This window comes from Lithobates pipiens, unplaced genomic scaffold (assembly GCF_037356315.1).
Source record: "Lithobates pipiens isolate NorthernLeopardFrog02 unplaced genomic scaffold, aLitPip1_a1.2 Scaffold_10, whole genome shotgun sequence".
NCBI classification, from domain to species: domain Eukaryota; kingdom Metazoa; phylum Chordata; class Amphibia; order Anura; family Ranidae; genus Lithobates; species Lithobates pipiens.
The window spans coordinates 52744077-52816165 of record NW_027507686.1 but is presented as its reverse complement, the minus strand read 5'-3'; the positions used below and the strand labels follow the sequence as shown (position 1 = coordinate 52816165).

General features: G+C 43.1%; 1 protein-coding gene across 9 annotated transcripts; it reads left to right on the top strand.

The window, feature by feature from the left end:
• Positions 1-34677: 34677 nt before the first annotated feature.
• CUNH16orf46 (chromosome unknown C16orf46 homolog) lies at positions 34678-56439 on the top strand. 9 transcript variants are annotated; one of them, XM_077454890.1, is made up of 5 exons: positions 34678-34922; positions 38010-38119; positions 38280-38438; positions 46639-46852; positions 55108-56439. In XM_077454890.1, exons 3-5 carry the CDS (start codon positions 38287-38289, stop codon positions 56098-56100), a joined length of 1359 nt encoding a protein of 452 aa, XP_077311016.1. In that variant the 5' UTR covers positions 34678-34922; positions 38010-38119; positions 38280-38286; the 3' UTR covers positions 56101-56439. The 9 variants fall into 9 exon arrangements, with proteins under 9 accessions (XP_077311016.1, XP_077311007.1, XP_077311063.1 ...); XM_077454881.1 differs by lacking the exon at positions 38010-38119; XM_077454929.1 differs by lacking the exon at positions 38010-38119 and having other exon boundaries at positions 34680-34922; positions 38367-38438.
• The last annotated feature ends 15650 nt before the right edge of the window (positions 56440-72089 follow it).

Here is a 72089-nt window from a genome sequence, read left to right as displayed (position 1 = left end):
GGGTGGAACCAAGAGATGGTGCTCAGAGGTGGGTAGGGGGTGGAACCAAGAGACGGTGCTCAGAGGTGGGTAGGGTGGGAACCAAGAGACGGTGCTCAGAGGTGGGAAGGGTGTAGAACCAAGAAACGGTGCTCAGAGGTGGGTAGGGGGTAAAACCAAGAGACGGTTCTCAGAGGTGGGTAGGGGATGAAACCAAGAGACGGTGTTCAGAGGTGGGTAGGGGGTGGAACCAAGAGATGGTGCTCAGAGGTGGGTAGGGTGGGAACCAAGAGACGGTGCTCAGAGGTGGGTAGGGGGTGGAACCAAGAGACGGTGCTCAGAGGTGGGTAGGGTGGGAACCAAGAGACGTTGCTAAGAGGTCAGAAGGGGTTGGAACCAAGAAACGGTGCTCAGAGATGGGTAGGGGTGAAACCAATAGACGGTGCTCAGAGGTGGGTAGGGGGTGGAACCAAGACACGCTGTTCAGAGGTGGGTAGGGGGTGGAACCAAGAGACGGTGCTCAGAGGTGGGTAGGGGGGGAACCAAGAGAAGGTGTTTAGGGGTGGGTAGGGGATGGAACCAAGAGATGGTGCTCAGAGGTGGGTAGGGGGTGGAACCAAGATGATGCTCCAAGGAGGGTAGAGGGTGGAACCAAGAGACAGTGCTCAGAGGTGAGTAGGGGGCAGAAACGAAAGATGACTTTGAAGGGAGGAGTTCCTGCACCTATTCTCTGAGAAAAGCCCTGCTTTTTACAACTAGTACACTATTAGTCAAACATCTTAAATGCTTAATGAATGTGACAAATATAAGAAGCTGCGATAAAAATATAGATTTTTCAAAATGTCAAGCTTGTAAATAACAAAAGAAAATAACAACAATGTAGATTATGTTTTTAGTGTCTGCCAATCGTCTAAAGCAAGCAATATATTAACTCTACGGCTCCCAGTTTGGTAAAGCCCCAAAGCGGCTCCTTCTAAAATATGAAACACAATTGCAAGCAATAGGCAGACAAGAATTTAATATCTATAACAAATGACTGCCTTGTCTCCATGACTCAGTGCCCTTGGGTATAATCAATTTATATTGCATTATCTCATCCCTCATGTTTTCTACAGTATCATGGTTTTCAGATTTTTCTAATGCTTAATCACAACAGGGCCTTGTTTATACAAAGTATCTACAAAGAAGATTGAAGCCATAAATCCATGGATTACTGTTCTATTCCATATGTCATTTTTTACTGTTAGAATAAACCTGTGTTTTTTCCACATGGGGCAATGCAACAGATTTTCTTTAATGCAGCCCTCCCCAGCAGCTACTTACCTTTTGTTGGCAAAGCATTCTCTGAATGGTGCCCATACTGAGCAAGTGACCTCCTGTGTTCAGTAAGCAGCAGTGAAACTAGTGGAGGTCACAATGGTAGCAATGCCTACTACAGTGAGTTTCACCTTCCAGGGGGAATCCCAGGAGTATGGTACTGTATGTGCTCAGTTGCATTGATCCGAGCTTGATCAATATAACTATGTAATAATATCCATACCTGGAATTTATCATAAGGGTCCATGCACACTGGGGTTAAAAAAACATTGCTTCTACAGGAGTTTTGCTTTTTGCCACTAGAAGCAGATCAGTGTTATCCTATGTGTACTTGTACATTAGGATATTTAGAGGCATATATGGAGCTCATCGTTTAGAGACAAATTAAAAAAAAAACTGTCTGGTTTGCGTTTTTAAGAGTTTTCAGGCAGACAAAAAGGCTAAACGCTCCTAAACGCTTGTACAAAAACACTTTGCATGAGTGTTTCTTTCTGCCAAAAGAACTGCCGTTGTTTTAAGCCCAGTGGGCATGGACCCTTAATGTTGAACTCTTTGGGAAACAAAAAAATACCCTTGCATTGGGGCTTCCACTGCACTGCAAGGGTTTACAAAGAATATGTAAACCCAACATCTTTATTTGTGCCTTCTATACCATGTACCGGTATGAAAAAGTATCCTGTTATGTTTGTATTGCTTCATTTGTGTGAAATCGCTGGTGTTCCTGCCAGTCCCTCTGCGTTCATATCAAAAACTGACCACACTAGGCATAAGAGCACAATGTGGTGAGTTCTCTAGCTGTACTCAGGACTCAGCCTGCTCTCCTCCAGTGATCAGACTTGTACTGACATCCCCCGCACAGCCATTCACTGGGATATACACTATATTAACAAAAGTATTGGGACACTTGACTTTACTTGCACATGAACTTTAATGGTATACCAGTCTTAGTAGGGTTCAATATTGAGTTGGCCCACCTTTACAGCTATATCAGCTTCAACTCTTCTGAGAAGGTTGCCCACAAGATTTATGAGTGTGTCTATGGGAATGTTTGCCTATTTTTCCAGAAGCGCATTCGTGAGGTCAGGCACTGATGTTGGACAAGAAGACCTTTAGGATGAATTATGCCGCGTACACACGACCGGACTTTTCAACTTCAAAGGTCCGACGGAACAATTCCGGCAGACTATTCGATCGTGTGTGGGCTGCAGCGGACTTTTTATTTGCAAAAGTCTGACAGACTTTAGAAATGGAACATGTTTCAAATTTTTCCGCCAGAACTCCGCCGGACCCAGTTCCTACCGAGAAATCCGCTCGTGTGTATGCTACTCCGACGGACAAAAACTGACGCTAGGGCAGCTATTGGCTACTGGCTATGAACTTCCTTATTCTAGTCCGGTCGGACGTTATCACGTTCAAATCCGTCAGACTTTGGTGTGATTGTGTGTGGCCAAGTCCGTTCATTCGGAAAGTCCGTCAGAACTCTGTCAGAACTCCGTCAGAACTCCGTCGAAAGTCTGTCGGACCTAAGTCCGGTCGTGTGTACGCGGCATTAGAGCGAAGACTGTGAGCCAGGCCTTCTTGTCCACATCAGTGCCTGACTTCACATATGCTCTTCTGGAAGAATGGTCAAACATTCCCATTTCTTAAACCTTGTGGACAGCCTTCCCAGAAGAGTTGAAGCTGTTATAGCTGCAATTGATGGGCCAACACAATATCGAACCCTACGGACTAAGACTGGGATGCCATTGAAGATCATGTGCATGTAAAGGCAGGTATCCCAATACTTTTGGTAATATAGTGTATATACAGTGCCTTGAAAAAGTATTCATACCCCTTGAAACTTTTCGTAACATAATTTGCCGTGTTACAACCAAAAACGTAAATGTATTTTGTTGAGAGTTTATGTGATAGACCAATACAAAGTGGCACATAATTATGAAATGGAAGGACAATGATAAATGGTTTTCACATTTTTTACAAATAAATATCTGAAAAGTGTGGTGATAACGACCCTAAACATACAGCCAGAGCTACAATGAAATGGTTTAGATCAAGGCATATTCACACGGTCGGAAATTCTGACGGAAAACGTCTGATCGGACCGTGTTGTTGGATAATCCGACCGTGTGTGGGCTCCATCGGACTGTTTCCATCGGAATATCCGACCAACAAAGTTTTAGAGCTGGGCTATAAAATTTTCCGACAACATGGTCCGATGGGACTTTGTCCGATCGTGTGTAGAGAATTCCGATTGGACAAAGTGCCACGCATGCTCAGATCAAATTCCTAGACCAAAGCTATTGGCTACTAGCCTGAACGTAGTCCCATCGTAATGAAATAACGTCACCACGTTCTGAACGATCGGATTGTCCGACAACTTTGTCCAACCGTGTGTATGCAACAGTTTCGGACAAAATCCGTTGGACAAAATCCATCGGATTTGGTTGTCAGAATGTCCGACCGTATGTACAAGGGCTTAGAATGACCCAATCAAAGTCCAGACCTAAATCCAATTCTGAATCTCTATCAAGACCTGAAAATTGCTGTTCACAGATGTTCTACATCCAATCTGACAGAGCTTGAGAAGAATGGGCAAAAATGGTACTCTCGAGCAGTGCAAAGCTGGTAGACATCCCCAAAAAGACTCACAGCTGTAATTGCAGAGAAAGGTGGTTCTACAAAGTATTGACTTGGGGGGCTGAATACACATGCACCCCACACTTTTCAGATATTTATTTGTAAAAAATGTTGAAAACCATTTATCATTTTCCTTCCACTTCACAATTATGTGTCGCTTTGTGTTGGTCACATAAAGTCCCAATAAAATACATTTATGTTTTTGGTTGTAACATGACAAATAGTGGAAAATTTCAAGGGGGTATGAACACTTTTTCAAGGCACTGTATATACTGTATATATACACATGTTTTGCCTTTCATTTCTATTTTAAATGGAATGGGTTGTTTTACAAGGTGAGGGATAACATATACTTTAAACGCACATTGATGCCAGTCTCCTCACCCCTTGTTCCCCTGGTAGCCGGCGCACACCTCTTTTTCCTGGCTTGTGGGCAGTCTATCAACATCCCCATGTATAATGCAAGGCCTGAAACCTTCAGAGTGCATTAGAGGAGAGTCTGCGAGAGAGAAAAATGTGAAATGACAGACCATTTCACACAGTATTCATTCTCTACATAAAAATACCTCGAGATTTTCAAAACCTTTCCTAAAACATCCAGAACCCTGGTGAAGGGAAATGGTAGTTCTATATAAAAAAAAAAATCTTTTTTATATAGGAAACCAATGTACCTTCCTCTCCACCCATATGGGACATAGCGAATTGTCCGGCGTACTTAGTCCGCCAAAACGCATTTCAGCGGACAATTCGATCGTGTGTGGGCTTCAGCGGACTTTTCCAGCGTAAAGTCCGGCGGACTTAGAAAGTAGTTTTGCACTCCAATCTTTCCGCCGGACTTGGGTTTCAGCGGACAATACGTTCGTGAGTATGCTATATATTTTATTTATTTATTTTTTATTTTTTTGAAAGCTGTCATTTCGGCAACAAAATTTTCATTTCGGTGCACTTCTTGTATCAAGGGTATGTTGATAGATACAGGATTGTGTTCACATATACCCAAAATGTATTCAAAATAGGAATATGTCACTCTACCTTTTATGGGAATTGTTTAAAGCTGACAGCTGTCAAAATAGCAGCATCCAGAATAAAGGAAGTTGGCAGAATTCAATTTGCAGTTTCGTTGGGCTCTGACTGCTGTTATTGATCCTCTGCAATATGACAAACACATCTTAATTTTAGCGTGTTGTAGTCTTTGCTATTTGATTATTATATATAGTGCCATTTTAGCATTTTCTAAAGAACGTGGAACCATTTACATGAGCTGATTGCAGAAAAAACACTTTCCTCTATCAGGCTTGTTTGTGATGCTTTTTCACATAAAGTTTTTCACCTTGATAATTTAAGTAAACAGTATATGGATTATTATGTCAATCACTGTTGATAATTCATACGATGGTCATAAGGGAAGCAGCTGCAAATATACCTTGGGGAAAACCCAAAGCTTCAGTCCCATGAATACAAAGGTATTGATTGCTCTGCTCTGTGCTATTGTACATATCTGTGGGTAATGAATGGAGGAGAATTGATGAGGTCGATATTGCCCTCACCGCAGCCATGTTGTGGTTTCTTTATGAGCCCTGCAGACATGCTGAATATATCAGTGACCTTGGTGAGGACAGCTTGTCATCCTATTTATGCACCTATGTGGAATTTAGCTGTATAAGCAATTGCAGGCAATGACTTCAAGGGGCTTCAATTATAAAATGATTTACTCTGCAAATAGTGAGGCTAATGTTTAGCTCCTTTGATGATTTTAACTGTGATTTTTTAATCTAAATTCTACAGTTCCTATGAATAAAAGAGGTACATACTCAAGGCTGGACAATATTTTTTTTCTGTAAATCATTTTATTGATATTTTGAGAAAGAAGGTAATTATAGATAGGATGGTAACCCAAGACCTTAATCAGCAAGCCATTTTTTCTTTCCTCCCATCCCCCATTTTCCAATGCAGGTGACAAGAACAAAGGAGCCATTCAAAGAAAGATTCTACAATAGACACATGTCATTCAAGAATATATTAATAATATTCCAAAGGAATATGACTGGATGATAGTAAACAGTAAGCTAATAATAGTCGCTAGTGACCTAATTTTGGAATTCCTCAGTGATAGTATTAATACTTAGTGAAGTATAACTTTAACCACTTCAAGCCTGGACTGCTTCACTTCCTTCCTGCGCAGGCCATTTCTGTTTTTAGCGCTGTCACACTTAGAATAAATATTACTCAGTCATGCAACACAGTACCCAAATTAATTATATATATATATATATATATATATACAGTGCCTACAAGTAGTATTCAACCCCCTGCAGATTTAGCAGGTTTACACATTCGGAATTAACTTGGCATTGTGACATTTGGACTGTAGATCAGCCTGGAAGTGTGAAATGCACTGCAGCAAAAAAGAATGTTATTTCTTTGTTTAATTTTTTTTTAAATAGTGAAAAGTTTATTCAGAGGGTCAATTATTATTCAACCCCTCAATTCAATAGAATTCTGTTTGGTTCCCCTAAAGTATTAAGAAGTAGTTCAGGTACAAAGAACAATGAGCTTCACATGTTTGGATTAATTATCTGTTTTTCCAGCCTTTTCTGACTATTTAAGACCCTCCCCAAACTTGTGAACAGCACTCATACATGGTCAACATAGGAAAGACAAAGGAGCATTCCAAGGCCATCAGACACAAGATCGTGGAGGGTCACAAGGCTGGCAAGGGGTACAAAACCCTTTCCAAGGAGTTGTGCCTACCTGTCTCCACTGTTGGGAGCATCATCCGGAAGTGGAAGGCTTATGGAACTACTGTTAGCCTTCCACGGGCTGGACAGCCTTTGAAAGTTTCCTCCCGTGCCGAGGCCAGGCTTGTCCGAAGAGTCAAGGCTAACCCAAGGACAACAAGGAAGGAGCTCCGGGAAGATCTCATGGCAGTGGGGACATTGGTTTCAGTCAATACCATAAGTAACGTACTCCACTGCAATGGTCTCCGTTCCAGACGAGCCCGTAAGGTACCTTTACTTTCAAAGCGTCATGTCAAGGCTCGTCTACAGTTTGCTCATGATCACTTGGAGGACTCTGAGACAGACTGGTTCAAGGTTCTCTGGTCTGATGAGACCAAGATCGAGATCTTTGGTGCCAACCACACACGTGACGTTTGGAGACTGGATGGCACTGCATACGACCCAAAGAATACCATCCCTACAGTCAAGCATGGTGGTGGCAGCATCATGCTGTGGGGCTGCTTCTCAGCCAAGGGGCCTGGCCATCTGGTCTGCATCCATGGGAAGATGGATAGCACGGCCTACCTGGAGATTTTGGCCAAGAACCTCCGCTCCTCCATCAAGGACCTTAAGATGGGTCGTCATTTCATCTTCCAACAAGACAACGACCCAAAGCACACAGCCAAGAAAACCAAGGCTTGGTTCAAGAGGGAAAAAATCAAGGTGTTGCAGTGGCCTAGTCAGTCTCCTGACCTTAACCCAATTGAAAACTTGTGGAAGGAGCTCAAGATTAAAGTCCACATGAGACACCCAAAGAACCTAGATAAATTGGAGAAGATCTGCATGGAGGAGTGGGCCAAGATAACTCCAGAGACCTGTGCCGGCCTGATCAGGTCTTATAAAAGACGATTATTAGCTGTAATTGCAAACAAGGGTTATTCCACAAAATATTAAACCTAGGGGTTGAATAATAATTGACCCACACTTTTATGTTTAAAATGTATTAAAATTTAACTGAGCAACATAACTTTTTGGTTTGTAAGATTTATGCATCTGTTAATAAATCCTGCTCTTGTTTAAAGTTTGAAGGCTCTAACTTATTTGCATCTTATCAAACCTGCTAAATCTGCAGGGGGTTGAATACTACTTGTAGTCACTGTATATATATATATATATATATATATATATAAATAAAAATAAAACTGGGATGATTGAATACCACAAAAAAGCTCTGTTTTTCATAAAAATAAAAAAATGTGATATTTCAGTTTTTCTTTTTTAATAAATCTGCAAAAATGTCAACAATTCTGTGTTTTTCTGTCAATATGGGGTGCTGTTTGTACATTAATGAGGAAAAAAATTAACCACTTCACCCCCGGACCATTTTACTGGCCAAAGACCAGACCACTTTTTGCGCTTCAGCACTGCGTCGCTTTAACTGACAATTGCGCGGTCGTGCGACGTGGCTCCCAAACAAAATTTACGTCCTTTTTTTTCTCACAAATAGAGCTTTCTTTTGGTGGTATTTGATCACCCCTGCGGTTTTTATTTTTTGCGCTATAAACAAAAATAAAGCGACAATTTTGAAAAAAAAAGCATTATTTTTTACTTTTTGTTATAATAAATATCCCCCAAAAATATATAAAAAAACATTTTTTTCCCTCAGTTTAGGCCGATACGTATTCTTCTACATATTTTTGGTAAAAAAAATCACAATAAGCGATTATTGATTAGTTATGTGCAAAAGTTATAGTGTTTACAAAATAGGGGATAGTTTAATAATTTTTTTTTTTACTAGTAATGGCGGCGATCAGCGATTTTTATTGTGACTGCAACATTATGGCGGACACATCGGACATTTTTGACACATTTTTGGGACCATTGTCATTTATACAGCAATCACTGCTATACAAATGCATTGATTCCTGTGTAAATGACACTGGCAGTGAAGGAGTTAACCAGTGGGTGGCGGTGTAGGGGTTAAGTGTTCCTAGGGGTTTGTTACTAACTGTTGGGGGCTGGGCTTTCATTTAGTGAACACTGATCTCTGCTCCAATCACATGGAGCAGAGATCAGTGTCACTAGTTGCTAGGCAGAACAAGGAGATGCTGTTTACAACGGCATCTCTAAGTTCAGTGGCCCCGTCAGACGATCGCGGGTATGCCCGCGGCGATCGAGTCCGAGGGACCCGCGACCGGACTCACGGGGGTCCCGACCAGCAGGATGGCATTAAAGATTGGACGTACCTGGCCCAGAAATCGACAGACATCAACCTCCGCAGACTTTTCACCAATCTCCATGCCAAACATGATAATGTGGGCACTAGAACGGTTGCCTCCTTTGACATCGAGAAGGCATTCGATTCGATTGAGTGGCCTTATCTCTGGGAGGTTCTGCGGAGGATGGGGTTTCCGTTGGTTTTTATTGGGTGGCTGCAGACTATGTACAGATCCCCAAAGGCAGCCATTAGGCTGGCGGGGGATGTTTCTGCTCCCTTCCCGTTGTCCAGGGGTACCAGGCAGGGCTGCCCTCTCTCTCCAGCACTTTTCGCCATTGCTATGGAACCGGTGGCGGAAGCATTGCGGGTCTCGCCCCATATAAAGGGACTGAAAATGGCTTGGCTGGAGGAGAGGGTGGCACTGTATGCTGACGACCTCCTGCTTTTTCTGAATGACGCAGGCCCTTCTCTTAGGGGAGCGCTGCGAGTACTGACTGACTTTTCTAGGATAACTGGACTGCGGGTGAACTGGACGAAGTCCCAGTTACTTGCTATTGACCCTGAGGCAAAACGACTAGCCCCGCCAAATATCCAACTGCAATGGGTAGATGACATGGTGTACCTGGGAGTGAGGGTCTCGAGAGACGTATCCAGCTTTATCCCCCTCAATCTAGATCCGGTGGTTCAAAATGTCAAGGCTAGGTTGAAAGCCTGGGAAAACCTTCCCCTATCCCTCTTAGGCCGCATTAACCTCATCAAAATGAAGATAATCCCTAAATTTACCTATCTATTCCGTAACTCCCCACAATGGATTCCTTCCTCATTTTTTACGAAATTGAATCGTTTGTTCTCTTCCTTCCTCTGGGGCTCCGGCCCCCATAGGTTTAAACTATCCACGCTGATGCGTCCGGTGCTGCGGGGGGGGGTTGGCGTTTCCTGACTGCCAGAAATATTTTCTGGCAGCACAGTTGGTCACGGTAGTCTGGTGGATGACACCAGACCTGTCCAACACTGCGGTGGTTCTGGAGGCTGCGGTGGTCCGATCCGTGGAGGCCCTGACACACTTACCCCTGCGGGGTCCCAGGGCCCCCTATGATCTGACACCCTCTATGCACACAACTCTAAGGGCCTGGCGGGCGGGACTGGGACTGGAGGGGTTTCCGGGGACTGCAATCTCCCCACACACCCCCCTATGGAATAATCCTACCTTACCCCACCTCTACTCATTACCAGACCCCAAAATTTGGGCCAGATGTGGCATAAAACTCTTATCTGACCTCACGTCCGGTACGACTATACACCCCTTTAATCACCTGGTATCTCGCAATAATGTACCCCCCTCGCATCTATTCCGCTATATGCAGCTATCCCATGCTTTCAAGGCTCAAGTGGTACCCAATACCACGCAAATTGTGCAATCCGCCCTGGAAAAGATTACAAGATCTGAATGTACTAGGAAGCCGACTTCGGTCCTATATGCGCACCTTATTAGGGTCTCTTTTCCAGATCTGTCAAAGCTCCGGCAGAGATGGACTCAAGACATATCGGATCTGGATTCCGAGGACTGGGAGGACACGTGGGACTTTCCCTTCACCATCCTGGTATCCCTTCGAGACCGCCTCATACAATACAAAATTCTACACCGGGCATATATTACCCCGTATAGATTACATAAAATGAGAACCTCCCTGTCCTCGGAATGCTGGAGATGTACTGGGGATCCGGGTGACTTTATACACATCTTCTGGTCCTGCCCGGTAATTCAGCGTTACTGGTCACAGGTACTGTCCATAATTCATGAAGTGGTAGGAATAGATGTAGCCCAGACCCCGCGGATATGCCTTCTGGGATTGGTGGAAGGGGTGGCCCCCAGGATAGCAGACAGAACCCTGATAGGACTTCTACTCTTTTATGCCAGGAAAATGATCACCTTATGCTGGAAAAAGCAGGCCCCGCCGTCATTACAACTGTGGAAATCCCATGTCAATAAAATCTTACCACATTATAAGGAAACGTATTATAACAGGGGTTGCCCCAAAAAATACATGAAAGTGTGGTCTAAGTGGCTGGCTGATGCCTCCACAGTGACTACAGATTAACATGCCCGGGATGTCATCCTGAGGGAAGAAGGGAGTGTGGTTGGGGAGGGCCCCCTGGCATTGCTCCACTTCAAGGTCTTATGTTTTTTAGTGTAACCAATCCTATGTGCCTAGTTCACTTATTCTGGTGCCCCTTGCGGCCCGACTGCAGAAATTGGTCCTAGGTTGTTATATGGAGCGGGAGCCAACCGAGCACTAAGTTAGTGTTTGTTGTTGTGGATGTGCTACAGGTGTCGATTATTCTGTTGGAATCACTTGACGACCCCTGCGTGGGTCTAACCATAACAATGTGGCATGTCACTGTTTTTTTTTTTTTTTTGTTGAATGTTCGTTTGTCTGTCTAAAACTCAATAAAAAACATTTTCAAAAAAAAAAAAAAAAGATTGGACGTACCTGTACGCCAATATGCCTGCCCGTGCCATACTGCCGACGTACATTGGCGTGCGCTGGTCGGGAACTGGTTAATGAGGAAAAAAATGAACTTAAATGATTGTAGCAAATAGCTTCAATATAACAAAAGGTGAAAGATTTAAGGGGGTCTGAATACTTTCTGTCCCCACTGTACATATATATATCTATAGATATAGATATATATATATATATATATATATATATATATATATATATATATATATATATATACATATATATATATATATATATATATATATATATATATATATAGATAGATAGATAGATATCTATCTATCTATATATAGATATCTTGCATCGATGCAGTTGTCCTGTCTTTTTCCTGAATGATTATTGGTGGATGGAACACCTGGCGCTGTTCTGAATACTCAAACGGATCAACAGGAGAGTAACCTTCCCGAGGTTTGATATTTATATATTTATTTATTTATTTTTTATGAAAGACAGAGCTTTTTTGTGGTATTCAATCACCACTGTTTTATTTATTCCAGAGGTTGGAAGAGGCTCCGAAGAAATCCTGGAGAGGAGCATGGCAGAAGGAGACAAAGGAGCTTGATAGTAAGGGGTCTTGAGAGGAGCAGAGAGGATGGTTTGGGTGATATATGGAGACAAGATTGGGGGTTGTAGCTCAGGGCAGAGTTGTTTAATGGCTTTGTATGTTGTGGTTAGTATTTTGAATTGAATTTAATTCGCTGGGTGATTGGGAGCCAGTGTAGGGATTGGCGGAGAGTAGCGGCAGACACTGAGTGGTTGGTAAGGTGGATAAGACTGGCAGCAGCATTCATGATAGACTGAAGAGGGGGTAGCCTATGGAGAGGTAGGCCAATGAGAAGGGACTTGCAATAGTCAAGAGTAGTATATATACACCATATTGCCAAAAGTGCTGGGATGCCTGCCTTTACATACACATGAACTGTAATGGCTACCCAGACTTAGTCTGTAGGGTTCAATATTGAGTTGGCCCACCCTTGCAGCTATAAAGGCTTCAACTCTTCTGAGAAGGCTGTCCACAAGGTTTAGGAGTGTGTCTATGGGGATGTTTGACCATTCTTCGAGAAGTGCATCTGTGAGGCCAGGCACTGATGTGGATGAGAAGACCTGGCTCGCAGTCTCTGCTCTAATTCATCCCAAAGGTGTTCTATCGGGTTGAAGTCAGGACTCTAAGCAGGCCAGTCAAGTTCCTCCACCCCAAACTCTCTCATCCATGTCTTTACGGCCCTTGCTTGGTCCAAATCATTTGGTGGAGGGGGGATTATGGTGTGGGGTTGTTTTTCAGGGGTTTGGCTTGGCCCCTTAGTTCCAGTCCTCAGCATACCAAGACATTTTGGACAATTTCATGCTCCCAACTTTGTGGGAACAGTTTGGGGATGGCCCCTTCTTGTTCCAACATGACTGCACACCAGTGCACAAAGCAAGGTCCATAAAGACATGGATGAGCTTGTGCCATTGGGTAATATTGTATGGTACAGCTCACTGAATAGTTGCTAGAGGTTACAGCACATGATTTCTGCTTGTTGATTGGTTGCTAGAGATTACTGTGGATATGACCTCGGGGGGGGGGGGGGGGGCATTATATACATATCATGCCCTCCTGAGGGGGGGGCATGATATCCCCTATTTACATATGAATGCCTCCGCTATTTACATATAAATGCTGGTAATTTACATGTAAACACAGGGTCTGCAGGTGAGTCATCTTTACACAGCAATAGGGCAGAGCTGGGCAGCATTAGTAGCAGTACTTCTCACTGAGATATTGGGACACAGCACAGGACTAAAACCTCAAGGGATGAGGGAATTGAAACCAGGACAGTTGGCAAGTAGGAGGCAGCTGCTTTGAGCCCCACAACATTGACAGGGCCCAGGGCAGCTGCCCCATTTGCCCTGCCTTAAAAACGGCCCTGATCAGGCAGTTTTTTTGCTTCTTTGTAACACTGGGGAGATTTCTATTACCTACTGTGCAACAGGCAATTTTTCTAAAGTGAATGGAACTACCATCTAAGCCCTTGTACACACGGTTGGACATTCTGACAACCAAATCCGACGGATTTTGTCCGACTGATTTTTTCCGAAACTGTTGCATACACACAGTCGGACAAAGTTGTCGGAAAATCCGATCATTCAGAATGTGGTGACGTTATTTCGTTACGATGGGACTACGTTCAGTCTAGTAGCCAATAGCTTTGGTCTAGGAATTTGATCTGAGCATGCGTGGCACTTTGTCCGATCGAGAATTCTCTACAAACGATCGGACAAAGTCCGATCGGATCATGTTGTCGGGAAATTTTATAGCCCAACTCTAAAACTTTGTTGGTCGGATATTCCGACGGAAACAGTCCGATGGAGCCCACACACGGTCGGATTATCCGACAACACGGTCCGATCGGACATTTTCCATCGGAGAGAGTTGTCATAGGAATAGGTTACCCAGTTGAAGGTTTTTCTTCAGCCCTTTTTCTGATTTTCACATCACTTTCTGTCTTAGTGACATGGATAACCAGGACAAATAATGGGTTGACTCACCCCAGCAGGGATATAGCAATAAAAACCTGATAAGTGGTCTAACACGTCCTCATTCTATACAAAACCCCCCAAAAAAGTTTGCCCTCACATATACTTTGAATAGCAGAAAGCTTGGTTTAGTCTGCACAGAAGACAGGTACACAAGTGTTAAAGCTTTTCCTACAAAAAGAACACTTGGGACCACAGCTGTTCACAAATAAAAAGAAAAAATAATTAACTATCTCCTGCAGTGTCCAGCTAAATGTTATATTGAAATATTTTATATATTTTTGGTACAAATTTTTTTTTGGACTGTCTGCATCCAGGGCCAATCATGTGCAGGTAACCACTGCATGATTGATTACAGGCATACCCCACTTTTTAGTACACAATGGGGTTTATTTACTAAAGCTGGAAAGTGCAAAATCAGGCTCTGCATAGAAACCAATGAGCTTCCAGGTTTTATTACCAAAGCTTAAAGGGGAGGGCCACCCTGAAAAACAAAAAAATGTTAAAAATTACAAAAAATCTAAAAAAAAAAAAATGAAAAAAATTTTTTTTTTTTACTTACCAGAAATGCCTGTTGCTAAGCACTTTCTCCTAATCTTCCTCTTCCTCCTCCGCGGAGATCTTCTGTCTTCTGTCTTCGTCGCGGCGTCTTCTGGGTAATGAGTCGCGCTGTGTTCTGGGAACTGTGTGTTCCAGAACACAGCGCGTCCCATTCAGAAAGCGCTGCGGGACTCGCGCATGCGCAGTAGCTGCGGGACTCGCGCATGCGCAGTAGGAAACGGGCAGTGAAGCCATAAGGCTCCGCTGCCTGTTTCCCTTACAAGGGATGGCGGCGCCGGGACCCGAGAGCCGAGGGACGGGTCGGCCTCGGGCGGCCGACATCGCGGGCGCCCTGGACAGGTGAGTGTGTTTATTAAGTCAGCAGCTGCAGTGTTTGCAGCTGCTGACTTTTTTTTTTTTTTTTTTTTTATAACCGGCCCTCCACTTTAATTGAACAAGCTGGGGTTAGAAGCTCATTGCGTTCAATGCAGAAGTGATTTTGCACTTTCCAGCTTTAGTAAATAAACCCCATTGTGTACTTAAAAGTGGGGTATGCCTGTACATGTGAAAGGCAGCTAAAAGCCGTGGGCAGTTAGCCTGCCATTGCTTTAACCACTTGCTTACTGGGCACTTAAACCCCCCTCCTGCCCAGACCAATTTTCAAATAGAGTTTTCTTTTGGTGCCATTTGATCACCTCTGCGGTTTTTATTTTTTGTTAAAAAAATAAAAAAATAAAGAATAAAAAAAATATATATATATTTTTTTATATTTTGTTATAAAATTTAGCAAACAGTTAATTTTTCTCCTTCGTTGATGTATGCTGATGAGGCTGCTCTGATGGGCACCGATGGGCTGCATTCATGGGTACTAATAGGGCGGCACTGGTGGGCACTAATGGGTGGCACTGGTGGGCACTGATAGGTGACACTGAGAGGTAGCACTAATGGGTGACACTGAAGGGCATTGATATGTGACATTGGTGGGCACTGAGAAGTGGCACTAATTTGGTGGCACTGATAGCTGGCAGTGATGGGCACTGATAGGTGGCAGTGATGGGCACTGATCAGCACTAGTAGTGCCACCTAGCACTGCTAGGTGGCACTGATGAGGCACCGATTGGCACCACTGCTGGGCATTTGTAGGTGATACTTGTGGGCATTGATAGGTGGCACTCATGGGCATTGATAGGTGGCACTGTGGGCACTAGCAGATGGCAATGGCAGGTGGCACTGGCAGGGGGTACTGATTGGCACAGAGGAGTCAAAGGAGGAGTCAGACGTCCAACAACGGCCTCCCGGAAATTCAGGTCCGCACTGTAGCCGTCATTCGGCTATAGCGCGGACATCAAGTGGTTAAATGTGGCTCCACTTCCCGACCAGCCCCCGCCATTTTACTGCGGCAGGTTGGCTCGGCAGGGAAAATCGATGTTACCTTACGCCGCTTTTCCTTTTGGCCACTAGGAGCGTGTGCAGGCCACCTGGTGCCGATTCGAGTGCCCAGCAAGTGCGATGACCGCCAAGGCACACGCGATTGCTTGTGAAAACACACAAATCCCAGCTCTTTCAGGGAAGAAGAGACAGATCATGTGTTCATACTACATATGAACTCCGATCTCTCTCTCCCCATAGACAGTCCCACCCCCCCCCCCCAGTTAGAACACAGTGAGGGGACACAGTTACCCCTTGATCACCCCCTAGTTTTAACCCCTTCCCTACAAGTGACATTTATACAGTAATCAGTGCATTTTTATAGCACCGGTCGCTGTATAATTGTCAACGGTCATAAAAATGTGACAAACGTGTCCAATTCATCCGCCGCAATATCGCAGTCCCAATAAAAATCGCATATCACTGCCATTACTAGTAAATAATAATAATAATAATAAAAATGCCATAAATCTATCCCCTATTTTGTAGATGCTATAACTTTTGCGCAAACCAATTAATATGAGCTTTAACAAAAATATGAAGAAGAATACATATCGGCCTAAACTGAGGAAAACATTTGTTTTTTTGAAAAAAAAAAATGTTGGATATTTATTAGAGCAAAAAGTAAAGGATATTGGGGTTGATTTACTAAAAGAAAACTCGCTCTGCATGGCAAGTGCATTTTAAAGTGCAGTCGCTGTAGATCTGAGGGGGAAGATCTGAAATGAGGGGAAGCTCTGCTGATTTGATCATCCAATCATGTACAAGCAAAAATGCTGTTTTTTTATTTTCCTTGCATGTCCCCCTCAGATCTACAGTGACTGCACTTCCAAGTGCACTTTCAGTGCAAAGTGTATTTGCTTTTATTAAATAACCCCCAAAATTCAAAATTGTCGCTCTTCTTTTGTTTATAGCGCATAAAAATAAGGTGATAAAATACCACCAAAAGAAAGATCTATTTGTGGGGAAAAAAATTGCATAAATTTTGTTTGGGTACAGCTTCATATGACTGCGCAATTGCCAGTTAAAGGGACGCAGTGCCGTATCGCAAAAAATGGCCTGGTCATTGAGCAGCCAAATCTTCTGGGGCTGAAGTGGTTAAAGCTATTTGCAGAGAACATCGCTGAGTCTCCCGCAGGTAATTGCAGTCAGCCCCATTGTCAAATGTGAATAAGGCAATAGAGCTGGGGATTTAAAAGGTCACTATGGTGCATTTCCATTTTGAGTTATGATTGCACAGATTGCATACAAATATTTTGTACGCATTGTGTCATTTTACCTGTTTTCTGTTCAATTATTCATGACCGTATTTCATTTACTGATGTATGTTATCCATTGTAATGGTTTCCTATGTATTAGGCATTCTATTCCCTGCAGAACCTATTATGAGATTACAGAATCAATCACATATGCAGTATAATGTAATTGATCGGACTAAGCAGACAGATATACTAGTATAAAGAGAAAAAAGAGATAAGTGCAATTGCTGGTTATTTTCAATTGTTTTTAGGCATATTACAAATTATTTTTTGCATGTTTATCAAGCTTCAGGAGTTCATTTCCTTGGCTGGGCAAGGGGAGGGGAGCAGTTCTATAGGAGCTGAGGAGTTTGGCGGGTTGCATGTTTACAGGAGCTTACAATTCGTTTTATGGGACCAAGATACACCTGAATCAGGGCCGTCTTTAAGGCAGGGCAAAAGGGTCAGCTGCCCTGGGTCCTGTCATTGTTGTGGGGCCGAAAGCAGCAGCCTCATACTTGCCAACTATCCCAGTTTAAATTCCCTTGAGGTTTTAGTCCCGTGCTGTGTTCCGATATCTCAGTGTGAAGTGCTGGTACTAATGCTGCCCAGCTCTGCCCTATTGTTGTGTACAGATGACTCAGCTGCAGACCCTGTGTTTACATGTAAATACCGGCATTCATATGTAAATAGCAGTGGCAATCATAAGTAAATAGCTGCGGCTGACGGCATTGTTATGTAAATAAAGACGGCATTCATATGTATATCATGCCCCCCTGCAGTGAGGAGATGATGTGCTGTAACCTCTAGCAACCAATCAGTGAGCAGTATTACGGTACTGTAATCTCTAGCAACCAATTAACAAGCAGAAATAATTTGCTGTAACCTCTAGCAACTAATCAGTGAGCCGTAATGTTGTAAGTCTTGCTGCTATTTATCGTATGTCTCAGAGCAGGTGGAGAGTGAAATTTCATGGGGGGACTCCAAGAAAATTTTTGCCCAGGGTCCAATCGATAATAAAGACGGCCCTGACCTGAATACACTGAAAAAAGCTTATGGTTTTTTGAATGTAGGGTGTAGCGCATAGGGCGACTGAGTGCAGACATGTGCAGTTTGTTTCGTTCAAAATTAGTATTCATACATATTTTCCATTATTCAGAGATTCGGATATAGCCGAATACCCAAATTACAATATAAATAAATTTTACCAAATGTTTCGAATAACGAAACTAAATTAGACTGAATTTCTGAAATTTGGACTGAAATTCGAATCAAATCTTACATTGAACTCCAGTCGAATTCTAAGTACACATATTGCTGAAATCAAAGACTGTGTGTGTTCTAATGCCGCGTACACACGACCAGACTTTTCGAGGGACTAGGTCCGATGGACTTTCGGCGGAGTTCTGACAGAGTTCTGACAGAGTTCTGACGGACTTTCCGAATGAACGGACTTGGCCACACACAATCACACCAAAGTCCGACGGATTCGAACGTGATGACGTACGACCGGACTAGAATAAGGAAGTTCATAGCCAGTAGCCAATAGCTGCCCTCGCGTCGGTTTTTGTCCGTCGGACTAGCATACACACGAGCGGATTTCTCGGTAGGAACTGGGTCCGGCGGAAAAATTTGAAACATGTTCCATTTCTAAAGTCTGACGGATTTTTGCAAATCAAAAGTCCGCTGCAGCCCACACACAATGGAATGGTCTGCCGGAATCGTTCCGTCGGACCTTTGATGTCGAAAAGTCCGGTCGTGTGTATGCGGCATTAGAGTGCCATTTCGAAATAATGCTGTTTTTGTTAAGCCAAAGGTAACCACTTGCCTACAGGGCACTTACACCCCCTTCTTGCCCAGGACATATTTCAGCTTTCAGCGCTGTCTCACTTTGAATGACAATTGCGTGGTCATGCTACACTCTACCCAAACAATTTTTTTATAAACCTATATAAACCTTTTGGTGGTATTTAATCGCTGCTGGGTTTTTTATTTAAAAAAAATAAAAGACCAAAACTTTTGAAAAAAAAAATTTTTTTTACTTTGTTTCTATCTGTAAATTTTGTAACTAATTTTTCTCCTTCACTGATGTGCGCTGATGAGGTGGCACTGATAGGCTGAACTGGTGGGCATTGGTGAAGTGGCACTTATGGGCATTGATGAGGAGGCACTAATATTCCGCACTTATGGGCACTGATAGGTGGCACTGATAAGCGTCACTGGTGGGCACTGATAGGCGGCACTGATGGGCACTGTTAGGTGGCACTGATGGGTACTAATAGGTGGCACTTGTGGTCACTAATAAGCACCACTGGTGGGCACTGATAGGCTTCACTGGTGGGCACTGATAGGCGGCACTGATGGGCATTGATGGGTGGCACTGATGGGCATTGATAAACAGCAGTGATGGGCATTGATGGGCTGCACTGAAAGGTGGCACTGATAGCCAGCACTGACTGGCATCGCTAATTTGCACTGATTGGTGGCACTTGTGGGCAGCGGTGGGCACTGATTGCTGCCACTGGTGGGCACTGATTAGCAATGGTGGGCACTGATTGGTGACACTGTTGGCACTATATTATAATCAGGGCTCTGATGATCAGGGCTCTGATGATCAGTGCCCCGATTACATGTGTAGATGTTCCTCAGCGTGGATATGCAGCTGATCGTCTCTCCTTTCCACACACTCTTCAGTGTGAGGTGAGGAGCGCCGATTACCGGCATATCTGTGTTTACATGTGACTGGCTGTGATTGGACACGGCCGATCACATGGTTAAAGAACCGCGGACGCAGCTCTTTACAGAGATCGGGCGTGAGAGCTACCATTCTGGGACACCATCATATGATGTCATCCCAGAACAAGAGCCACACCACCCCGCCATCATTTGACGGTGGGCAGGTGGCAACTAGTTAAAGAGTTATTGTAATCATTTGATGAAGGTTTTTCTTTTGTTTGTTCACTTTGCTGCATTTGAATCGAAAACAATATAACATTTTTGTTTCAACCGATCTGAAAATGTATAAATTTGAAAATTTTTAATCTATAAAAAAAAAAAATCGGTAAATTAGAAAATTCTGAATATGAATTCCCAATATATATTCTGAATATGAATTCCGAATACAAATTAAACAAATCAACTGAATTTAATTAAATTAAATAACTAGATTAACACAACAAATTTTTTTGTCATGCGCATGTCTAACTGAGTGCAAACAGGGACAATAAAAATGGGAATATTTGTAATCAGGCATAGTCAGGAACAAGGAAGCATGCAGAAAAGCGCTAAAGTGTGAATGGGTCTTAACCCCCTCCTGATAAGGAGACATATATCCAGCCTCATTCAAATTGGTCTTTATCCGTGGGGCTGCATATGCAGGGCTCAAGTCCTACGGGAACGCATGGGAACGGAGTTCCTGTACTTTTTCCACAACAGGAACTCAGTTCCCGTTAGCAGCCGTGTCCTGTAAGACTTTGAAGTATGCGAGCTGTGTGGCAGGTGCTACACCAACAGCAGCCGACAAAGCTCGAAATAGTAAGTGCCGCACACCTGACCATTCAGGCATTGCCAGTAGGGGGCCCCATTACAGCTTCCGCTTCGATCTACCTGTCAATCACAGCTAGCTGACAGGTAGATCAGGTCCCTGCTGCTAAGAGATTGTATTTAGTCAGACCTCTCATGATATGCTCCTCCCTGCCGGCCCCTCCTGATTTTCTGTCTCCTCGTCCCCCCCCCCCCCCCAGTCTCCTGAATATGTGTGTCTCGCTGAATCCCCACTCCTCTATCTTCAGTGCCATATGATGAGAGAACCCAGAGGAGGAGCACAGCTATTCTGCTCACAGGACATGCAGGGAGAGAGGTGAGCTGAGGGAGGAACATCAGTTTGGGGTGGTAAGCTGAGCACAATACCTGGCAAAGTTTAATGCCAGGAGGGAAGTTTATGTGGAAATATGTGAAGGGTTGGAATAGCAGCGAGTGTGTGTTGGAGCCCTGCAGAGTTTGCAGCCCCCCAAGCTAACATACATCTCCTGAGCAGGAACACAATAAGAAAATTGGATGAAAAATACCACTTTTGAAGCGTTCATGCATATGAGCGTACCATTTTTTTTTTGTTTTGGTGGGGGAGTGGATCTTGGGTGGGAGTTCCCACACTTTTTTCTCCAGGACTTGACCACTGTGCATATGTATGTACTGCTGGGTTTGTGCTGAGAGTGCCGTGCATGACACAATCCTAGCACAGAGACTGAGCTGTCAGTGACAACCCAAGGTCTCCTACTAATGATTGGCAACCAGAGGGCCCAGTCCTCGTCACCTGTTCGCTATGATAGTCTCTGACTGGCTAACACAGTGATCCATCACTGTACAGCCTGCCCCTGTATTGTTTTCTTCTTGAATGGAGAAAAGGACACATTGTATTACATAGAGGATACATTATGTAATTCATTGTATCTTTTTCTTTTTGCTGGAAGAGAAAATTGTAAATAAAAAGTGTGTGCAAAAAATAAAAACAAAAAAAATAAGCAAATAAAGATAAAATAGTAGATCAGAGTTTGATCTAGGTTAGGGTTATAGTTAGGGTCAAAGGTCGTCAGTGTATTTTAGGTAGGATTTTTAAAAAAGCATTTTTTTTTTAATGTATTGTCATTGTCAGCATGTTTTAGGTAGGATAAAAAAAAAAAAAAAAAAAGCAAAATGTGCCTACTACAGGTCCTACTGTGGGTACAAATATCAAATAACATACACATGCTCTATACCATTGAGATTGTCAGTAGCAGGAGAATCTATTTTTGGTTGTTCATTGGTAGCAGCTTATGGTAATAGCAAGAAATATACTATTTTTAAAAAAATTACTATTTTGTGTCCGTGATGCACAATTCCTTTTGGGACATGTAGTCCTTAAATGGATATGTACTTAAAAGTGAGATTAGTGTATGCTGATGCTCTCTGCCTCCTCAATCTTAGCTCAAAGTGCACCCAGGCTATGTACACACTATATGGAAAAAACAGCAACAAAATTCCCCATGGGGCATTTTAGCAGCAATGAGTAATTGACATAGAATACAAAAAGTATTTCAAAATATGAGCTCTGGTGTACAACTTGCAGAATAATTGAATGGTAGAGGAAATGCATACATAGTTTATACATTCTATTGATAGAACAAATACATATTGTTCAAATATATTTCCATAGCATGTAATTCATGTGACCCTCTGGTATACAGAATACCCCAATGCATTTTTTTCAAATTTCTGCAAGTATATCAAAAGGACCGATTTTAGCATTTCATTAGGTCAGTTTCTATTATGATATTGATACTACGGATTGGTCCAAGTATTCTATGCGGAAATTCAAAGCATTGAGAGATCTAACGCTGTTATACAATTAAAACAATACGGAGGAATTGATTGACCAATTATATTTGGAAACCTTGCTCGCTGAATCGGGTAAATCTACTTCAAACCCGTTTCCATCCTTTAAAAAGCCATCGACCAAATTTCCACCATTACACACTAATTCGAGTGTGGCTATGTTCGTAAAACAAACCTTTAAAGATATAGCCAAAATATCATGTAGTTATCGCATTTCACGAAATTTATCGGTTCACGAAAACCGGGCCCTAGCAACATTACGATCAAAAGATACACTTATAATCAAACCTTCGGACAAAGGGGGGAAGTGGTCCTGATGGACAATATTGGGTATAAACAAATGTGTCGTAAATTTCTTGACAATGTAGAAAGGTACAAAATCACACATGTAAGATACATAGAAAATCTTATCTAGCCTTCTATGGCCTGATTGATAGGGCCTATAAAGAGGGAACAATCGATAAAAATCTTTACGAATACGTTAGAACCAAACATCCAAGAATGCCTACGTTCTATAGTATCCCCAAAATCCATAAAGATCCCCATCACCCCACTGGACGACCAAATGTGTCCGGTAATGAAGGAATCTGAAAATTTAAGCAGGGTCATCGACGCATACTTGCAACCATTCGTAACAACCTTACCTTTATTTACAAAGGATACGATTCACTTCTTACAAATTCTTGAACAGTTAAAATTACCTGAAAAGGTTCTTTTGGTTACAATAGATGTCGAATCTTCATACTGTTCAATTCCACATGGGAAGGGTCTCCTCTCCATCAAGTATGTTTTTAATCGGAAGCCCCGTTATGATAAGTAACTGAATAAATTCATCTTGGGTAGTTTGGACCACATTTTGAACAATAATTATTTCTCCCTTGATGGCTCCCACTACCTCCAGGTGCAGGGCGTAGTGATGGGGACATTTTGTGCCCCATCCTACGCCAATCTGTACCTGGGGGAGTGGGAGAGGTCTCTTTCCACCGACGAGGACCTTGTCGAGCACCTGAGCCACGTCATCACGTAGCTCAGGTACATCGACGACATCTTCGTCGCCTGGAGTGGTTCGGAGGTAGCTCTCATGCAATTTTTTGATCATTTGAATATAAACAGTTATAACTTGAAATTTACTATGAATTTTGATGCAAAAACCGTGACCTTTTTGGATGTGAAAGTTGAATATGAACTTTCAGGAAATCTAACAAGTACTCTTTATAGGAAGAGCACAGCAGGTAACACGGTGTTATATGCGGACAGTTTCCATCCCCTTCCTTTGAAGAATTCAATCCCATATGAACAATACCTCCGTTTGAGGAAGAATTGTTACAATGAGAGCTTATTCAAAACAGAAGCAGGCAAGCTCCAAAACCGGCTAGTGGAGAGAGGATATAGCCACTGCTGTTTACGCAGGGCATATAACCGAACAATCAGGCAGGCCAGTGAATCTTTAAGACTAATCCTACAAAAAAGCCGAAGTGACTCACATCATTATGAGGTTTTCTGTACAACATAAGCAAATACACAGCATTATCAAAAAACATTGGTCCATCCTAACGGATGATGATGTGGTAAAGAAATTTGTATCCCCAGTCCCCTGCAATACTTTCAAGAGGGCCGTATCTTTAAAAGACCAACTGGTGAATAGTGAATACTCCAGATCAAATAAAAAACACTGTACAGTGTTTGGCACATTTCCTTGTGGACATTGTGCCCACTGTATACTAATAAGAAAGGAGAAAGTGTTCACATTACCAAACGGACAGGTCTTTAGACCAAAACATTTTGTTAACTGTCAGAACAGCGGGGTCGTTTATTTGATGACCTGCGAGTGTGGCGACTACTATGAAGGGAAGACTAAGCAGAGATTCTGGTGTAGAACCTCCAAACATGCCTACAGCATGGAGATAGGGAATATCTATCACCCCCTTGGAAGACACGTTGTCACGCAACATGATTATAAAATGCCAAAGATTTCCTTTGCCGCATTAGATCAGGCACACATTCCAAATTGTGGCGGCGATGGGAACAAAAAACTGTTACAAATTGAACAAAAATGGATATACCGATTGAAGGCCAATGTACATCAGGTAATTTAGATGACAGTTTACACTTTTGAAACATACAGAAAATAATTTGTTGGTGGTTTTTACTAACTAGTATAAACAATTAATTTATTCATTTAGCATATTGCATATTCACACTTTGCACCACTTATATGTTTATGATCAACGTCAGATAATTTCACTACAGCACCTATTTGTATTACTACTTTAAAATTGATATTTCTTGTCACAATTTATTGCACGATTAATTATTTCTCATCACGCCACAAACTTGGGTTGTTTTTTCAGATTTTTTCAGATTTTATTATTCAATCACCTATTAATATAATTTAACACCAATAGGGCTATTTTAGTGGTGCACTATTAAGCACTTTCACTTTTCAACACAAGCAATTGGTCACAATTAGGTAAGAATTATGTCCTATTAATTCAATAATAATTTTATAAACAATTATTTTATTCAATTCAACTTAAAAATTTTAATTTTGAAATATATTAAGAAGAAAAAAATTAAAAATTATAATAATATATATAAATATACAAAATAAGCTAACAATAAAATACAAGCACTTTAAAGCCAGCTGATGACTCAGTGCTAATATGTAGATATACATCGCTGAAGGTAAATCATTAGTTAATTATTACCACTATTAGCATTTCTAGGTGCCTCGGCCCCTCCCACAAAAGGGCTGTCCCCCAGTTTGTGTGGGGTGGTCATAACACATTGTCACATCTTGTCGGCAGTATGCAGCGGGCTCTACGACTACCTCCAGGGAAGAAGATTTGGGCTTTTAAGGAAAAGTCTCTGGTTTGTGCGGAAAGGGTAAATATTACAAGTGGAGGTAAAGGTAAAGAAACATAATAGAAACTGACCTAATGAAATGCCAAAATCTGTCCTTTTGATATACTTGCAGAAATGTGACATTTTTTTCCCCTCCTGAAGAAGATTTTTCCAAGGTTGAAATGCATTGGGGTATTCTGTATACCAGAGGGTCACATGAATTACATGCTATGGAAATATACTTGCACAATATGTATTTGTTCTATCAATAGAATGTATAAACTATGTATGCATTTCCTCTACCATTCAATTATTCTGTAAGTTGTACACCAGAGCTCATATTTTGAAACACTTTTTGTATTCTATGTCAATTACTCAGTGTTTTGGATAATAAAACCAAGGAATTTTTATAAGCTTTTTGTTTCTCATTGCTGGTAAACAGCCCCATGGGGAATTTTGTTGCTGTTTTTTTACAATGAGTTACGGGGTGTGCAGCTAGCTCAGACCCTTTCCCTGTATGTGCCCTTCCCCGATTATGAACACGCTATATAAACAAGAAATTGTGACTAAGCAGTAAAAGAGTTTCAACCCCCTTCTTGCTTCCACCTCCCAGCCCTTTAAGAGCTTCTAAATGCCGGGAGGTGGACGCAGGCATTCGGGTGCTGCCACATCGGTCACATGGTCGGAAAGCTCTCAATTGCAAATATGCATCTCAGTGTAGAAAATGCATGAAGGGAAAAAAAGTTTGAGTTTGGAACTACTTTAACCACTTCCCGACCGCGCTATAGCCAAAAGACAGCTACAGTACAGTTGTACAGTTCTGGGAGGGCGTCCATGGACGTCCTCCCAAAACCACGCCCCCCACATGCCCCCTGCGGCACTGATCCAATCACAGCGTCCATTTATCGTGTGATCAGCTGTGCCCAATCACAGCTGATCATTTGTAAACAAATTTGTCAGTTATCTGCATTCCTTTCTTCACACGCTGTCATAAGAGAGGAGAGCCGGTAGCCGGCAACTGTAAGGGGATATTTACACCGATAATCAGAGCATTGATCATCAGTGTCCTGATTATCAGTGCAGCCCCAACAGTGCCAATCAGTGCCCATCAGTGCTGCCTATTAGTCCCCATTAGTGCAGCCTCAGCAGTGCACATCAGTGAAGAAGAAAAATTATCTATTTGCAAAATTTTATAACAGAAACTAAGAAAACCTTTTTTTTTTTCAAAATGTTCAATCTCCTTTTGTTTGTTTAGCAACAAATAAAAACCCAGCGGTGATTAAATACCACCAAAATAAAGCTTTATCTGTCTCAAAAAAATGATACAAAATTTATATGTATACAGCGTTGCGTGACCGCCCGACTGTCATTCAAAGTGTGACACAGCTGAAATATGAAAAAAATTGATTTTTTTTTTCTTTCCCTTTATCTATTTGTGTATAGTTAAGAAGCATAGGTCAAAATCTATACACATTATTAGAACTTTAATATAAGATATGTGAATGTAGCCTCCCTGGCGGTATGAGTAAGTCAGATTTTTGCATCTCAAAGCTGTACAATTGTTTTGCATAGAAATTTGCCGTTTTATATTGTAGGCCTGTAATTCTTAGGAATAACACAATTAAATATGTCCAAACAAGAGTCTTGTAGACATCCGGGGTATGATAAAGTTTGAAACACAAAATCATAAATGATAATATAAATAAAATATAAATAAATAACTATAAATAATTATAAAAAATAATAATATAATAATAATAATAAAAAAATGAATTTCCCCACGATTCACTATTGCTAATTTCTGCAAATGTTCTAATTTACTATTGCTGTTTTCTAGCTGGTCCAAAACCACTTTTGATGTAAAGGGACACTTTTTGGTTGCTATGGACAATCTCAAGTTTCCAGGCAGCAAAAACACTATATATGATATAAAACTGCATGCAGGGCATTGGACAAAGCACTGGGGACAAAGGGTTGTGAAATAATTTCATACAGTAATGTAATCTTTAAGATTACACTGTACTGTATGTATTATGAATTTTCAAATTTTTTAATTTGCCGCCAGTGTGCGCCGCGACTCTCGCAGGGAACGGAGCCGGCACACAGAGGCATCGAGTGGAGGACAGAGCCCGCGGACACAGCGGGGGGACATGGCAGGATCCTGGGGACAAGGTAAGTAACCTGCACCAGAATTCTGCAATGCAATCCCGAGTGTGGCTCAGGGTTACCGCTAATGGTGCTGAAATTTAACCTCAAGCCATACTCGGGAATACCGCCAGGGAGGTTAAAGACTTTGTATATCTACTAAAAATAGAACTGAATTGCGTTATGATATATTTTGTGATATGCATGCTATTGAATTATGTTTGTTTTTTTTGTGTAAAAAATTGTTTAAAATAAAATATATAAAGAATAGAATATATTAGAAAAAATTGGAAAATTGGCCTGAGCAGGTAGGAGGTGAAAGTGTCCAGTATTGAAGTGGTAATTATGATTTTCAACTTCCAAAGATCCCAGGATTTTAAACAATGCCAAAAAACATGTCAGAGTACACTAATAAAGAGTTTAAAGGTGTTGTAAAGGTAAAAGCTTTTTCACCTCAATGTATTCTATGCATTAAGGTGAAAAAACATCTGACAGTGTCCCCCCCCCCCCCCGTTTTACTTACCTGACCCCTTGAAAGTCTTGGTCCTGGCCGCTGATTGGCTGGAGTGGATGGATTGAAAACAGCGCAGCCATTGGCTCGCGCTGCTGTCAATCACATCCAATGACGCGATGCCCCGGGGGGCATGGCCGAGTGATACAGTGATTGGCTATATCCGCCGGCTGTATCATGGGAGCGCGCCTGCAAGTACTTCTCACCATGCGAGGGAGCACGCATGAATGTGAGAAGTACTTGCAGGGGGAAGCCGAGACAGCCACCGAGGGACCCCAGAAGAGCAGGTTCGGGGCCACTCTGTGCAAAACAATCTGCATAGTGGAGGTAAGTATAACATGTTTGTTATTTTTTTTAAAAATCCCTTTAGAACCACTTTAAGGTTATGTAAAAAATTACTAACACTGCAATAATAACTCATATTATGCCCTTAATAAAAATACACTTGGATTTCCCTTTAGTAAAAGGAATAGAGGGAAGGTCATTTGTATGCAGAACTTTGTGTACACAGCCATTCTTCAGCATACCATGCCACTTTAAATTCACTTACATTCCAACAGGGTGAGTGCAGCCGACCCAAAGCTACAAATAGCAGTCATTGAAAAAATGTGCAGCCTCAGCTGCAATCTCTGCAACTGAACATGGTGTGACATAAGCACTCCGAACAACTTTCATATTCCCTTCCTGTATAAAAATGTATTTTCATGTTACTTATTATTTTTTTTACCCTTCTTTTGGGAGTTTTAGGCGACAACTGGAATGTAAAGGATGCACAAAACACCAGCAGTCACTCTTAGCAAAGCTCCATCAGTGGATAAATCTGTTGGTTGGTTTGACAGACCCAGCCGGGACAGGGGCTCTTGGAGGGGACTGGGGCTAGTCTTCTACTGACTGATTATGGCCCATGGAGGAGGCTGGGACTTTGTCTGCTTCTTCCCATCACAGCATGGAAAAGGGCTCAGTTGTGCTTCTGTGAGTGAGCAGATCATTCTCTATTTAAGGACAACAACGTGATGAATGCTGATTAATGGATTAATTCTCTGAATAAAGACAATAAAGCTTCCCTTCTGGAGTGGATGGACAGGTATAATAATAATCTTGTGCAGGCTAATAGTCATAGGGAATATGGGGGGCCTCCTGCAGGCTGGGTCCACTTGGGATATAAATATTTATCAAAAATATCCCTCAAGAAATCTATGAAGATAAATGGATTCTACTTTTTCAGACTGCTGGAACATTGTATGAGTTTTGTCTTATGATGGCTTATCTGGTGGACAGATTACACAAGTGGAAGCTGTTTAATGAGATTTTGACAGCCCTGGGTCTTCTTTCTGGGGAACTGGTGCCGAACTGTCTGGGTGGGCACTGAACTGCAGTGGCGGCTAGTAATTGATAATTCGGTGGTGGTGGATGTCAAACCAATGCCACCTGGCCCCCAGAGATGAACATGAAACCGGGGAACACCCCCCCCCCTGTTGGAGATGGACGGCTAGCCTCCTTATCTTAAGAGGCAGATGACTCTGATCTCCCGTCCTCCTCCCTTCCCTGTCCAAGTCGGGGAGTGGAGCTGCTGCGGGTGAGCCATAGTGGCGGCTGGTGGGTCGGTCTTCCCCTTTTTCTCCTCCCCCTTGGCCAATAAGATTGCTTCTCCTTTCGGTAAATCGGGAATCACGACATGCTTCCTGATTGGCAGGGAGGAGATTTAGTGTGAAAATAGCGAATATTCATTTGCTTTTGTCACACAACTGGGTGGGTTTGGAGCGCAGTGAACTGCGTGCCGAGACCACCCTTTTTTGAAGCCTATTAGAGCATCTGGCTCTAATCTAAAAAAAACACCCCCCTATTGGAATCCATGTGTCCGGGGCCCTGTATGTGGATCAGGGGTCGGGCGTATGGATGGGGGGGCAGCACTCATGCACCCCTAATGGACAGGCCACCACTGCTGAACTGTCTGGGTGGGCACTGACCTGAGTTACCTAGGCTTCTCTAGGTGACTAGTTGTCAATTAGCTTACTGTTTAATTAGGATCACCATTTATGTTAGCTGTTCATTAGATGGACTGATGATCTTACTGTTTACAGTTTTCATTGTTTAGGATAATGCGATCAAGCTCTTACCTGATTTTGTGTGGTTTATATTCTGTGTGAATTTTCAATAAAGTCAGTTCCAGTTTGCACCTAAGCTAGTGTCATCTAGTTCTTGGGTGCAATTCTCAGCTATAATACCTTGTTCCTGGTTCCAGAGTGGAGGAAGCTGTATCTTGGCAGAGGCACCCAGGCTGCCAGATGGTCTGTCATTGTTGGAATTTAGCTAATGACTTGTTTTTCTCCAACATAAGAGCAGAGCCCGGGCTTTATGTTATACAGAATAACATGCTTGTGCTTGGGATTCAGGTATGCATGCTTACCCTTCATGAGCTACTGGAAAATTGGGTCCCTCCTAGCCTTACTCTAGGTGCACTGAATAGCTGTTACCCCAAATATTTACTGACCCATCAGCAGTGACTGACATCCACTCCATCAAACTTTGTACATGGGAGAGAGGGTTAGGGATAACAGGATACCCAAAAATAGCAACATAGTACTACATCAGCTCAAAAGAACTTTGGTAACGCCTCTCAAAGGCTACCAGTGTGCCTTTAAGTCAAGAATGTTGATCTTTTGTGCGCATTTTAAGTTTAGACCAGCAAGGGACTGTGCAATCTTTTACTGAAGGTGCTTGCCTTTAACAGCCACCTTCCTGTCTTCCAGGCAGGTCCTAGAATAGAACCATTTCCAATCCTTGGGATTTGGCTCTGGAACAATATCCTTTGCAGGTAGCAGGTTTAAAAGGCAAAGGGACTCTCCAGCCCAATACCTCCTACACCACACTCCCATACCTACCCGCAGTTATAAGCGTTCACTGGCTCTACATATGATTAATGCAGCTACACTATGTATTCCCAGACGATGGAAGTCGACATTGGCCCCCACACTAGACGACTGGTACCGGCAGATCAACAGAACTGAGGAGATGGAAAGACTCATCTTCCAATCACACGACAGGCATGACAAATTTTATCAGATATGGGCATGTTGGATTCATTTTCGGTCCTCTTCTACCCCCTCTTCTCTCATTAACTCTGACCTGAGACGCTCCACACAATCGTAAGTCTGTCACCCCCTGCCACTATATGCATCCCCCCTAGTTCCCACGTCCTCTCTCCCCCCCCCCTCTTTTCCCCTACACCTCCCACTATAGAAACCTGTTATGACTTTGAACACCTGTGTACTTTGATCCTTATTACCTGGCTTTTTAATGTTGCGTATTGGGTGGTTCACAAACCCACCAACCATTGAATAGAGACCCTGTCTTGCAACCTACGGTTCACAGATGGTATACCTCTCGCCTCCACAGTGAGTTCCCATTAGGGGTGGATGGCTGAAAATGCACAACTTAACTGTTTATCTGTCCCGTTTCTATCCCGTTATTCTATTTTATTCAGATCACCCCATTAGTACCTCTAACCCCATACTTGCCGCCCCAAACGGGTTTATCTTACTGTACATGGTACTGGGAAAATGTTTGCCTATGATGATGATCTTGTTAAACCCCGACTGTTATTCCCAATATATATTTGTACATGTTGGTTTATACACATGCTTGTGCGTGTATGAAGCTTATTATTTTGAGCTTATTGTATTGACCTTGATTGTATTGCTCATTATATTTCAATAAAATGTTTGAAACATAAAAGGCAAAGGGACCTCTTCTTCGGTTACCCTTGCCAGACAGCATGCCTGAAAGGCAAAGGACCAGCAAACACTTCATCCTCTTTAGGCAAACCCTGGGAGGTTAAGATCAATCCAATACTACGTTCTCTTCAGGCAAATTAACAGCTAACACTACTTCTTTTAGCAAAACCTAGGAGGCTAAGGGCTCTTCTAGAAGGGCTCCACAAATATTTATCTCCTTTCTCAACCCACATCAATGGCAATAAACCTCCTAGCAGTCAGCCAGGATGAAATAAATATTCATAACCCGTAAAATTGCATCTTCTTGCCCTATCTACTGGAAAACACTTCCCAGAATCAAGTAGAAGTAAACAATCTTTTAGGTTTAGGGGAACCCAATAAACTCACAGAAGGTAAACGAAGTTTGACCAGAGCTTTTTTGGCTATACTTCTCCTAGGAATCACAGGGGTGTACTTAGTTTTACACTTCTGTGACCCGTATTCAGTTGACAGTGGGCTAAAACCCGTTGCCAGCTGACGTCACAGAGCCAGTCCAGGCTCTGCAGGGATCCTGACAATAATGTTGGGTTCCACCTAGATACTTGATCAGCAGCTGCCTCTGAACGAGTCTGAGCCAGCCACTCCTGCCCCCTTCACAGCCCACCTCTCAAGCGAGCACTGGAGTGATGGAGCAAAGAACCGGTGACTGTCCGTCACCGGCTCTCTGCTCACTGAAGACTGAGAACTGAGCGATCAGCTGTTTTTGATTGCTCAGTTTTCGGTGTAGAGCTTGCAGGGGATAGCTGCAGCATCAGAAAGATGCTGCAACTATCTAGGTGAGTACGTACACTTGTTTTTTTGTAACCCCATACCTCTCTTTTAAACTGAAGTTGCCCACTTGAATGCATGAGCGATCCCCCCCTGCAATGCGTCCTGTACAATCTACTGAATATACACTCCACTTTATTAGATAAACCTGTTCAATTGCTTGTAACACAAGCGGTGTCACTATTTTCCGCCCCCCCCCCCCTAAAAAAAAATTACCACCAGCGCCTCTGCAACCAAAGTATGCAGTATACCATCTCTGAATACACATCGAACCTTGAAGCAGGTGGGCTACAGCAGCAGAAGACCACACCGGGTGACTCTCCGGTCAGCTAAGAACAGGAAACCGAGGCTACAATTCGCTCAGGCTCACCAAAATTGGACAATAGAATAGAATTGTAAAAACGTTGCCTGGTCTGATGATTCTAGATTTCAGCTGCAACATTCAGATGGGGTCAGAATTTGGTGTAAAAAACATGAAAGGATGGATCCATCCTGCCTTGTATCAACAGTTCAGACTATAATGGTGTGGGGGATATTTTCTTGGCACACTTTGGGCCTCTTAGTACCAACTGAGCACCAATTAAACACCATGGCTGCCTGAGTATTGTTGCTGACCATGTCCATCTCTTTATGGCTATAGTGTACCCATCTTCTGATGGCTCCTAACAGCAGGATAATGCACCATGTCACAAAGCTCCAATCATCTCACCATTGGTTTCTTGAACATGACAATGAGGTCACTGCACTCCAATGGTCTCCACAGTCACCAGATCTCATGTGGTGGAATGGGAGATTCGCATCCTGGATGTGCAGCCGACAAATCTGCAGCAACTGTGTGATGCTATCATGTTAGCCCAAAATCTCTGAGGAATGTTTCCAACACCTTGTCTAATCCATGCCATGAAGAATAAAGGCAGTTTTGAAGGAAAAAGGGTGGTCCAACCCGGTACTAGCAAGGTGTACCTAATAAAGTGGCCGATGACTGTCATGGCTGGTGCAAGGATTTTTGACACCCTAGACTAAACCAAATTTTGCTGCCCTATTGGCTCCACCCCTGACTCCACCCCCGTTCCCCTGCCCATGTGGCAGAAGGCGCCACTATACAGGAAGCATCGGCTCTGCTTCCTCTAGCGCTGACTCCTCTAATTACCTCTAAAACCTCTAAAAAACCTCTAAAAACCTCTAATTACACTACCGGTTGAACTGAGTTGTTACATCCTGCAGAGCATGCAAACCCAGAGGGAAACCAGCGGCCGGGCGCCCCTAGGCAGCAGTGCGCCCTAGGCGGCTGCCTAGTTTGCCAAGTGGTAGCACCGGCCTTGATGACTGTGTGTATTTACATTTCATATAGCATGTTGGGTACAATGTACAGAATACATACCTCCCAAATTTCTGAGATGGGAATGAGGGACACCTATCAGCAAAAGTATTCAGGCATAGGACACACCCCTTGCCACGCCCCCTTAAAGGAGAATTGTACAAAAAAAAAGATTGGTTAAACCCACAAGTGATTTTTTTTTTTTTTTACCACTACTATTCCTTTATATTGGCTTTTGGAATTTACAAATGTGGCAATTTAGAAATCAGATGGAAGGTTTAGCTCTGGAAAATACTTTTTAATTGATTAAAAGTGCATTTTATTATCAACTCTAACGATCAGACCAAAATGAGGGACAAATGAGGAGGAATGAGGGACAGAGGGACATTGCTCCAAATCAGGGACAGTCCCTCGAAATCAGAGACAGTGGAGCTATGAGAATATATTATTATATACATTTCCTGTGATGTGTCCTGTACAGAATATATAAGTGATCACCCCATGTTATGTGTCCTGTACAATGTACACAATATATATATATATATATATATATATATATATATATATATATATATCTACAGATATAGAATAGATAGATCTATATGTATACATCTCCTGTACAGCGCACAGGGACGTAGGGACGGTAATAAAATGTGAGAGATCATCTGGTGTCACGTGTTCTATAACACAGCGATGCTCGTACATCCTGCAGGGTGTCATGTCAGATAATGAGATGTCAGCTGACCATGAGATGGCCCCGCCCCTGCATCAGAACCAAGGTCAGCGGCATACACAAGGACTGCAGGGTCACCTCCCCGGCTAACGTCACGTCCGCCTCGGAACACGCCCACCCCACGTGGTCTCCATGGTGACAGCGGATGCTTGTTTTGGTGCGGTGAGGAGCGGCGGGGAGATGGAGGCGGCTGTGTAGAACGCTTCACCACTTCAGTGCTGGGAGGGCTCGGTATGTACACAGTGCCTGGTCACTGGAAGGAGGCGCCCCGCAATAGTCGGGGCATGCTGAGCTCTGTAGTTCCACCGGCCTTCTAGACATACACGGCTTACCTGGCTTTTCTGGTAAGGTACCCTGAGTGTTATTTCTTTCTATCTATCTATCTATCTATCTATCTATCTATCTATCTATCTATCTATCTATCTATTTATCTATATATAGTAGGTGTGTGGTTGGGGGGCATAATTATAGGTGGCACACTTCTCAAGGACAGTACCAGACTCTAAATTGGACCTTTGACCCTCCAACACACATTATTTTTGTCTATCTACTTTTTTTATTATTATTTAGCACTTTCCGGCCCACCTCCCGTCCTCCATTATCAATGAGAACAGTGGCGGCCCAACACATAAGGGGCGCCCCCCAAAGTTCATATTCATAGAACGATTTATTTTTAAATAAATGATAATATAAATAAAACTTTTTAACATCTTAAAGTAAAAAAATGTTAGTCATAATATAATTTATTTTAAAAATAAATCTTTCCACTGTGCGGGGCGCCGGACTAATAGGTGTCTTATTAGCTCGGTCAATTTGTAATAATCACATGATTAGAGCCTGAGGCTCTAATTGGCTAGTTGAACCCTCCCACTCTTGACTTTAGTGAATAAAAAATTCACCATCGCGTCACATCCAGTTTCTCATTCCAGAAGATTTGGAGCATGGAAGCAGCCCCCACTGGGCATCAGGGGAGCACAGGCTGGAGGCTGCAGGTAAGGAGGCAGCGGCTTCCACTCATGGAAGGGGCGGGACTCGCTATGCATCATAAGGAGGAGGTTGTCTGAACCTGGAAGAGACCGCCATTTTCTGATGATGTCACAGAAGATAGCGGTACAGGAACTGAGCAGAGGCAGCAGAGTAGTGGATTGCAGCAGGACAACGCTGGATCTGCTGGGTGGATAAGTATCTGAATTGAGGATGAATAAGAAAAAAACTGGGGGGGGGGGGGGGGGGTGGTGAAGTGCTTCTTTAACCACTTAAGGACCAGGCCTTTTTTTCAGATTTGGCGTTTACATGTTTAAAACATTTTTTTGCTAGAAAATTACTTGGAACCCCCAAACATTATATATATATTTTTTTCTAACACCCTAGAGAATAAAATGGCGGTCATTGCAATACTTTTTTTCACACAGTATTTGCGCAGCGATCTTACAAGCGCACTTTTTTTGGGAAAAAATCACTTTTTGAATAAAAAAATACGTAGGTTCCATGTTTTGCGTTACAGAGGAGGTCTAGGGCTAGAATTATTGCTCTCGCTCTACCGATCGTGGCGATACCTCACATGTGTGGTTTGCCCGCCATTTTCATATGCGGGTGCTACCCACGTATGCATTCGCTTCTGTGCGCGAGCTCGTCGGGACGGGGGGGGTTTAATTTTTTATTTATTTTTTCTTGTTTATTTTACTCGATTTTATTTATTTTTACACTTTAAAAAAAAAAAAAAATTAATGGATCACTTTTATTCCTATTACAAGGAATGTAAACATCCCTTGTAATAGAAAAAAAGCATGATCGGTCCTCTTAAATATGAGAATCTGGGGTCAAAAAATCCTCACATCTCATATTTGGACTTAAAAGCACTAAAAAAAAAAAAAAAAAGTAATTTTAAAAAATGACATTGAAAAAAATATACCTTTTTTAAGAGGTATGGGCGGAAGTGACGTTTTGACGTCGCTTCCGCCCTCCTCTGGTATAGAGACGAGTGGGGGCGCTACCGACGGCTCCGGTAAGCGGCGGAAGGCACGGGAGGGCGGCGGGAGAGGGGGTGGCACTATACACGATAACGGTGATCTCGCAGTGAACCCGCCACGGAGACCACTGTTATCGTACACAGGACCGCCTCCTGTAAAGAGGGATACCTCGGTTGTGGCAGCAGCTGCTGCCGTTACCGAGATATCCCTCTTCAAAAAGAGGACGTATATTTACATGAGGCGGTCCTTAAGTGGTTAAACCACCTCCGCCTGGACTATTATAAAAATGACAGCCGAACAGGAGCACTGTTACCCAGGGTGGATGTCATTTGACGTCCCCCAGGCATACACCCTAGGGGCCATGCAGCGGCTTGATCTGTCATCTGCTGTGCCCAGATCAATATACTGTGTTAGCCCTGGTACTATGTGATCACTGTGACCAATCACAGCTATCTCATGTTAAACTGGCTTTCATTCATTACCATTCCTTGTGTACTATTGTGATCTCTGTGATTGTGATTGGTCACAGTGATCACATGGTACAGGGGCAAATTTACAGCATGACCTTTATCATGTGATAGCTGTGTTCAATCACAGCTACCACAATAGTACACAATGGCACACGAATAGATGTCATTCATAAAAATGATTGCTTATAACAGTGATCAGCTCATCACTGTAATAAGCAATAAGAGTAAAAAAAAATGTGTATATATCATGATAACCTCCCCAGAGCAGTACTGTCACATTGGTGTCACAGTATGTAAAAACAAAGCCAGCATGAGATAAAATAAATCCCACACATATACAGCTCAGTGTACACAGTAAATCAGATTGCGAATAGTATGATAACAAAGCTTTTGCTGCAGAAGAGACGGAGTATGTAGTTTTCTACTTTAAAAAAAAAAATGTCCTGTTTGAATTTTTTATTTTTTTTTAAAAGCTAAAATTTCTTAAAGCTTTGTAAAAAGAGAAAAAAAGAGAGAGACAAAAAAAAACTCTTGCAGTGGCCCCCGCCCCCCTGAATAGGCAGCAGAGCTAAATAAAAAAAAATAAAAAAAGATTCTTCTATCCACACAAGCGAGGTAGACGGAGGACCCCCCCCCTTTTTCCCCATAGTCAGGACATTTGTAATCTGACATGTGTCACCTGCTGCTGTCAGAATACACTGATAAGCAGCTGTAGCTGACTGGCTGCAGCTGCTGATCGACTTTTGTTGAGTGAGGACGGCCCCCGCTGAACCAGCTGAATTTTGCTCAGTGTATGGCATGCTTATATGTTTAATATGTTTATAGCCGCCACTGAGTATAATATATTTTTTTTTTTTTGGGGGGGGGCATAAAGGAGCTACAACATAAAGCATTATTAAACCCAAAAGCAAACATTTTATTTTATTGCAGCTTACCAATTCTTGGATGTGATGGCTGCATTTGTTTTCGTTTTTGGCTTTCTTTCTTCTAGTTTCATCTGGTGATCCAGCCTGCAAGTCTGTTTTTTTTCAAAAGCTCAAGCTCTCCAGCAGAATGTATCCATTTACATAGATGAGACAAACCAGTTAACGCTGGCAAATGGTCAGATTTTATTTCTTCATGCAAAACCTTTACCCCAAAAGGAAAAAAAAACTTTGCTGTAACTGTTATAAAGTGTGAGCTGGAGTTTGGCATCAATTTGTTAGTGTATCTAAATCTGCTAATACATTTAACACTACTCTTCTCCCCCCCCCCCCCCCAGATTAATAATGCTGCTGTCTGCTTTACCTACTGTGCTCATTCCTCCAAAGTTGTGTCTCACTAATACAGGAAGTGTGTTACTGGCCAGGTCATCAGATGAAAACAGAGGGAAAAAAGCCAAAGAAAACAAAACAGACGCAGCCACCACATCTAATGATTGGTAAGCTGCAATATATAACATTTTTGGTTTCAAGTTTAATAATGCTTAACCACTTCAGTACAGGGCAGTTTCACCCCCTTCCTGCCCAGACCAATTTTCAGCTTTCAGCGCTGTAACATTTTGAATGACAAATGTGTTACCTAGGGAGTGATTCTAACTGTGGGGGGATGGGACTGACTAGGGGAGGAGACCAATCGGTGTTCCTATACACTAGAAACACACGATCTGTCTCCTCTCCCCTGACAGGAAGTGGATCTGTGTGTTTACACACATAGAGCCACGTTCCTGCTTTGTCACGAGTAATCACGGGTGCTCGGTGATGCCCCCTATCCTGCCGGGAAGCCAAGAACATCATATGATGCCCGCCCAGGTTGGGAGATCCCATCTATGGACATCATATGACAATGGGCAGGTATTGAAGTTGTTAAAGAGGTGGTCCGCCCCCCCCCCCCCCCACACAAAAAAATGAAGTCACTTTTAATATTAGGACACTTACCTGTCCTGGAATCCAGGGATGTTGGCACCCCAGCCAATGTTTCCATCAGCTTTCGGGTGCTGCCTCTACAATTGCCTATAAGGCAAACCGGCCGGTTCTCTACTGCACATGCGCAAAGCACACTGCACTTTGTGAATGGTAAGGGAAGGGGGGGGGCAAATTCTGGGGGACCTTGCCACATCACAGCCAGGTCTTCTGGAAGTGGGAGCGGGTACCAGTGCCACGAAAGGTGGCACTGGAGGGGGAGGAAGCAGATAAGCGGAGCTTCCACTTTTGGGTGGAACTCCGCTTTAAGCAGGCCTTTATATTTGATAGTGGTTAGGTAATGATCAGTTTCCCACTAGCACATGCCTGTTAGCATACATTATGCTGTGTATGTGCTGCCATCTCCTGCTTTGTGCATGCCTCCCTCCCCTCAATTCCTGTCCTGGAGACACCTTTCTGTATCAGAGCACACAAGGTGTTGCCTTTTGAGAACATTGGATATTTGCCATGATCAGACTTGTCCTGACACCCCCCCCCCCCCCCACAGCCTTTAACTGGGAAGACCAGTGTGCTGCTGTTTTTCTACCCCCAGATGTTATGCAGCTGAGAACAGAGTATATGTGATTATTTTGAAGAAATAAAAAAAGGGAGGCAAAGGTACTTAGAATGTGTGTTTTTTTTGTTTTTTATATCTATACACAAATGTTTTAATTTCCATTTTAAACTGAATTGGTTGTTTTACAAGGTAAGGGATTACATAACATATACTTTGAGAAGAATGTCTGTTCCTCAAAAATAATCACAAGACAGACAAAACAGGTTGTGTCAACTTGATGTTTCTTTGTTGCTAATGGGAGTTCTAGTGGTCTCTGTACTGAAGTTTACATTAACAACTCTAGCTCCAGGGTTACCATTGTTCCACGTCCATGAACCCTGTACTTAGCACAAAGGGAAATCTTGTGATTTTGTTTTCTGGCCTTTTTCCAGGCTGATTTTCAAGCTATTGTTAAATAACGGCATTGGGTAGTTGGCAACTGACATGGGAACAATTGCCAATGCAAAAAAGTATGAAAAGTACCGATTAGCAGAGAAAAAGTGACATTACGTTAAAAAACAAAACTGTAAAATGGCATGGGGGGGGGGGGGTTCCCCTAAAAGTGCCATCCAGGCCCATATCCATGCATTCAGCCTGGGTGGCCAGGAAAGGGAGAGCAGTAAATATGTGCCCCCCCTCCCTTCCTGAACCAGACCAGGCCACATGATTTTCAACATTGTAGGGGCTACCTTGCACAGAAGGTGGACAAATCTCTCCCCTTTAGCCAGACACCTTGTCCAATTGTTGACCGTAATAATAAGAGGGCCCACAGATGTCAAAGGTTCCCCCAAGGGAATGAGTGTAGGGGCACTTTAATACCCCTTACCAATAACCACAGTGTGTTAAAAGTAAAAATAATACACCCATGCCACAAAAAAGTCCTTTACTGCAAAAATAAATAATGTCCCCTAATGTAAATCAACATCAGACATGTCCAGTGATGTAGATCCATTGTCAATCGTGTTTCTACTAAATGACAGATCCCTGGCACTGCTGTAATGTAAAAAACAGCCCTGTGGATCTTGGGTGATGTAATTGATCAAATATGGTCCTGACCATATTTGGTCAATAAAGTCTCCTGTGGTCCCTAGTTGTTTGTTTACATACAGCAGCTGGGAATTCAGGCGGATGAAGTGGACAATTTTGCCCAAACAAGTTTACCCAGTCCATGAATAGGCTGGGTTTGCCCCAAACCTGAATCTCATCCCTTGTTCTGAGTATACACAGAAAACCTATGCCACGTACACACGATCGGACTTTCCGGCAGACTTGGTCCGGAGGACCGGAATCCGTCGGACAATTCGATCGTGTGTGGGCTCCAGTGGAATTTTTTTTTTTTACCCAAAAGTCAGACGTACCTAGAAATAAAACATGTTTCAAATCTATTCAACGGACTAAAAATCAGGAAACCGTTCGTCTGTGTGCTAGTCCGACGGCCCAAATACGACGCAAGGGCAGCTATTGGCTACTGGCTATTGAACTTCCTTGTTTAGTCCTGTTTACGTCATCATGGTCAAAACAAATGGACTTTCGAACAGACTTAGTCCGGTCGTGTGTGGCCAAGTCCGTTCGTTCAGAAAGTCCGTCGGACCTCTGCCGAAAGTCCATCGGGAAGACCGTCGGACCTGTGAAAAAGTCCGGTCGTGTGTACGCGGCATTAGAGTGACAAAATAGATGTTTAAAGTAGATCATAAGCTTTTCTACTAAACAATACATCTAGAAATAAATAGCATGTATTTGTACTTGTGTTTTGCTTGCCATACTCTATTATCAATTCATAGAACTGCAGCAACTTAGAAGAAGCACATGAATAATTGTTTCAGGTAAACTGAATTTCATTTGATAATAGCAACTCACTTCAGAAAGACTAATTTAATCGATGCGATTTAATTAGTCGCGTTAAACTGAAGACTAGCTGAATACATTACAAGAGCAAACCGAGGTCACTTTACCACCTGAATACTTTCAATAAATAATTACACAGGACATTGCCTTGTACTTTACATTAATATGTCTCAAATAACACTCCATAAATCATGGACGTTTCCATTACTGCGGACACTTTGTACTGTCGGTATAGGGATAACGTAGCATTTATTCTTACGGTTCCGAATATTTAGGCTGCTTTCACACTGATCCATTTTTTTTTTTTTGTTTTCTGCTTTTGCGTTAAAAAAAGAGGAAGAAAAAAGTGTGACTATGTATTCTTATGGAACACTTCATACTAATTTGTTGCGGGTCTGGTGCATTTTTTAAAATCGTGCCTGCTGCATTTTTGATGCGGTAAAAAAAAAAAAAAAAAAATGGATCGGTGTGAAAGCAGCCTAAATATTCAGAGCCGTAAGAATAAATGCTACGTTATCCCTATACCAACAGTGTAAAGTGTCCAAAAATGCACCTCCACATTGAAAAACGCGTCAATAACGCATCAAAATTGCACCAGCGCTGCGGTAAAAATCGCTGCAAAAACACCTATGCGTTTGTATCGTGTTTTTATTTTTTATTTTTTTTTTCGATGGATCAGTGTGAAAATGCCCTTAGCATTTAATAAACATTGTAAAAGCAGAACTGGAGTGCTACCGTACCTTAAATCCCACATATGCTGTGTTGTTGGCAGACATACAGAGACCGGAAAATTAGTTGTAGAGGAATTTCTAATAGCACTAAGCTGGGGTATTATAAGTAGGTCACAAAGCATGAACAACTGAGGAAATAAGTAAAGATACGTGTATCATGATACAGCATCTGACAGTGAAATCGAGCACTCCACAGAGACGGGGAGATTATGAGGGATCTTACAACAGCTTTATGATCCGGGGTGGATTCATAAAAACAGACACAAAATAATATATCTGTGGTGAGTGTAAGTAATACATCATATCCCAGCTTGATGTTCTAGTGCAAGCCAGAAAATAAACCAATTTTATTAGCTGATATGGACAACACATACATTTTACTCTTCTTTAGTTTCATTCAGCTCCATCAATGTACAATTCTCTACAGATCACCAATCATCACAAATACATCAACGATGCTGTTAAATGCCTAAAGTGGTTGTACAGCTTTCATTTTTTTTATTACTATTATATGTTTATACTTATCTGCTTTGTGCAATTTAATTGCACAGAACGGCCCCAAACCATCTCTTCTCCAGTACCTAGCCAGCAATCCTGACTCCTCCTCTCCAGTGAGGGACCCCACAGCAAGCCACTTCCTTTGGGGGCGCTCATATGGGCCAACACAGACAGCGGGACTCGGACCCGCCCCCTCATCACTGGCTTTGATTGACAGCAGCAGGAGCTAATGGCCACTGCCTCAGCAAAGCCTGTGAGAGCATGAAGTGAGGGGAAAGAAGAGCAGAAGACATGCACAGTGCTGGATCGAATGAGGGCCCAGGTAAGTAAAAAGAGGGGAGTGAGGAGGGATGCTGATGCCTGAACTTTTTTTTTTAACTTAAAGCGGAGTTCCACCCAAAAATTGAACTTCCGCTTTTCAGATCTCCCCCCCCCCCCCCCCCGTGTTGCATTTGGCATCTTTCAGGGGGAGCAGATACCTGTCTAATCCAGGTATTTGCTCCCACTTCCGAGCATAGCTCGCCTCAAAGTAAAGATACATGTATCATGATACAGCATCTGATAATGAAATCAAGCACTCCACAGAGACGGGGAGATTATGAGGGAATTTTACAACTCCACGGCGATCTACGCTATGTCCGGCCCCTCCTCCATCCCCCCCCCCCCCCCCCGCTGTCTTCTGGGAGACACATAGGTCCCAGAAGATAGCAGGGTCTCATGAGAATGTGCAGCGCGACTCCCGAATTTCGCAGTCGTGAAGCCTGAAAGGCTTCACTTCCTGATTCCCTTACCGCAAATGGCGGCACCTACATCTGAGAGCCGAGGGACAGGTCGGCTTCGGGTGAGGACATCGTGGGCACCCTGGAAGGGTAAGTGTCCATATTTTAAAAGTCAGCAGCTGCAGTATTTGTAGCTGCTGGCTTAAAAAGAAATAAAAAAATTGGCGGAACTCCGTTTAATGCAAGGAATGCATTAAGGCAAGGTTTCTAAACTTGGGTTTCTCCAGAGGTTGCTAGGGTTCCTTGAATAATAAGTAGTTTCTGCCTTTCAGATAAGTTCCTATTGATCTTTTTAGCTATCTGTAAGAAGGCGATTCCTCCCAATGTTTACAAGTGTAAGGAGCATTCTTCCCCCTGATCATCACACTAATGTATCATGGGTTGTAGATATTGTAATTTTTAGCAGGGGTTCCCTGTGACCAGAAAGTTATTTCAAGGGTTCCTCTGTTTTGAAATGATTGAGAAAAGCTGCATTAATGCAAAAAATATTTAGGCTTTAAAATCACTTTAAAAGCCCTTTCACACTGCTAGCGTGGCCGCGTTAGCGGTAAAGCGGCACTAGTTTTAGCGGCACTTTACCACTGTTATGACGGCACTTTTAACACCACTAGCAGCTGAGGAAAGGGTTAAAACCACCCGCAAAGCACCGCTGCCAAACCACTTTGCAGGTGCATAGACAATGCTACCCTTTGATTTCAATGGCAGGGGCAGTTCTAGGAGTGGTGTATACACCGCTCCCGCACCGCCCCAAAAGACACTGCTTGCAGGACTTTTTTTTTCAGTCCTGCAAGTGCACTGTCCAAGTGTGTAAGCATTCAGACTTTCACACTGAGGAGGCTCGAGAGGCGCTTTGCAGGTGCAATTTTTAGCGCTAAAACGCCTGAAAAGCGCCTTCAGTGTGAAAGGCGTCTTGGACCCAACCCCAGGTTGGGCAGGCCCCCCTCTTTATTTTTTATTTTTTTATTTATTTATTTTTTTAGGCAACTTTTAAGCCATTCACATGCCAAGTCCTCTTTTTCCAGCTTCTTCTCTTTAGCATTAAGCGGTCCTCTCTGTTGTAGGAAACAGCACTCCAATTGCAACATGAGGGCAATTCTCTGCAGTATTTTGTTCTGTGGGTTCAGGCTAAATGATAACACCCACACACACACATGCCAATGATGGCTTGGGCTCACAGGAAGTGGATTGATGCTGGATTTGGGTTAAGAACCAGCAATGCCAAGCAGCGGAGGATGGAGGACACCACAGCAACATGGAGGGGGTGAGTATTCTTCATAGTGTAAGGGTAGGCATTTAGAGGAGTTAGACTTTAAGTGCCCAACGTTTGTAGGGCATTGAATTAGGAACACCATATTTTTAGGTCCTGGGATTGTAGTTTAAGGTAAAAATGAATGCCTGCCAAAGGTTGATGTGCAGCAAATTATCAATTGTCATTGGAAATAAGTCACACAATTAAAGTATTAATTTAATGGAGAAATCTGCCAAAACACAAAGCTTACAGGTGAATATTTTTTTTGGGGGGGGGGGGTCTTTTCAGGGGAAAAATGTTTAAAAGCTTCATGGGTCTGTAACTGGAAAGAAAGCCTACTTACACTATGTCTTTTTCTTTGACTTCTGAAATCTGTACTTGCAAAATCACCCTTACTTAAAACAGAATCCTCACACATTCCTTTTCCATGAATATTGTTATATGATATTGTTTTCAGATGCTGTGAATAGTATAAGTGGCAGGTTACAGTCAGAATGAAATGGCAAGTGCGGATCATTGGAGATTATTAAGGCATACATGTAATTTTTATATTCGCATATATGCGGTAATGCTCCAGGGAGTCTTGTGGCACACCTTGGGTATGACACATAAAATGGCCCAGTAGAATTCCACAAAGCAGCCCCTAACTGGTTAGGCGAAAACAAAATGGTAAAACCAAATGATTAATGTGTGATGTCAAAGTAGCAGTATACCACTTCATAATCTTAAAAAAGAAAATGTGATACCACAAATCAATATATGGTTAATACACAAATGGAATCTGTTGAGTAGGTAGCCAACACTATACAAATAAATGCTACACTGACAGGTGGGTGCTGCAGCCTGCAAATCAGGAGGGGACACTCCATCTAGAATGCACACAAGGGGAGAGTGAAACAGGAGGCGCAAGGGCCACCATTGTGTAGTATTAAAAAGCAAACACTTTATTCAAATATAGTAAGTTGCACTCATAAGTGGGAGACCGGCGGAAGTTACAAGATTCATAGAACCGGGGGTCAGTATCAGACCATGAGGGAAGCGGACAGGTGACAGCCAAAGATATAGTGTTATGCCCGGTACACACGGTCGGAGATTCCAACGGAAAAGGTCCAATCTGATTATGTTGTCAGAAAATCCGATCGTGTGTGGGCTCTATCGGACTTTTTCCGTCTGAAATTCTGACGGAAAAAATGTTGAGAGCAGGATCACAAATTTTCTGATGACAAAATCCGATCTGACTTTTTCCAATCGTTTGTAGACAATTCCGACAAGCAAAGTGCCACGCATGCTCAGATTAAGTTACGAGACCAAAGCTATTGGCTACTAGCTTCTACGTAGTCCCGTCATACGCAACGAACATCACCTCATTCCGAACGATCGGCTTTTCCGACAACTTTGTCCGACTGTGTGTATGCAACACAAGTTTTGGCCACAATCCATCGGAAAAAATCCGATGGATTTTGTGGTCGGAATGTCCCACTGTGTGTACAGGGCATAAGATGCCAGGTGTCAGCCGACACTCATCCGTCCGGTCGAAAAGCGGCTGCGATAACAGGGAACGTCCTTCTCCGCCTGGTGCAGATGTCACTCGAGGAGCATGCACAGTCAATGAATGCGTTTCCTGGCGAACCTGCCTCTTCATCAGCATTATGGCTCACCTTTGCTGAAGGCGCTGGCTAAATGGGAGCTGTTCTTCTCTGACTTGTCAAATTCAAATGTAAAAAAAACTTTATTGTAAAATGGATGAGTCCACAAGTCCAAGCTCTTTGTCCCTGTGAAGGCTTAATCTCAGAGGGTGATGTGCTTGGATTTAATGTAGCGTTACATTAAAGTTTTTTTGAGAAAAAAACAAAAAGATGTCATGGATCGCAGTGTGTGGCTTTTTCCTATTTAAATTGGATTTTTGTTTGCAATGAAATTTTAGCAAGTATGGGTGTATTTTTTGTTTGCTTTTGTAAAATACTCTGTTTATTAGTAATTTGGGCTAGTTAGGGTCACAAGCATTTTTCCTTTGTGTTTCAGGATTACTTCTGAAGGCAATCCAATGGCTATCCTAGATAATGACGTGCTGTTAGAGAACTTGCAAGATCTAGAGGAAATCCCGGAGAAAGTGAGATCCCCATGTGAAGGGAAGTGGGAGGAGGTTTTAACTGAAGCTCTTGTGGAGATCAGCGAGAAGAATTTATATGATGATCAGAAGTCAACAGAGCTAATAGGGACAGGATGGGAAGAAGCGGTAAGTAGACATCACATCTCCAAGTCACAATTTGAAAAGCAAAGCAATTTTGATTAACAAGGTTAGGTTAGGTTAAGGACGTAGGCTATTTAAAGCCAACATAAACTGTAACACATCATTATCTGCATGGAACACCTTGCTGAATATAATTTTTCAAACATAAAACAGTGGTTTAGTGAATGCAAATGTAAGAAAGAATAACTGTTGATGTTGGCTGTGACAACAAATCAGCTTCTAATGCCGCGTACACGCGATTGGAATTTTCGTCGGAAAAAGCTCTGATGGTTTTCCTGTTGGAATTCTGACGGAATTTCGCTCAAAATGTCTTGCCTACACACGGTCACACCAAATTTCCGACGGTCAATAACACCACGACATACAACGCGTTCGATGGCACTATAAAAAGGAAGTTAAATGCTTCCGAGCATGCATCGAATTGTTTTCGAGGATGCGTCGGAATTTTGCGTGTCGGAATTGCATACACACGTTCGAAAAATCCGATAGAAAGGTTTTCCATTTGAAAAATTAAGAACAGGCTCTCAATCTAAAGACCGTTGGAAATGCCGACAGAAAAAGACCGATGGGCGTACACACGGTCAGAAAATCCAATGAAAAGCTTCCATTGGACTGTTTTCATCGGAAATTCCGGCCGCGTGTACGCTGTTTTCTAAGGTTCATTAAAAACATATTTAGGATAAGTTGACTGGTTCCAGTAAGCAACGGCCAATTTACTATGGAGTTTATTTACTAGGGGCAAATCCACTTTGCACTGCAAGTGCACTTGGAAGTGCAGTGACTGTAAATCCGAGGGGGACATGCAAGGAAAATAAAAAACAGCATTTTTGCTTGCATGTGATTGGATGATAAAATCAGCAGAGATTCCCTTAATTTCAGATTTACCCCTCAGATTTACAGCAACTGCACTGTCAAGTGCACTTGTAGCGCAAAGTGGAGTTGCCTTTAGTAAATAAACCACTATGGGTGAGATTTACTAAAACTGGTGCACACAGAATCTACTACAGCTGTGCATAGTAACCAAACAGTTTCTAATTTCAGCTTATTCAATTAGGATTTGATGATATCTGGGCTGCTCTGTGCAAAACCATTGCACAGAGCAAGTAAGTAAGTTGCTAAGTAAGCTGTTAAGTCAAAAAATCTTTCCTTTAGAATCAATTTAAAATGCGTTGTTTACTGTGTTGACATATGTTGGGGGGCCATTTGGAATAAATTGGATGTATGTACATTGTTTCTGCATTTACAGGTACAAAAATATCCTTTCACACTACAAAACACATCAGACACAGGCCCATATTAGTAGGTCCAATAAGGTGTTTGCATTTACTCTTTAATTCTTTCAAAAGTTTCCTTTGAAGGGTTTCTAGTTCTCCAGGTCTAAAGCTTGCCACACAATTCATTTAATTTTATCTTTGGATCCACTAACTACTATGAAGTGTGAAAGCCTATTTGATTGGATATAAATTAAATGGATTGTTTCGTTGTGACTTCACACTATATATTAGTTTGTATAATCTCTGTTAGGCCCCTTTCACACTGACGATCCGTTCAGGCCCGCCTGTCAGTTTTTCAGGAGGACCTGAACGGATGCTCTATGGAGCGTCGGATGTCAGTGGTGACATGTCTGCTGACATGTCCGCTGACATCCGACCCGCTCCGATCCGAAAAAGTGTGACGGAGGAAAAAGCTATTTTTCCATCCGTCATCGGATCGGATCGGGTGACGACAGACACTGCGGTCCGTCGTCATCCGATCTCCCATAGGGGAGATCGGCGCTGTGACAGGTCCGTCCCTGCGCAGTGTGCAGAGACAGACCTGTCATCTCCCTGCTCAGCGGGGATCGATGGAGTGATCCCCGCTGAGCAAACGGATATCCTCGGGGCGGATCAGTGCTGATCCGCCCCGTGTGAAAGGACCCTTAATCTTCTTTAGATTTACCATCAAAAGGTAATGCATGTGACCAGCTTTACCATTTGCCGACCAGCCGATGCCATTATACTGCGGCAGGACGGAACGATCCCGCAAATCCCTTTAAACAGCAGGCGAGCGAGCTGTACGGCGGGGGACCCAATGCGTGTGGCCGGCGATCACGGGCATGAGAGCCAGAACGTGTGTAAACGCACACATCCCTGTTCTGACAAGAGAGGAGAGACAGATTACTGTTCCTAGCTAGTAGAAACAGACAATCTGGTTCTTCCTCTAATCAGTCACATCCCTCCACAGTTAGAAACACACATGAGGGAACACATTTAACCCCTTGATCGCCCCCTAGTGTTAACCTTTTCCCTACCAGTGACATTTACACAGTAATCAGTGCATTTTTATAGCACTGATCACTATATAAATGTCAATGGTCCCAAAAATGTGTAAAAAAGTGTCCTATCTGTCTGCCACAATGTTGCAAAAAAAATGATAGAAATGCCAAAAAAATCTATTCCCTATTTTGTAGACGCCGTAACTTTTGCGCAAGCCAATCAATATACTTTTATTGCAAATTTTTTATTATTTTTTTTTTTTTTAACAAAAATATGTAGAAGAATATATATCGGCCTAAACTGATGAAAATAGTTTTTTTTACATTTTTTTGGGGGGGTATTTATTATAGCGAAAAGTATAAAATATTGGGTTCTTTTTCAAAATTGTCGCTCTTCTTTTTTTTGTTTATAGCGCAATCTGGCAGAGGTGACCAAATACCACCAAAAGAAAGCTACATTTTTTCCCACAAATAGAATTTTTTTTTTTTTTGAGTACAGGGTTGCACAACCGCAAAATTGTCAGTTAAAGCAACGCAGTGCCGTATTGCAAAAAAAGGCCTGGTTATTAAGGGGGAAAATCTTCTGGTGCTTAGGTGGTTAAAGAGGTTGTTAAGCCATACAACAACCTTTCAACAATCCCCTCTGCAATGTTAAACAATGTCCCCGGTGTATTTGTTTTTTTTTTTAAAACTGCCACTGTATACCTCATTTTATAGCTCCGATTGATGATTACATGACTAGCCACCTCTCTCTCTCGAGCTGACAGCTCCAGCGGGCAGGGCTGGGAAAACCCTGCTGACATCAATCAGGAGGAGGAGAGGAAGAGAGAGGCAGCCGGTCACATGAGCGCCGATCGGCGCTCTGAAAGCGGCATTTAAAAAAAATAAAAAATACGCTGGGGACATTGTTTAACATAGCAGAAAGGATTGTTTAAAGGTTGTGGTATTATGAGAGCAGCAGGAGGGGAGTATTGTGGAGTGGACAAAGTTGACAGGCAGGGAGGGGAGAGCAGAGAGCAGGGCTGTGGATGACGTAGGCACGTAAACTGACCACGGAGTCAGGGCTCAGCAGGCATGATATACCGTGGTTAGTTTACAGGGGGAGGGCAGAACCAGGCAGGATCAGCCAGGTATGTTAGGTGATAGAAGGGGCCAAATTACACAGCTGAAGCACTGTGCTGTATAACATGCTTCAAGGGGACAGGGTCCAATTAATTATTATTTTTGGGTAACAAACACTTTTCGCAAGAAATGTACCCCCTCTCATGGTATCCTACTGTGCAGCACAAGTCCATCAGCATTTAGTAAAGAGTGTTTCACATTGCATTGTGGAATGGTGGACTTTGAGCCAGAGGTCTGACTTGGAACTAGCATTAGCAATTACAAGCAGCGTGTGCAAGGAGTCTGCGAGCTTCTCAAGCCCACAGAAGCAGCTTTGCAAGGAATCAACACACTCTACAATACCACTTTATATAATAGCATTGACATCAAATCAGAAAAATAACCATTTACTAATGTTATGACCTACACTAGGCTAGACCCTGCTTCCCCTTACAGGAGCTGCTGTACTGCTCATGACCAGCTTTTTACTAGTAAAGTGTTATTAAGCCCCAATGTGAAATGCAGTATGTGATGGACCGCCTGGCAACCCCACCTGTGTGCCTCCACCAAATGGTGTCTCCTACCCTTCAAACCCTTCCAAGCATCGTACACAGACAAGATATTGAAAAGATTGAAAGATATTGAAACCGAAGGAATCCCTTTATTGAACAGAAATACTGGGTTTTTTACACTTCAAAAATAGAGGCAGTCACCACATGAACAATAAAAACAAATATTACACATTGGGGTAAACGTCCCACAATGGTTGGGTACAGGCATACTCCACTTTTAATTACACTCTGGGGTTTATTTACTAAAGCTGGAAAGTGCAAAATCAGGCTCACTTCTGCATAGACACCAATGAGCTTCTAACCCCAGCTTGTTCAATTAAGCTTTGGTAATAAAACCTGGAAGCTCATTGGTTTATATGCAGAAGTGAGCCTGATTTTGCACTTTCTAGCTTTAATAAATAAAACCCATTGTGTACTTAAAAGTGGGTTATGCCTGTAACGGGGTAAAGTTGACACAAGATTGGCAAACAGACAGAAACAATAGGCAACTTAATTAACAATGGGAATTCACACCTAGGGGACACTCTGTGTATTTCGGGAGACATGGACTTGAATCCGAAGTAAAACTACTCCAAAGGTCCCCCAGGCACACACCTCTAAAAGAATAGAGCCCCTTAAATGCCAGGGCCCATAGTCAGTATTCAAGAGGCTAGCCTGCAGTCTCCTCCAAAAGCCCATGGCCCAGTTGGGTCTGTCACAGAATATATACCAGCATACAGTAGCTACCATGTTTGCCCTTGCCTTTCTGTCTGCAGGCTGTCACTTGTTTGCATTTTTGCTTCAGAAGTTTACAGCTTCATTTCCACCATGAGGATGGCTCAACTGCTTTGTGGGGTCCCATGGGACTACCCTTACATGTGCCCCTCAGCCAATGACAACAGTGTTGTGGCAATAGGAGCGAGGGTGGTCATGATGCCTTATTGTGACAACTAAGATGCGCATGCATTGTTTTATCAAACTGGATGAGCGACGGTATGTACAGCTATCAGGGCTGGGCATGTGCTGTGTGATGAGTGAGAGTATGTAGAGTTGAAGAGGACAGGCCTGGGAGGGGGGCGGACATGAAGTGTGCTGTCAGTGGGATGAGGGACCAAGTACTGTGACGTTAGCAGTGACCTCCCTACAGTATCCACTCCCTCTCCACCCCAGCTGGAAGTTCAAGCTAGCAGCAAAGATTAGTAAGGCGCAAATGACTCGTGGGGATATGCTGTATTCTCCAAAAAAGTTGATGTTGTAAGTTGCCTTAGTGTAAGCAAATGTTTTCTTGTTCAATACATTTTTATTGGAGTTTTAGAGAATAGTTTAGTTTATAAAAGCATAAGAGAGAAGCAATGAGTTTCTCATACATGACAATTATTAACTTGGGTAAGATTTCAATTTGCAAGGCAATGTGAATCCGAAGAAATTGCCAACTGTGCAATGACTAAGAACAACTAATGAGAGGTTCAGTAAAGACTCTGCAAATGGCATATGAAATTGAGTAAAACGGGGATGAAGAAGGAATAGGCAGTAGGAGTATAGGAGTAGAGTTTCCTCTGCCTGTTTGACCACTGCCTTGCTAAAGAAGCTGAAGGTAAAGGTGATGGACTGGTCAAGCATGTCTCCAGACCTAAACTCTATTGAGCATCATCTGTGGGGCATCCTCAAATGGAAGGTGGAGAAGCGCAAGGTCTCCAACATCCACCAGCTCCGTGATGCCATCATGGAGGAGTGGAAGAGGACTCCAGTGGCAACCTGTGACGCTCTGGTGAACTCCATGCCCAAGAGGGTTAAGGCAGTGCTGGAAAATAATGGTGGCCACACAAAATATTGACACTTTGGCAAAATTTTGACATTTTCACTTAGGGGTGTACTCATTTTTGTTTCCAGCAGTTTAGACATTAATGGCTGTAATTTTGAGGGTACAGCAAATGTACACTGTTACACAAGCTGTACACTCACTACTTTACATTGTAGCAAAGTGTCATTTCTTCAGTGTTGTCACATGAAAAGATATAATAAAATATTTACAAAAATGTGAGGGGTGTACTCACTTTTGTGAGAAATTGTGTGTGTGTGTGTGTGTGTTACATTTTATTTGTATTACTTTTGAATCCAGAAATGCTGTTCATGTTTATAGTCAATAAGGTAGCAATACATTCCTGAGAAATGATATCATAATATTTCTTTGTATTTCATATAACTGTTAGATCCATCACAGAATTTTTCATTAGCAAATCTTTGGCATTCTAGCTAGTGTTTGTAGATAGGGGAAATTTCCACATATGCCTTCTGTAGCTCTACCCAAAGATGTGACTGGTTTGAATGGAGCATTTCTCCCTGGCCTTGACCCATACTGTCCTCTGACAGTAAATTGCTACCCACAAGAGCCTGGTTGGGTATGTGAACCAGTGACTATGCCAGCAAGTCCATAAAGATACTATCTTTCTTCACAAAATAGGTTTCTCCAACCGCACCTTTTCCACATTTTGTTATGTTACAGCCTCATTCCAAAATTGATTAAATTCATTATTTTCCTCCAAATTCTACAAACAATACACCATAATGACAACGTGAAAGAAGTTTGTTTTACATCTTTGCAAATGTATTAAAAACAAAAAAGGGGAAAAAAAATCACATGCACAACTGTAAGTATTCACAGCCTTTGCCATAACACTCAAAATTGAGCTCGGGTGTATCCTGTTTCCACTGATCATCATTGAGATGTTTCTACAACTTGATTGGAGTCCACCTGTAGTAAATTTGGTTGATTGAACATGATTTGGAAAGGCACACACCTGTCTACACAAGGTCTCACAGTTAACAGTGCATGTCAGAGCACACACCAAGCCATGAAATCAAGGAATTGTCTGTAGACCTCAGAGACAGGATAGTATTGAGGCACAGATCTGGGGAAGGGTACAGAAAAATGCCTGCAGCATTGAAGGTCATAATGAGCACAGTGGCTTCCATCATCTGTAAATGAAAGAAGTTTGGTACCACCAGGACTCTTCCTCGATCGGGCCACCCGGCCAAACTAAGGTCCTTAGTCAGGGAGGTGACCAAGAACCGGATGGTCACTCTGAAAGAGCTCCAGCATTTCTCTGTTGAGAGAGGAGAACCTTCCAGAAGAACAACCATCTCTGCAGCACCCCTCCCAATCGGACATGTATGGTAGAGTGGCCAGAAGGAAGCCACTCCTCAGTAAAAGAAACATCACAGCCTGCCCGGAGTTTGCCAAAAGGCACTTGAAGGACTTTCAGACCATGAGAAACAAAAGATTGAACTTTTGAATTTCAGGCATCATGTCTGGAGGAAACCAGGCACCCCTCATCACCTGGCCAATAAATACCATCCCTACAATAAAGCATGGTGGTGGCAGCATCATGCTGTGGGGATGTTTTTCAGCGGCAGGAACTGGGAAACTAGTCAGGATCGAGGGAACGATGAATTCAGCAATGTACAAAGACATCCTTAATGAAAACCTGCTCCAGAGCGCTCTGGACCTCAGACTGGGGCAAAGGTTTATCTTCCAACAGGACGACAACCCTAAGCACACAGCCAAGATAACAAAGGAGGGTCTACAGGACAACTCTATGAATGTCCTTGAGTGGCCCAGCCAGAGCCCAATTAAACATCTCTGGAGAGATCTGAAAATGACTGTGCACCGACGCTCCCCATCCAACCTGATGGAACTCAAAGTCCTGCAAAGTAGAATGGGAGAAACTGACCAAAAATAGATGTGCCAAGCTTGTAGCATCATACTCAAAAAGACTTGAGGCTGTATTTGGTGCCATTGGTCAACAAAGTGTTTAGCAAAGGCTGTGAATACTTATGTATATGGATTTTTTTTTTTTTTTATATATTTATATACATTTCCAAAGATTTCAAACAAACTTCTTTCATGTTGTCATTATGGGGTATTGTTTGTAGAATTTTGAGAAAAATAATGAATTTAATCCATTTTAGAATAAGGCTGTAACATAACAAAATATGGGAAAAGCAAAGCACTGTGAATACTTTTCTGGATACACTGTATAATTCAGATTGTTGATCTGCTGTGTGATACAATTTGTTGCACCGATAAGCACTGACCTCAGGGGATGGCATGACCTTGTAAACCAATGTGGTACGTTTTCTGGTTCAATATTCTGTACGTTTTCACTATATCAGAATCCCAGCAGCCTCATAAACCCACTGGGAGCATATATTTTGAAAAGGAAACCCTCTTGTAAATGCATTCTTCCTTCTATGGCTGTTTATAATTTCACAGAACTGTTCAATTATGATATCAATGCCTTTTTTTCTTTTATTTTTTTATTTTGGAACTATAGGTTTGTGGTTGGGGTCCAGTTTCTTCTACGGCCTGCATTCACCCCGTTAAGAAACCAAAAAAACTTAAACAAGTAGAGGTCACAGACTGTCTCCTTTGCCTTGGCTTGTACTCTGTACCAGACAATAAAGATGGGACGTCATCAGAAACAAAAGACACAATACACACCGATCATAAAGTGATGCCTGGAGCTGAACATAGACTGGTCAGTACCATCCCTGCAGAGGAGGACCTGCCCTCTGAGTTTACAGATCACTGCTCTTCTACTGCCATGGTTTCCACAACAGAAACACATTGTGATACAGTAAACCTTGTATCCCCTGGAGAACAAAGACAAAACAAGGACAAGAATGCACAAATAATCTCATCTCCATTTACAGGAGGCAAAGCCATTCCAATTTGTAAAAACTGTTATAATGTGAATGAATTCCCTATCTTAAGTTCACCAATGCTACTGCCACCTCTTAAAGCTACTGCTGGAATTGGGTATGCTGAACACATGGCAAGAAGAAAGGATTTTCTCATGCAGCAGCTTGAAAAGCTTCCTTCAAAAGGGTCTGTAAGGGGCAATTTAAATGGTCACATCCTCAGCAATACAGATTTGAAGGCGGAGAGGAGACTCCTTGAAGCATTAACAGAACTTCCTCAAGAGCCGCTGAAAGTGCCAGAGCACCTATCCTTTATCACGTCTTGTATTCCAAAAACACCCGTCAAAGACCTTGACCGCTTTCAATGGTCCAGGTCACCTGTAGAGCAAAAGCTGAATGCAACGAATGCCCAGCCGTCCATAAAGCAGAACATCAACTCGGCTCCTATAGGCTTCCTTCACACCAAAACAATGCAGAACAAGCGCAATGTGCGTCAGGAAGTAAGACCTCTTGATGCAAGGTATAGAAGAGCAAAATCAGATACTACCCCGGTGCTTAGAAACACTATATTACCTTCTCTGACTGTCAAACGGGTGGACATACCATTGAGGATTAAATTGTGCTAATCCCTTGTCTTCATTTCAGCATTAAAAATGCAATTGAGTACATATAGCATAAGCAAATACATATGGATTTTAGACTACCTACCTCCAAAGCTATTCTCTGTGTACACGTTTTTTACATATGCCCTTGCTGAAAATCGCTGTTCTTGGCAAGCTTAGAGCAGCAGTGGGATGAGACCTTGCTGGATCTGGTGCTAAAAGTTTTACTTTCCCTTTTTTCCCTAATATCTGTCAAACCTTGCCTCTGCATACAGGAGGTGCTATTCACACAGCTTTACCTCTCTGCTGGAATGGTCTTGCCAAACTTCTGAAAGAGTGCCAGTAAAATCCACGTTTTAACAATGATGTTGCAGTGTATTTATTTTTAGTATTAGAAATGCTAAAGCTGAACATATGCCCATGGTAAAAGTGAGAATTCAGTCATACAGCTCCAATGTGATAATAAATATATTGGTCAGTATTACTTTCTGTATTATAATTATCCACTTTGTGAGCAAAAAATACTGCTTAAAAAGCAGACCTGTATTCAGGTGTTAAAGCGGGAGTTCCGCCGTTTTTTTTTTAAGTCAGCAGCTACAAATACTGCAGCTGCTGACTTTTAAAATATGGACACTCACCTGTCCAGTGCACCCGAGATGTCGGCACCCGAAGCCGATCTGTCGCTCGGCTCTCGGGTGCTGCCACCGCCATTTTCGGTATGGGAATCGGGAAGTGAAGCCTTGCAAGTCGCGCTGCGCAAAATGGATGGTCCCTGCTGTCTCTGGGACCCATGTGTTTCCCAGTAGACAGCGGGGAAGGGACAGGAAGTGGCATAAATACCCGCAGATTCTGCAGCTATCTATGCCCAGAAGTGGGTGCAAATACTTGTATTATACAGGTATCTGCACCCCCTCCCCCCTGAAAGGTGCCAATTGTGGCACCAGAGGGGGGGAGGGTTTCCGATGAGTGGAAGTTCCACTTTAGGGTGGAGCTCCGCTTTAATATGAAACTAATTTAACATACTTGCTGGGGAAAAAAAGGAAAGAAAAAAGTTTAAAGAATGATTCCAGGGATCAGTATGTTATGCATATTTACAACTGTCCAGCATGGACCAATGTAAATATATATGATATACCTGGCTGATTCCACTGGAAGCTGAAAATCACTGAAGTACACACTGCTAAATCTGCACTTGCTTCCAGGTCCCATGCTGAGCAGCTGCTCTCCTGCATTGTAAACGCAGGAAGATTGACACTCAGCACAGTCACCATTCAGAGAATGCGTTGCATTTTCTGAATGAATGCAAAGTGTTCTCTGATTGAACGAGGTGGAGAAGCAGGGCAGTGATGTCACTATCTCAACCTAGTTCAACCAAGAATGCTTTGCAAACACAAAATGCTCTGGGTACCATGGGTAGAAACATTTGTGGCTGTAGATGAATTGTGGAAACAATGGGAATAACTTAAATAGATATGGGAAGACCTGAAGAAAAACTGAAAAAAAAAAGGAAGTGTGGAATATATTCTTTTACAATGATAAATAATATATCTATGACATGGTACTCAAACTATATAACCTAAAGACCTTAAAGTGGAAGTTCAGCCAAGAACTCTAAATCTAATGGCAGCTACAAAGGTATGTATTGCGATTTTTGCTTTACAGGGTTAGATAGATTAGTATTAGAATGTGGCTGCCAATAGATTTAGATTTAGTTTTTTGGCTGAACCTCTACTTTAATTAAAGATATCTGAGACTTTATGTAGTCCTAAATTATAGCAAGTTCTCTCAGCTGAAGACAAGAAAATCCTGGAATACAATTCAAGTAACACTGTACTTCTCAATCAAGAGAAATATGCATTACTGTCACTAGAGGGCACTGCATGGGGAAAGGCTCCAGTTTAGTTTGCTTGTGGGCCCCAGCTTGTATCCCCTACAGTTGGGAGATTGTTGAGATACAGTAGATGATAGTTTCTGGCCTTAATTGACAGGTAAGAGGGTACATTTGTCTGACAAATTCGTTTATTTTTTTAACCATTAAATGATTCCTACTACCTACCTGTTGACCGTTCACAGTAAATATAATGCAAGTGGGTGGCAGGTACAGACACAGTCACCTACATTACCTGCCTTCGTCAGTGTTTGGGAAGGGCACATGCACGCGTCCCCTGCTAACCCATGATATGATTGGACACAGCACGATTTTGACAGCAGATTTCAGCCAATAATTGTTCTGTGTTACAAATGCACACAACTCTGTGTGCAGTGAACAGCTATCTGGCTGTTTCTTCTCTCTGAAAATACATTATTCACAATCTCTTTCACAATTCTCTTATACTTTTCGCTCTTATAGTGTTTTGTAGTAAATGAGCTCCTGGGGCTTTAGGTATATTAATTCCCGTATTTTTCTGTATCTGTTGTATAACCTGCCAAAACGCCTATATTTTTGGACACTCCCACCATAAGGCCTCATGCATGCAGAACATGTACCAGTTGGTGACGTCACGGGAGGTGCCACCAGGTGACGTTTGCCAGGTGGCCCCGCCCCTTACCTAAGAACTGTCATATGGCGGAGAAAGTAGATGGCTGTAGCCTTCACAAGCAGAGCATTTAAAAATAATAATAATTCGGGTTCGATACCTCACATGTGGGCTTTAACTGCCATTTACATATGTGGGCTTGACCTACGTATGTGTTTGCGGCAATGGGGGCGCTTTACCTTTTTATATATTTTTTTTTTATTTATATATTTTTTTTATTGTTGATTTTATTTTTTTTAATATTTTGATGCTCTTGAAATTTTTTATTTTTTGATCGCTTTTATTCCTATTAATGTAAATTTAATGTAAACATCGCTTGTAATAGGAATAGGGCATGACAGGTCTTCTTTACAGGAGATATGGGGTCTATAAGTTCCCAGATCTCACCTCTAGGCTGGGAGGCCTGAAATAAAAAATAAAAAAAAAGATCTGGGCCTCCCAGCTGAGGCAGCGGCATTTTTTTCAATGCAGAGGTTGGGTGTGACGATCATAGAGACTTCGGGGACCATCAGAAATCTCTAGGCTCAACATCTGGTGGTGTTTGATTCCTTCTCTGGGATTTCACGGGCGAGCCAGTAGAAGCACAGGCGAGCCGGTAGAAGCACTGGCGTCCCACCGACTGTAAGAATGATTAAGCGAGTGAACAGCCGCTATGATTGTTCTTACTGCGAAGGGACTCACTAGCTGTAAAAGAAAATATCTGAATGATGTCTATAACTGCTGGCATCATTCAGATATACCCACTCAAAATCTGCAACGTCATATGGCATTGGGCGGGCAGGAAGTGGTTAAAGGGGGCTTCCAGATTCCGATAAGCCCCTGCTCGCAGACCCCCACAACCACGGCCCAGGGTTGGTGGGAAGAGGCCCTTGTCCTCATCACCCTGGGGACAAGGTGATTTGTGGTAGAGCCCCCCCTGCCCCAAAGCACCCCACCCATTCCCCATGTTGAGGGCATGTGGCACAGTATGGTTTAGGGGGAACGCTCACACGCTCATTCCCCCCTTTCCTGCATACTCAGATAAGGGTCTAATATAGATTTTGGTGGGGGACCCACTCCTTTTTTTTTTTTGGCATAGGGGTTCCTCTCAAAATCCATATCAGACTTAAAGGTCCTGGTATAGATTGGGGTGGGGGGGGGGGACCCCGTGCCGTTGTTTTTACATTCTTGTATTGCTGCCAATGTTTTTATTTTTCCATAAAGATTTTATTATGTATTTCAAGATAATTACAGCACAGTGTAACAATATAACAATGTAACAAAATGGGTAACAGGTTCCATTAGAAGTTTTCCAAAACAAAAATTCACATGTTTGGAGTATAGTAATTATCTGATAGGCAAACAAATTCCATATATATATCTTATTTGCATCATGAGAGAAAGAATTTAGTCAATGCTCTAGGGTGTAAGTATTTCTCAGGAAATTATGACTCCTTTCAGAATAGTTTATTGCTATTTTAACAGTTTTATGGAACCACCTGTTAGAGCATAGGTATATTAGCTCAACCTTTACCCACTTGTCCTCCTCTGTAGTCAGGGACATGCGGCATGGTATTGGGTATTGTTACCCTAACCAGGCACCACGTCCATCGGTTACAAGGTTCACATTGTAGCTAGGAAGAAGAAAAGAAGATGAGGTAGGGGGAGTTCTGTATGTGAAGAGGGGGTGGAAACCCACCTGCTACCCTCTCCATCTACTGTCCACTTGTTACATTCACTTGGTAATCCGGATCCCCGGAAAGACCCATCCACAAAAGCTTTGCTTAAGTATAATTGGTTACAAAGTTTGTTGCAATAAATTCTGATAGAACTGAGAATTCTTGTATGTGATCCACACCTCCCAAACAACTGAGAAGCTACTGATTTTATCTTGTGCAGCGAGGATTAGTTCCTCCATCGTTGCTATGCGTTCGACCCGAAGGGCCCATTCTTTTAGCAAAGGCGGTTGTGTGGAACTCCAATGTACCGGTATACAGAGCCTAGCAGCGTTTATTAGGTGGATAAGTGTAGCAGATATTGTCCTGGTATGTACTCCAACGGAAGAGAGGACATTGCTGTAGTTAGTTCATGTATTTTACGCCAGTATGGCTGGATCAGAGGGCAGGGCCACCAGACACGAAGGAGGGTACCCACCTCTGTTTCACATCGCCAACAATGGTCTGGCACCGTCGGAAAAATCTTATGGAGCACTTGTGGGGTCTTGTACCATCTCGTTTTGAGTTTATACCCATTTTCCTGTGTATGAACATTGAGAGATCCTTTATATATGTATAATTGTTTTTTTTGTTTTTTTTACATTCAGTTGTCAGAGGTGAAGCCTGCTGACAGCTGATGACTTATCCGTTGTTATGGACATGGCGACCGGCTTCCCAGCTATTCACTGGTTGTTGAGGATGCTGGCGGCCCTGCTCCTTAACGCTGCAGCTACTAAACATAGCTTACACACTAGTTTAAATGCTGGAAAAAAAATAAACCATTAAAGTTTTTTTTTTTGTCCAGCATTTTTACAGCAGTTTTTAGCTTTCTAGTATGCATGAGGGCTAAATGTGCCATTTTTCCTCTTAATTCATAACCTCTCCAACAAAACCGTTATTTTCCAGTTGGTATATGCCTTAGTAGGAGTTATATACCATCTTGACAAGCATTTATAATTCATTTCTATCATGTTTATATCTATTGCTATACCACATGCCAGGTTCGGTATTTTCCATTTCTCTTGTTGACTCAAGGGTGTACCAAATTATATTTCCCCATTAGTCTGCAAAAGGTGGGACTTTTGGTTCAACCATTACCATGAGAATCTTGTAGATCTGAGAAAATACAATGCTCTGGTGCCACCTGTAGACTGAATATTCTTTCAAATGGAAGCAAGCTTTAAAATGATCTTATTGGCTATGATAATGTTGTTACAAAATGTCTTAACTGATAATAACGCCATTCATCTATCAAAAAACATCCCCTTTTGTGCCTTAGGCTGGGTTCACACTGCTGCGGGGGGAGATCCGGATGTGATTCGCACCGCAAATCACATCTGATCTCCGTAGCGATGCGAGTACAGCCATACAGATAGTATGGCTGAATTCGCATCGCTCCCGCAGCAAACTCGCACGGGACCCTTTTTTTGGTCCGCAACAGAATCGGATCGCATGGGGGTTCACACCATGCGATCCGATTCCTGTGCGAGTCGGCAGATCGCACTGCGATATGCGGACGGATCTGGGGGTGTCATTAACATATCATTGACACTCCCAGCCGTCCGCATAGGGCAGTGTGAACTGCCGGCGGGAGTAATGCGATGCGGGAAAACGCCGCGGATTCGCGGCGTTCCCGCATCGCAGCGGTGTGAACCCAGCCTTAAAGCGGGAGTCCGCCGGGAGTTCCGCCGTTTTTATTTTTTTTTAAAGCCAGCAGCTACAAATACTGCAGCTGCTGACTTTTAAAATAATGACACTTACCCGCCCAGCGCGCCCGCGATGTCGGCACCCGAAGCCGATCTCTCGATCATCTTTCGGGTGCTGCCGCCACCATCTTGGGTATGGGAATCAGGAAGTGGAGCCTTTCGGCTTCATTTCCCGAGTCGCGCAATAAGGATGGTCCCCGCTCTCTCTGGGATCCGTGTGTTTCCCAGCAGGCAGCGGGGGACCTTTGGAAAGGGGCGTAGATTCTGCAGAAAGGGGCGTACCTTCTGCAGAATCTACGCCGGAAGTGGGTGCAGATACCTGTAGTGTACAGGTACCTGCACCCCCCTCCCCCCTGAAAGGTGCCAATTGTGGCGCCGGAGGGGGGGATTGTTCCAATGAGCGGAAGGTCCACTTTAGGGTGGACCTCCGCTTTAATTCCCGAATTGTGCATATTAATCCTCCTTTCATTATATCTTTTTTTAATTGTGCATTTTTATCTTTTATCCAATCTCTGAATATTGTTTTCTTTCCTTAGTAACAAAATTATTAGTTCCAGTGAGAGGTAGTAGCGATGAATTATATTCCCATTTTGTTTGTCTGTAAATAAAATCCCAAATTCTGAATACATTCAGTGTTAGCACACTTGTGTCCTTAGAAAGCATACGATACTGTTGTGGCACCCAAATAACTTTACCCAAATGGGTCTTACTTAGTGTATTTTCAATTTCTATCCATCTTTTATCTGGTGGATTAACCACTTGCCGACTGGTTCACGCTGATATACGTCGGCAGAGTGGCATGTTCCCGCGAAATTGCATATGGGTACATCGGCTTCTTTTGAAGAGGCATAGCAGGCACCTCCGGCCACCCGCAATCGCGGGCACGAGAGCCATAATGGGGATTTGTGTGTGTAAACACACAAATCCTTGTTCTGACAGAAGAGATGTCATGCTGTTTGTAGTAATTACAAACAGCGATATGTCTCCTCCTCCAGTCAGTCCCATCCCCCCACACTAAGAAACACTTACGAGGGAACACATTTAATGTTAACCCCTTCCCTGCCAGACATTTACACATTAATCAATGCATTTTTATAGCACTGATCGCTGTATAAATGTCAATGTCTGTGTCAAAATGTGTCCGCCGCAATGTCACAGTACTGCTAAAAATTGCAGATCACCACTATTACTAGTAAAAAAAAAAAATAATAATAAAAATGCCATAAATCTATCCCCTATTTTGTAGATGCTATAACTTTTGGGCAAACCAATCAATATACGCTTATTTTTTTTTTTTTTTTTTTTTACCAGAAATATGTAGAAGAATACATATTGGCCTAAACTGATGAAGAAATTTGTTTTTTAACCACTTCAGCCCCGGACCATTTTGCTGGCCAAAGACCAGACCACTTTTTGCGATTTGCCACTGCGCCGCTTTAACTGACAATTGCGCAGTCATGCGATGTGGCTCCCAAAGTTGACGTCCTTTTTTTCCCACAAATAGAGCTTTCTTTTGGTGGTATTTGATCACCCCTGCGGTTTTTATTTTTTGCGCTATAAACAAAAATAGAGCGTCAATTTTGAAAAAAAAACGCATTATTTTTTTACTTTTTGTTATAATAAATATCCCCCAAAAATATTAAAAAAAACATTTTTTCCCCTCAGTTTAGGCCGATACGTATTCTTCTACATATTTTTGGTAAAAAAAAATTGCAATAAGCGATTATTGATTGGTTTGCGCAAAAGTTATAGCGTTTACAAAATAGGGGATAGTTTTATGGCATTTTTATTAATAATTTTTTTTTTTTTACTAGTAATGGCGGCGATCAGCGATTTTTATTGTGACTGCGACATTATGGTGGACACATCGGACATTTTTGACTCATTTTTGGGACCATTGTAATTTATACAGCAATCAGTGCTATACAAATGCATTGATTTCCTGTGTAAATGACACTAGCAGTGAAGGGGTTAACCAGTGGGTGGCAGTGTAGGTGTTAAGTGTTCCTAGGGGTGTGTTACTAACTGTTGGGGGCTGGGCTTTCTTTTAGTGATCACTGATCTCTGCTCCAATCACATGGAGCAGAGATCAGTGTCGCTTGTTGCTAGGCAGAACGGGGAGATGTTGTTTACAACGGCATCTCCCAGTTCAGTTCCCGTGAGACGATCATGGGTATGCCCGTGGCGATCGAGTCCGCGGGACCCAAGATCGGACTCACGGGGGTCCCGACCAGCACGTGGCGGCACGCTTGCGATGGCAGGGCGGCAAATTTAAAGGGACGTACAGATACGCCCATTTGCCTGCCCGTGCCATTCTGTCGACGTACATCGGGATGCGCTGGTCGGGAAGTGGTTAAAAACATTTTTGGGGATATTTATTATAGCAAAACGTAAAAAAAATGTTTTTTCTTCAAAATGCATGCTTTTTTTGTTTATAGCACAAAAAATAAAGACCACAGAGGTGATCAAATACCACCAAAAGCAAGCCGTGATTGGACGCGCAATCATCTGAGACCTGTCACCTGTCCCAGATGATTGACAAGAGGGAGGGAGCAGAGCTGAGCCCTTCCTGCGCTGAGGTGAAGTGACGTCAGGAGCCAAGGCACTGAAGGAGGCAGACTACGAGGGAGCCCCTAGCAACAGCCATTTAGAGGTGAGTAAAAAAAATTTAAAAAAATTTTTTTATTTCATTTTTTTTTAGGCTCAGTAATGCATTTTTTTTTTCAGTGGAACACCACTTTAAGCAGAAAAATCTTCCGGTCTGTAAGTGGTTAAAGGAGAAGTCCAGCCTGAGCTCTTTTGGCTGGGCTTCTCCTATGGATCACAGGAGTGCAATTCGTTTTGTACTCCTGTGACCCGTTTTCAGCAGAGAGCTGTCTGAAGTCTGCTCTCTGCTGACATCACCAATGTCAGTCCAGGGAGCGCGTCATTGCGACAAAGTCTGGATCCGACTGATACCTGTCTCAGCCTCTCAGTGAATCACTGAGAGCCTGAGACGGCCCGCTCCTCCCCCTCCACAGCTCAGCACTCCAATGAGCATGGAGGGAGATGAACAGAGAGCTGTGACCGACAGTGTACAGCTCTCTGCTCGGGGGGCTCTGAAAACCTAGTGATCGGCGGTGTTCAATCGCTCGGTTCTCAGTGTAGAGGCGCCAGGGGACAGACGCAGCATTGGACCGATTGCTGCACCTGTGAAGGAATGTAATGTACATAATGATAATCAGAAAATGTCTATTTGCTTATCTGTATACATGTTTCTATGCAACTCCTTACTTATTATGTAGTATACAGATTGGCTCTTAAAGATGGCGGGTACCCCCTGCTTCCCACACATTAGAAGAATGCATATGAGATAACAGAACCAGCTTCAACCAAACTTCAAGCATCAAGTTTCTCCATTTCTCTTGTATTTTAACCAAAAAGATGTACCAATTAGACTGACATAGCAATGACGTATCTTTCTGTATAAAATATTAACACCGCCCACGAATAAATCAGAAGTTAGAAGTAACCGAGCTGAACGTGTCTCAGAGAGTCTTTACTTCTAATGTGCATGCACATTTATACTTTTTAATTAGAAACAGCAGCAGATAACCTTGAACTAGATTGTAGTTCTTATCCATTACACACCCACCTAGGTAAGTATGATGGAGAAAAAAAAATAGAAGCTCATACTTCTCCATTCTACTATTCATGTTAACAAAACTGTATTATAATACCTTTTAAAATCTGGTACAGCTTATACTCCATGTGTTTTATCATTACTCAATACTACAAACTGTATTCTCGGTTTTTTATTTCACCATATGTACTGAAGTATCATTGCTTTTAATGTCCTAAAATATGCTTGTGGCACATAAATCGGGAACATTTGAAATTTTGTAGAGAATTTTAGGTAAAATCCCCATCTTAACAATATCAACCCCTTGATGCCAACGTAACACATATATGCGGCCCTATACTGGTAATTTTTCCATGGGGCCACATATATGCGTATCTCCTTTTATGCTGGGCGTGCACCACACAGTGTGCTCCCAGCACAGAGAACAGGGTCTCCCCAAGAGCCCCCCCGGGCCCTGTACTAATGATGGCGACCTGGAATTTACGATTCCAGTTCAACTGATCGCTGTGGTATCCTCTGATTGGCTACTACAGGGATCAGTCGCTGTGAAGCCTGCTCCTGTATTTCTCCATCTCTGTGAATAGAGAGGAAAGACACAATGGGGGAGATTTACTGAAACTGGAGCACACCGAATCTGGTAGCCAATCAGCTTCTAACTGCAGCTTGTTAAATCAAGCTTTGACAATGAAAACTGGAAGCTGATTGGTTACTATGCAGAGCTACGCCAGCTTCTGTGTGCACCAGTCTCAGTAAATCTCCCCCAATATATAGTTTTTCTCTCCTTGCAGAGAGAAAAAAACAAGTGTGCATGTAAAAACTTTTTCTTATGGCTTCAAAATTTCTAGAAATGTTATATCTCAACTTTCTTTTATATCTCTAGTTTTTTTTTTCTTTAATAGAAGACAGCACATAATGGCAGCACAGTGGTGTAGTGGTTAGCACTCTCGTCTAGCAGTAAGAAGGGTCGCTGGTTCGAATCCCAACCACGACACTACCTGCCTGGAGTTTGCATGTTCTCCCTGTGCCTGCGTGGGTTTCCTCCGGGTACTCCGGTTTCCTCCCACACTCCAAAGACATGCAGGTAGGTTAATTGGCTTCTGTCCAAAATTGGCCCTAGTATATGAATCGGGGCCTTGGATTGTGAGCTCCTTGAGGGCAGGGACCAATGTGAGTGTGCAATGTACAGGTATAGGGACAATTGTAGACACTCAGGTTGAACTGGATGGACTGGTGTCTTTATTCAACCTTACTAACTATGAAACTAAGACGTAGCCTGCTCTGATGTGGATTAAAAGTGCATAAAGCACAGACTGCAGGGACCAGGACTGTCTGTGCAGGAGTGCACAAGACAGGGAGCAAAAGGGTCAGAAGTGCATAACCCAGAACACAGGGGTCAGGAGTATGTAATGGATTTCAGGAGTGTGTAATACACAAAGTGCAGGGCTCAGGGGTATGTAATGCACAGATTGCAGGGTTCAGGAGCATATAATGCACAAAGTGCATGGGGTCAGAAGCATGAAGTGCATAGAGTCAGAAGTAAGTCATGCATGAAGTGCAGGGGTCTAAACTACAGGCCAGCGTACATAATGGAAACCAAAAATGACCCCTTGTACAGATAGTCCCTTAAATCTTTATCAGTACACACTGCCCCTCCCCCCACCCCAGAACACATAACAGACCTCCCCGTACAGAAGAATGTGCATTTAAACCTAGCTGGGAAGTTAGACACTACATACTCATTTCTTACTGCTAAATGGAGTTTGGCTTTAACAGAGTGGTAACTTTGCATTCTCCAATATGCATGCTAAATAGGTTGGAATGATCTGTTATTAAACTCATTTGTATTCTTGAATTGCGATAAAAGTATGAATCAGCAAGTGCTTAAATAACCATCTGTACTGGATGAGGAAACTGACAGCCACCCTCATTGTTAATCAGTCATCACGGCTATCAGATGGGAATTTTCCTGCCTCTTCCTTCTGTTTTTTATATGAACAGGCCATGCTGCGGCCTTAATGCCAGATGGATCTCTTTCATTATATAGTTTGCTATAGCTAAAAAATATAATTTTGTTTGACTATGATAAAATTGGTCACATTCATTTCTGCCTAATAGATCCTGGTGTAGAGAATTCGATATAGCCCTATAACACCTTTCTGGTGGTAGTTCTACCAAATGTGACCATTCTACCAGGTGTGACCCCCAGATGATGTCTGAGACGAAACGTGTCGGTCTACTGTCCTGTCTATGCCATTATATTTAGTTTTTTCCTGGTCTTCCATGAATCGTCCATCTTATGCTTTGATGTATACTGAAATGGGAGCGGTCTATGTTTTTAATAAATCTTCTATTGATGGTTTTACACTATGTCGAGTCTTCTATCTTCTCTCCTTGGATTTATGCACTAATGGAGAGATGATGAGATGATTCTACCTCTGACTTTTAAAGGCCCTATACATTCATATTTATTACTGTAACGGTGATCATTGGCAATCTCCCTAGAAACATACAGTCCATTTGTACATGATTGGAGTGGAGCGTCTATATACAGGTGTTGAGACACCATTGCCTTTATGACCCATTTGGTATCAGCTGAATTGGGTCCATATGTTCTGGTAGACCTCCTTATATTCCATTTGGATGCAGATTTCTTCACGTTGGTGATTCTTCCTCTCTGGGTGATTGATCATCACTAATTGGATCACGCAATTATCATATACGTCGTCACTGACTTATCCCCTTTATTTTGGACTTTTTCAGTTCACAAATGACTGCAATATTTAATAATATTTTTTGCACAGATTTGTATTGTTTACATGATTTACTTCATGTGACAAATTTTTGCACATTTATGTATTCATGATTAGCGCTGCACTATTTTTACTTATTAATTTTGCACAAGCTGTCCATTGTGGTGCTGGTAGCTGTTTTTTAACCACTTAAGGACCGCCTCACGCCGATATACGTTGGCAGAATGGCACAATCACGTAGTGGTACGTGATTCTTTAAGTGCCCAGCCGTGGGGACTTGGTAAACGTATGGACAGACGACCAGGTTGCCGCCTTACACACCTGAGCGACCGACGCTTGGTGTCGGAAGGCCCAAGACGTTCCGATTGCCCTTGTAGAGTGGGCCGTGACAGGAAAGGGGAGCACCTGCCCCTTCAAGGCGTAGGCTTGTACTACAATCTGTCTGATCCACCTGGAAATGGTGGCCAACGGGACTGCCATACCCTTCTTTGGACCAACCACAGAAACAAGCCGTGGCAGACAAATACACCTTCAGAGCCCTAACCACGTCAAGAGCGTGAAGGGCCACCTCTTTGGGGTGCTTTGGCTTAGGACACAACGATGGTAATACAATGTCCTCATTGATATGAAAAGCCGAGATCACTTTCGGTAGAAAAGATGGTTGCGGACGCAACACCACCTTATCCTTGTGGATGACCAGATAAGGCGACTTGCAAGACAAGGCTGCCAATTCCGAAACCCTCCTGGACGATGTGATGGCCACTAGAAACACCACTTTCTGGGAAATAGTCAACAGGGGAATCTCCCTGATATTTTCAAATGGCAGTTTTTGAAGCGCCGACAACACGAGGTTCAAATCCCATGGGGGTAACGGTGGGCGCACCGGAGGAACAACATGTCGTACCCCCTGAACGAAGGTACCCACTAAGGAGTGCAATGCCAGGGGTCGTTGAAAAAAGACAGCCAAGGCTGAGATTTGCCCCTTGATGGTGCTCAATGCCAATCTCTGGTCTACTCCTTGCTGGAGAAACAGCAGGATCCTTGCTATGGAAAAGGAATGCGGATGCCACCCTTTCTCCTCACACATGGAGATGTAGGCCTTACAGGTAGCGCTGGTGAATCAAATGGTGTAAAACTCTAAACTATATTTGAAGGGGTGGTAATAAAACCAATACTATAAACACACATGTGAAATAATGTGCAAAGATAAGTAAAAAATAATATAGAATGAAAATAGGTGAAATTACTAATTCATTAAGTATACGTCTCCAGGCTCCACAAGGTCCAAACATTCACACTGGAATGCCATCCAAAGTATGGTAGATCATATAAAAAAATCATATAAACCGGAGCGAGGACCACTTGCGGTGCATCAGCAGTTTTATCGTGGACCTGAGAGTCTGCAATTTGTCTGAAGGGAGAAAACTCTCGCTTCCCTGGAGTCCAACAGTAAACCTAGGTACTCCAGATGCTGGATCGGCACAATTACCGACTTCTTTAGGTTCAACAGCCACCCAAATTCTTGCAGTGCAGGGTCTGCATGGTGATCGCCACATCCTCCAGTAATTCTGAGGTGGAAGATGCTCTCAGGAGGAGATTGTCCAGGTAGCCCACGTCCACAATCCCACGTTGTCTCAGCAACGCTAATACTGGAGCCAGTACCTTGGTAAAGATTCTGGGGGCTGATGCCAGACCAAAGGGAAGAGCCACAAATTGGTAATGGGCTTCCCCGTCTGCAAAACGCAGAAACTTTTGATGCCGAAGGCATATGGGTATGTGTAGGTACGCATCCTGGATGTCCAAGGACGCCAGGGAGTCATCTTGATGGAGTGCAGAGACTACTGAGCGAACTGATTACATTCTGAACCTCTGCACTTTTACAAAGTGATTGAGGGCTTTTAAGTCCAAGATCGGACGTACCCCTTCCTTCTTGGGAACCACAAACAGATTTGAGTAGAATCCCTGGAAGTGCTCTGATTCCGGAACTGGTACAATCACCCCTCGATTAAGCAAGTCCCTTATCGCCCCCAACAGGGCCTCCCGGCGATCCGGGGACACGAGCATGCTGGAGGGGAAGAATCTGTTTGGCGGCCAAGAGAGAAACTATCTTGTAGCCTGTGGAAATCAGATCGCAGACCCATTGGTTGGATAACCGGAGGACCAATGGGCTGCAAACTCCCGAAGGCGACCCTCCACCCGAGACGGTAGTGGGGGTAAACCTTCATGCGGTAGCACTTTTGTTCGCAGGCTTGTTAGGCTTGCGGTTCCAGGGAAGTTTTTAACCGTCCGTGGGCGTCCTGTCGGGCACCAGGCGGACAAAAAAGCCACTTGTGATCGGAAAAAGAGGGACCTTGCCTGCGGCAAGGCTCCTTAGCATTCCTGGCCTGTGGGAGTAGAGTACTCTTACCACCAGTGGCATTTTTAATAATGTTATCTAACGAGGCTTCAAAGAGCCGGTCGTCAGGGAAGGGAAGATCCGTCGGGGCTTTCTTGGATGCCTGGTCAGCAGACCAGTATTTTAACCAAATCAGGAGCCTCAGCACCACAGCTGACGCTGAAGCCCTGGATAATAGAAGGAGAGTATCCAGGGCTGCATCACAGACGTACTTAAGGCCTTGCACTAGTTGGTCTGCTAGTTCCACGCAGACAGGGGAGGCCTGTTTCTCTCCCAATTCGCGGTGCAAAACTTTTGCTGCCCACTCAGTCAGTGTCTGCGACACCAGTGCGGATGCCAGTACAGGTCGCACAGCTGACCCCACAACCGTAAACAAGGAATGAGCCACCGCCTCGGCCTTCCTGTCCGTGGGATCCTTGAATGCAGTCCCCTCAACCGGGATCGTGGTTACTTTATTTAACCTGGATACTGGGGGTTCTACGACCGGAGGAGCCGACCATTTCTTCAGAAGGCTTTCCTCAAAGGGGTAACGCACCGCCATGTATTTGGGGACCACTGCGGGCGACCCCATTCCTTGTAAATGAACTTGTCAAAATAAGTCAGATACGGGAACACCTTAGGTAAATGTGCTGGCTTGCGGGACCCAAAAGGGACCGCTACATCAGCAGAGGGATCCGCTGGCTCCTGAATCTTCACTGTCCGAACGATCCTGGTCAGCGTCATCTGACAAGATAGAGCAGGGGTCCCCGGACTCAGCAGGACCCGAGTCTGAGTCAGAGCTCTCCCCAGAGGGGGGGGGGGGCAGGGGCCGCTTTTTAGCACCTTTCTTCCCACATACCGCCTCTATCTTGGCAACGAACTAATTGAGGACCGCCGTAAGGGTGTCCATAGGGACCACCCAGTCCGCAGGTGACCCGGTTGCAATTGCCTGGATTTCGGGGGAAGAAACACCAGTTTCTGAAGCCATGCTTACCCTACCCTGTCTGTCACCCGAAGGGGACTTAGGACAGTGAAAGTCCCACCCTCCTGTTGCCGCTGGCTGAGGGGCTCTAACCTGCTGGACTCAACACCCTGGGCCGTTCCGCGCTGCATTACCACAATGATCCCCAGTGCTCCCAGATGCAGAGATAGCAAAAACATGTTGGTGGCCGGCCGGTCGCACGATCGGGGGAACGATCTGTGGGCGATCAAACACACGTGTTCAGAACACAGGATAACCTCCCCAGCGCTCTGTGATGACCAAAACAGGAAGCAGAGGACACAGGGGCAGCTGCTATAGCACAAAAACGTGGTCTGGCTAAAAGAAAAT

Coding starts and splice junctions, on each gene's coding strand:
- CUNH16orf46 (XM_077454881.1), top strand. CDS start 38,287: ATGCTGCTGTCTGCTTTACCTACTGTGCTCATTCCTCCAAAGTTGTGT. Junction 38,439..46,638: donor GCCACCACATCTAATGATTG/GTAAGCTGCAAT, acceptor TTTGTGTTTCAG/GATTACTTCTGAAGGCAATC. Junction 46,853..55,107: donor GGACAGGATGGGAAGAAGCG/GTAAGTAGACAT, acceptor TTGGAACTATAG/GTTTGTGGTTGGGGTCCAGT.